Here is a 71139-nt window from a genome sequence, read left to right on the forward strand (position 1 = left end):
CAGCGCTAACGAATGTTGTTACTGTCACACCTGTGAGCTGTGTAAGGGAAGGCATCCCACCTGCCTACATGATGAAAATTACAAAGGGCATGAGGAGAAAGACAGACCTGTAATAATGGAAAGAAGGAAATCTAGAGCTAATGTGAACACAAACTGTACAAATGAAATCGTGTCATCTAACCCACTCTGTGTTACTATTGAGGGTCAGTCATACAGCACCTCCATGATCGTCCCTGTATCCTGCATCCAAAGAACAGCTTGTATATGCACTGTTGGACACCCAGAGCCACAGCACCTTCTTTGAGAGAGACGTTAGTGATGAATTACAACCAAACACTTTCCCTGTACACTGAAACTCACTACAATGATGGGAGAGAGTATGATAATGAAAAGTGAAAGAGTAGATGGACTTCGTGATAGAGGCTATAATTCAGACATTTACATTGATCTTCCTCCCTCATGTAAACAAAAGACTGTTGGAACCCCTCCAAGAGAGGCTAAAACCACGGTGGGAGAGTTGGCAAAGTGATTTCATCGACCTACAGAAAATAAACACTCGCTGTTATTTATCTGCTGACTTTGGAGAAGTTGTTGAAACTGAATTACAACACTTCTCAGATGCGAGTACCAGTGGTTACGGGCAATGCTCTTATCTGAGAGCCAAAAACAAGAAAGGAGAGATTCACTGATCATTAGTGATAGGAAAGGCCTATGTTTCTCCAACAAAAGTGATTGCAATACCACGGCTCGAATTAACCCTAGCAGTGGGTTCAGTCTCCATCAGTAACATGCTCCGAGAAGAATTGAGAATTGAAGTGTTAAAAAGGTCACATGATCTTTCAACAGTGAGCGAAAGAGAAAGTGCAGAACGTCTCATAATGAAGAGGAAATCAAATTATTGAGCAAAGGTAATAAACTACAGCGTTGCAACAAATTAGACCACTTTGATGCTTTCATTGACACAGACGATGTCCTCAAGGTGGGAGGACGACTCCACCACTTGTCACTCTCTGACTCTCAAGCATCCAATTGTCATTCCCAAAGAGGACCGTGTGACAGAATTAATAATAGCTCATAACTACACCCAACCCAAGTTTTTAATGCACCTCACCTTGGGGGTCCACCCAGGTTCGGTCAGGGTCAGGGCAGGCTGCAGGACAGTAGTGTGCTGCAGTCCTCTGAACCACCCGACCCTCCTGTTTGCCCCCTGTCTTAACGCACCACACCACATCCAGGGTCACAGGGTCACGGTGTAGGGGTTTGCTTCCTCATCAGGAACTGAAGAAGCACAGTAATAGGGACACTGTCACGTTTCATTATCACTTGGCATGGCTCGGGGGGCCGGGTCCTCAGCTGGCAGGGGCATCTTGGGCTGGTGGTGTCACGTAGGGTAGTTGAGGGGGTTGTGAGGACCCAGATGCAGGATTATTGATGAGGCAGGATCTCAAATAAAAAGGCTTTTAATAATAAACAAAAGGCGCTGCGCACAGCAGGAAAACCAAAATCCAAAAATCTAAAGAAATGTTCAACATGACGTGGAAACATGGACACGCGAAAACATGGAACATGACATGAAGACATGAAGGTAACATTAACGACGCAACCAGGAACAAAGGGAAAGGCAGGGCTATATATACGCATGAGGACTGAGGGATGACAAGACACAAGTGAAACACATGACAATCAACGCAGGTGAAACCAATAAACAATCAAGAGACAAGGAGGCACAAGATAGGAAACTAGGAACTTACAAAATAAAACAGGAAACACAACATGACATGGACAGACATGACAAAAACAGGAAACGTCAAAGCATGATGACAAAATAAAAGACAGACCTAGAACCTTGACAGGTGGTCTGTGGCCCCACCGAGGTTGGTCGGGGTATCTACCTAGGTTCTCTGGTGTCCTCTTGGCTGGGCTTTGTCAGACTGGCTGGGGTCTCTCCCTGGCGGGTGGGGGTTCCCTCTTCCTGTGGTCTCCCTGGCCTGGGTGCACCAGGGGCATGGAGCTGCTGCGCTGGTTGCGGGGTGTGGGGGTGTGGGGGGTGTGGGGGGCCGCTCCGGCCTGCACCAGCTTGTGCTCGCTTGGTCGGTCTGGGGGTGTTCCTTGTCACTCACCATGTGCGTTGGGGTGTGGCATGCCCCCTGGCTACGGTGGTTCTCTGGTCTTGTTACCCGTGCGCCCCACACTGGGCTGGGGGTTCTCGGGGGCTGGGGCTTCTGACCTGACTCTGGGCCCTGGTAATGGTCTCACTCATATTTAGGGAATGCCCACATGCATGTGTGTTGTCACCTGCCAGCCCATGCTGGATCACATCAAGAAGAATTGATGAGTCCCGGCTATTAAGGGCTGGATTATTGTCTTCACTCTATCACTACATGCCCTATGGCAGACTTCTCTCCTCTATTGGGACACCCTTACCCCCTTGGACTCACTCATCTCTCCAGAGATCTACACAACACCTCCCTGTACCCTACACACCACCAGTTCCTACCAGCACCACATGCCTCTCTTCCACTGTCTATCCTTCCACATCTTTTCTGTCCTTTGTTCTCCCCCTCTATTCACTGAGGTGTAGCACTGCCCTCCCTGAAACACAAGGTTACTACACTCAATAAAGATCAACGATAGTTCCCAGGGAGGGCTGGTGATGGTCACACTCACGCACTGAAGTAATAAAGCTTTCAGCTGCAAGAATATAACTGCATCAAACTCATATAATGTCGACACCCTGTGGTGTTCAACTATGCAGACAAATGCAGACAAAAAAATAAAAATAAATAAAATAACTCATAACCATGAAAGGACAAAACATCAAGGAAAAGGATTCACAGTAAATGAAATCAGAGCCAGTGGATATTGGATTCCTGGAATGAGCAGAGCAGTAGCATCATACATTCAGCAGTGTGTGATTTGTCGCAAACTCGGGAGAGCTGCAGAGGGTCAAAGAATGAGTGACTTACCTGTGGAACGCGTCGAGCCCTCCCCTCCTTTCACATACTGTGGTATGGATTGCTTTGGCCCTTTCACAACTACACAGGGAAGAAAACAACATAAATGATACGGCCTGCTCTTTACCTGTTTTTGCTCACCAGCCATTCACATCAAGATGTTAGAGGACATGTTCACAGACACCTTCATTAATGCCCTGCAATGTTTCATTGCTGTTTAAGGTGGAGTTTGTCAAATTCAGTGTGATCAGGGCACTCATTTTTTTGCAGGTCTTTGTAACCTTTTAGTCCCACCTTTAGATGTCAGTTAGGTTTAATAGATAGTGGTTTTGTTTTCCTCCCTTTGGAGCGCCTTTTGTTGATTTATGTTATTCTTTGGTATTATAATATCATTAAGACAGCGTTTCCCTCCCATTGGAGCGACTTTTATGTTGTTACTTTTAGTTTACTCTGTAAGAGGTTTGAATAAAGATTCACTGTTATTAAATCTGCTCTGCGTCTGAGTCCTGCCTCTAGCCCGGCCCGACACTAGAAGATGTATTTCCAGGATCATGGAAGGAAGCTACAATAACCCTTACAGCATTGCTCTGTTTCTTTGTTATTTTCCCATCATTTGTATGGTGCTTTATTGGTTTCGCCTGTATCTCGTCATCTCCTGCCTTGTGTATATATAGCCCTGCATTTCCCTTTTTTCCCTATTGTGTCATTTTAGTCATTTAGTCTCCATGCTATGTCTAAGTCTTCAGCATTTTGGCATTTTTTGTCATCCTGCCACCTCTGCAGTGCTTTCTGTTTTTGTTATTAAATACCTTCTGCTGAAACTATATGATCATTTATGATTATGCAGCAACCAAGCAGTAAGCTGCAAATAAGTTATAAGAAACTCACCCAACAAAAGCAGCAGAACTGTATTTTAATGCCATTATCATGTCACATCTGTCATACTGTCTGGCTAGCCGGGCCTCTTTTACAACTTTAAAATCAGTACAGGTATTCTACCATCAGGCTGTGAAAGTGCTGGAGAGGAAGACAAACACTCATCATCATTGTTACAGCATTACAAACCAGAACCTACTGAGCTGGGATAATTTTGTTAAATATTGTTTCTCATCTGTAGTTTAACTGTCAGAAGTGGTGAGTGAGGGTGTTGATCGGCATTGATTATTATATGATATGATTATTATCTCCCTGAGGGCAGTAGGGAGAAGATGTGATGGGAGGGATGATGTGAGTCTTTAATGATGGAGATGCTTCCAACAAGCAGGGAAGTGGAGAACTGATGATCATGCTGGCTGTCTTCACAGTTCTGGTCACCTGCTTTTTTCCTTCTCGTTGCAACTGCAAACCACAAGGTGAAACTGTAGATGAGGATGCAGTCCGCAGCAGGTTTGTACAATGTGATGAGATGTGAGGTGGGTAGGCCGGTTTTCAAGGGGCCTACGAAGGGAGTGGATCTGCTGCTGTGCTTTCTTGATGACTCCTGTGGTGGTCGAGGATGAGGTAAGGTCATCAGCAGTCTGGACACAAGGTATTTCACACTGCTGGCCCTCAACATGGCAGTGTGGTAGATCATTAGGGGTGCATGTTGTTGTTCTTTGTAAATCTTCCGGAAGTCTATCACAAGTTCCCTGGTCTTCTCCGCATTAAGAGAAAGGTTGTGATGTCTGCACCATGTTGTTAGCTGCCTGACCTCCTCAGACACGTTGTTGGCCTACCACAGTCGTGTCATCAGCAAACCTGACGTGGTTGGAGCTGAATCTTGCTGTGCAGTCATGGGTGAGGAGGCTGAAGAGGAGAGGACTCAACATGCAGGCCTGCAGAGAGCCCATGCTCACTTTTACAGAAATGTTTATAAAATACTTTTATAAACAAACTGGTTTCTTGAACATGACAATGAGTTCACTGTACTCCAATGGCCTCCACAGTCACCAGATCTCAATGAAAAAGAGCACATTTGGGATGTGGTGGAATGGGAGATTTGCATCATAGATGCAGTCGACAAATCTACAGCAACTGTGTGATGCTGTCATGTCAGTATGGCCCAAACTCTCTGAGGAACCAACACCTTGTTGAAAGTATGCCACAAAGAATTAAGTCAGTTCTGAAGGCAAAAGTGGGTCCAACCTTTTACTAGCAAGGTGTACCTAATAAAGTAGCCACTGAGCGTAACTAACCATACAGCCCCAAATAGAATAGAATTTCCCAGGTGTCTCTGTGAAGTAACTGAAATATGGTAAGACAGTCGTACAGTATATGCTGTGAAATGATTTGGTATCTAAAATCTGTTTTACGTTATACAGTATTGAGATGCTTCTTGAAAGTTTAGTCTGTATATGTCTGATATGTGATTTCCAGCTGATTTGATCATCTATTATTATCCCAAGGAACTTGTTTTCATGAACCCTTTCTATTTGCACCCCATCTATCATTAGTTGCACTTGCTCTTCAGATCGCCCAAATAACATTATTTTTGTTTTGTTCAAATTTAATGATCATGTATTCCCGTCAAACCATAATAAACCATCACTTTGTTCATTTCTTTAAGTAGCTCTTTTAAAATGTCCCCAGAACAAAAGATATTTGCGTCATTAGCAAACAGCACCGGCTTAACTTTCTGTGAAGCACTACAAGCATCATTAATATACAAAAATAAACAATTTAGGGCTCAACTCTGACCCCTGGGGACTCCACAGACAATGTCCAAGCATGCTAAACAAACATCACCCATCTTCACAAACTTGCTGTCTGTTCTTTAAATGAGTTATGATCCAATTCAACACAATGCCTCTGATACCTTATCTTGCTTTTTTATTAATAGATCGTGACTGATTGTACCAAACAGTTCATGAATGTTGGGCACACTCCTCATTCGGCTGAGCCTGGAGTCCAAACCATAGGAACTACAGGAATCAGAGTCACACCATTGGAAAACCAACAACAATTCCTATGTTTTTTTGTGTTTGTTTGTTTTTTTGTGTAATTTTTATTTCTGTAGCTCTAAAAATGTGGCCACCAGAGTACTTTGAGCACCTTTTTTTTCCCCGTTAAAAACGGCCCTCACTGCAGTGGGAGTAAGATTTTGTCCATAGACTCCAATGTTAAACAAGTGTGTTGCCTCTAAGGCATTTATATAATTTATCTGTAATGTGGGATTTAAAATATTAAATTCATATGTGTTGTAGTTAAAACATAACAGTAGAAAGGTTAAAAAAATTATTGAGATGATTTTATTTGACAGTTGAGTTACTCATGACATCACTTCCTGATAGGTCACCAGTGTTTGCGACTTCCTGTTTATGTTCGTTGCTTGTGTGGACTGAGAGTGAGGCAGACATGCTAAGTGTATTCTGAAGCCATCCACTTAGAAATATTGTACAGGCAACGCCGTAAGTACATATAACATGATGTTTAATGTCTTAAAAAACAATAAATAGTGACGGTATATATTTTATTTGTAATTAAAAGGACACTTCTGTCTATGTTATTTACATGTTAAAAACATTCTGCTGGAGATTATTACAGTATTTCAAGGTGCTAACAATGATAGTAATTCATATTTTAAGTTGTTTAAAATGTAATATTTGTTGCTTATTTACAGTTTTCACCAAATGTCATTGAACACTTCAGAGTAAAAAGTCAACTCCACTACGACTTGTGTTTTCATTGGACAAGGTTTAACTTGGTGTTGAATCAGAGTTGTTACGCTCTGAGTGAGAACACTACAACGAGATTTATTAGTGTTTTGTTCCAAAATTTCACCAAAACGAAAATTGCGACTGCAACCAATCCATAGCAGGTAGAAAACCACAGTTGTCAAGCCTCGTACAAACCTTTGGACAATCCAGAGGCATTCCATCGCAAAGTGACATTTAAAATGAAAATTTTACCACAAATTATCTTTTCTCCGTGATCCCTTTCAAACCCACAGCAAAATGGTTCAAAACTTAGATTCTGCAATTACAAAATTCTACAAAAAAACAAAAAGACAAAAATTAGCGTCGCTGCCCATCAAAAAAAAAAAAAAAAAAAAAAAAATTGGAAGGAGGACAGGATGCACCTAACTTTATTAATTACTCCCTCTTCATCTCAGCACTTGGGAGCATCATGACTCTTGGGAAAACCTACTTATGAAACACATATGAAATAATAAATGGAAAATTCCTCCAATACTTACAGGTAATCAAGACAATCAAAAAGAAAATTCCAGTGCTCCAAACTAGTATACAGCCTCCACAATTCGGCACCAACATCAAATAACTTGCACCAAAAACAAAAAAAAAGAAAACCCTCTCTTAAATATATAAGTTGCTATCAACCACCAATTCTATACATCTAGCAATATCAAAATGTGAAGCAGATCTGTCCCTGTCCACTGACTTTGACTTCTGGACCCAGATCTGCGAAAATATGTTTAAAATGATAAAAACTTGAATTCCCAGCTGATCTAGTTCAGAGTACTTCACAGATCACACAAAACTCAATACAAGATGTATGTTCTGTAATCTTATAATTTATTTTCTATTAGTAGCCGCTGGCCTGGAGTGCTGCATATCTGACCTGCGGAGTTCCACACTACATCTGCTGTCGTGGCCTCATCAACCAGCCCAGTCTTCATGGCCTGAAGTGCTGTATATCAGACCTGTGGAGTTCCATTAACTACATATGCCGCAGTCTTCATGACCTCCTCCAGTTGTCCACTCCTACCCAGATGAACAATTCACCAACCTGCCCATGAATCCTCTTATACTCTGAAACTGTCACATGAGATCAATCATCAGCACATGTTGTATTATTAGATTCTATGTGTTTCCTTCAGCTCGATATATGTATGTATGACTGAAGTTTGAAGGTTTCTTCCCGTTCTTGGCGATATATAAATAAAAAATTGAATTGAATTGAATAGCAGTGGCATACTGGGTAAATTTACAGGGACATCAGATAGATCATCCAGCAAGAAGGGCTCTATAACCGGTATGGTAAAGATGGGGTTAAATAAAAAATGGTTTTGTCCCTCAGTGGTCCTCATTGGTTTTGTCCCCCAGTAGACACTACATTATAGAAACAAATCATGGATAAGAAAGGAAATATTGGATTAATAGGATTGGTTTATATTGACAAGTACTGTATATGTACAGATATTTAGAGATGGATCTAAACAAGCAGAGATGGGTAAAATAGCAGCAGCCTTTGCAATTTCAGAGTTTAGAGTAAAGCAGGTGGCCAGATTATCAGATGACCTATCAGTTTTCTCAGAAGAATTAATAGCAACAATCATGACATTGCATTGGATAGAAGAAGTCAAACCAATGAGAGTTATTGTCTGTACAGATTCTCTTTCAGTAATTCAAATGGAAAACAAGATCTTATCTCAGTTTGTTTGGGTACCAGCTCCCGTAGGACTACCAGGAAATGAATTAACGGACGAATATGTGAAACAAGTTTAAGATTAGAAACTGTTCTGGGCAAGCAGAAGCTAAGACACTTTATAAAAAAGGAACTGAAAAAAAAAGGTGGCAAAATCAGAGGGATAATGTAAACAGAGGGAGACATTTGTTTTCAATTACCCCATTGGTTGAACATATAAGAAATGGAGGTAGGTAAACTATATATATATATATATATATATATATATATATATATATATATATATATATATATATATATATATATATATATATATACATATATATATATATAGTTTGCATATCTGTATGCCAATATGTGTGTTTTATACTAAAATATTAGATTGCTATTAGAAAGCTACCGACGAAGAAGAAGAAGAAGAAAGCGGAAATGACGCCACTACCACGTAACGCAGCTGTGGATGTGTCGGGAAGGTTGTTATTACTGACAGTCTATTTCTTGTCATTACTTTTTCTACATTTTTTTTTGTCAGTGCGTGAGGTGCACAGCCAGTTTGCTAAACTGTCGACGCGCTGATTCAATGGAAGTCATAAATAGCCCGCTCAACCTCGTAAGTTTCCTTCTTGACATTGCAACAACTAGCTAACACAGCTAACATAGCGAGTTAGCAGCTAATTACTTTGTTGTTTCGTGCTAACGTCCGGTACCTTTAACATACTGCACAGCATTCTGGCGTTCGCCAAAGAGTGAGCACAAAGACGTTTAACGTTGGAACACGTACCATGGCATGGTATGCTAAGAACACTGTTAAAAGCAGGGCTTACGTTAGCCGATACATTATTATTCCTGACCGAATACCAACGGCAATGAAACGCGTCAGTAAAAACGAAAACACCGTTCAATATTTTAGGGTCTATAATAGTAAACTACAGCAGCGCGGTTGTAGCTGGTTCACATTCATCCTAACAAGCAGGATAGACTGCATGCCATGACTTGTGTCACATGTTGCTTTCAAATATGGTGAAATTTCAAGTTGTTTGTCATACTCAATATTAAATCTACTATTATAGCAAATACCATTACTACTATTTTAAAGACTCATTTATTATTTTATATCATTTATCTATGTTGTCTAACTACAGTCCAGTAGGAATTGTTGCAGAGGACTGCAGAGTAGTCCTGGTTCTCTGGGCCAGTAAATAAAGACCTGCGGTCTAGACTGTTGTTTCTCGGCTAACAGGACATTCAGAGAACTTCCAAGGTTGAGATTCAGAACAATCAACTGACTATGTCTGAAATGTCCCTCTAACACCTATATAGGGCCTTCAGCATTTTGTAGTATTGTCTGAAACATTATACCCCTTTCACATCGAAAATAGTGTGTTGACACAGGAGTTTCAGACCTGGGTCGACCCACCTTTGGTGTACTTTCACATTACCCTACAGCTTCTATAATCGGTGCGTTTACATGCAGAGCTTAATTGAGCTATGTTCAAAATTCGACTTTCTGACTACAGTCCTTGTCCCAGTTTACATGCAGCGCAAGAAAATCAAATAACTGTTCTCCTCTTCCACACTAGGTGGCGATGTGTGTCTTTTCAGCGGGATAATACCACGTTAATACGGTCCAATTTCCGGTTCACCTATTACATGATATCTTAAACATGAGTCGTTCATGCAGCGGACCGGCATTTCAAACAACAACCAGACGGATAATAGTACATTTTTTTAATCTTGTACGTTATTTTCACACTACTTCTGGTGCAGGTAAGGTCCGCGCTATCCCTCAGACGGTTCTTCTAGCGGCTCCGTTCCTCTTCTTCTACGACTGTCTTTCTTGGAGGTTTTTGTTCTGGGGTCACACGCCAACGCAGTGGTTGTGGAGCGCACACACATTATCCGATTGAAAACTCCAAGTCACGTTATCTAGGTGTCTCAATCAGATAATGAGAACACCGGTTTTAATCTGAGTAACGTGTTTACATGCACTTAAGTTCTCCTGTTATAGTCCGATTAAGGCAATAATTAGTTTTTTTCACGTGCATGTAAACGCACTGAGTGACACAGTTTCACAGGCCGACCACTGACAAAATCCGAACAGGTACAACAGTCAGGTACATAAACGTCACTGTGTAAATTAGGGGATCAATTTACACAATGACGCCACTTGTTGACACAATACAAAATTGCAAGAAGGCCTAAATCCAGTGGAGACACCTGCTAATGTTAGCAGAGAGAAACAGTCCAAATCATCTGAGAAACAGACAACAACGTTAACAGGGATAAGAAGACTACAAGTCAACAATTTGATGGTGAATTTCATTGTTTTGAAGATATAACGCATTTTTTTATTATTATCTAGCTACATTATATTATCTTACAACACACTGTTAAGTACTATTAAATGAAATTGACAGAGTTTGTGTTACGAGTGGCGGGTCTTAGCTTGAGGGAAAACATTTCTTAACACAATAGCCTGTAAATGCCAGTTAGCATATTCCAACAAACTGTTTTGGCAAGAATGGAGTGTTATTTTAAAAAGTTGACTCTGACTGATAGGACTACATTCACCGACCCCTATACTCTCTCCTACAAAGCATAAGTATGAGCTAAGCGTAAGTAAGCGGAACCAATGTGGAGGGTAAGGTACAAAATTCAGCTTTAGCATTAGCATTAACATGTAACAAGAACCCCTCAGATAATTAATCATATGGTTAACTTAATGTAATTTCAGTCACAATTTATTCGAACCCATAAGGTTATACGGGATGAAACTGATGATGTATATTAATATTATCTGATATCAAGTGTGTCCATTGTTGATGATAATCTCACCCCAATCCTATCTTTTAATCGCCAAAACCATTCCAAAGTCGTCTACAACTGGAAGTGGCTGGTACAGCTAACGTGACGCCACAGTGACATAGGCAATGAACGGGTATAGATGAGCGCATTTTCAGTTCAGTTCTGTTGTGTTCTATGAGTTGACATTGTTTTGTGGAACATCTTTTTTGTTTGTTTTTGTGAGAGCTGCATGTTAAAAGTGTCATGTGTTATTTACTACTGCACTAAATTGATGCAGAGGGTCCTGCATTAACACAGACCCTGTCACGTGCATAGCTGATGTGTACCTTCCCAGCAATAGAACGGAGAAGAAGAGCGCAAGAGCTGTGATTGGTCCGCTTGGTTGTTGCATATTTCTGCTTTAGTATTTCCGTCTGCTTTTCCATCGCTGCGATTTTTGAATTGATTGTTTGGGAACAATAAAGGATTGGTAAGGTACACTGAGACAATTGTATGAAATTTTGGCAAAAGTTTCAGCCGCCATTGTTGAAAGTGAAGCAGGGAGTGGATGGAAAGTGCAGCAGGAAGTAGAAACAAAAATTAACTTGACTGCTACACTGCCGTTTAACATTTGGGTGGTGTTTTTACAGAGCAAGCAGGACTGAAGAGCGCATAATTATGACTGTTTCACACCAGGAGGAGTCAGTGCATAAGTTCTAGGCCTGTCGTGATAACAAATTTTGCTAGATGATGTATTGCCCACAAATTATTGCAGGTAAACAATATTATTGTCAACATTATTTTGAGACCATTTCTTTCACTAATGCAGGGGTTCCCAAACTTCCGAGTGCCATGGCCCACTTTAAAATCTGATATCTCTCACGGCCTACCCAACAACTCTGATCAACACACAAGACGAATTATTTCTTGTTTTTATTTCATGAACAGAGCAATATGTTACTATGCAATAACATGCACATTAATAATCCATCCACATGACTTTCTTTTTGTTTTTTCTTTTCGACCCTCTTCACTCTTTGAGATTGACTCATTAACAGCTTTTTTTTTGACTCCTGACAGTCACCGATCCATTGTTACTCTTTCCCACCATTGATAAGGAATTCCCTGAATTACAATTCCCTGTCAATAATGAAATAAAAGATAGACCTCTCGCGGCCCACCTGCAATACCTTCGCGGCCCACACTTTAGCAATCACTGCACTAAAAGCAATACACTTTTTTTTCTAAAGAGTATTTAACATTGTAATTGGAATGTCAAGAACTTTTAAAAATCCTAAATAAATTAAAAAAAAAATTGCCCTATGAACTGGCATGCCCGGGTGCTGAGTGAAGTCTCTTGTCATCCAGCCTGTTTGGTAGAGAGAGACGAAATGACTGCATGTGGTAATTTTTCGAGGCTGGTATTATTGAGTTCGTTTCCATTTAACATGCGATTAATTGATTGGATTATCGTGACTAGCCCTGGATGTAGTTATGGCTGCAGATTTGACGGTGTTAATGGTGATGGCGTGGACTAAGGCAACCCATGTTCAGGCTTCAGTGACCTTGGAGGAAGGTAGCTTCTTTTGTGTGAGACACTATATGTTCCGGCCAAGAACAGAGACTTTAAAAACCACTACTTGCAACAACTAGCTAACAAAGTGTAGTTAAAAACACATCACTGGTGAGTAAGCACTTGTTGGATAGTTTCACGTTGATGTCTGGTACCTTTAGTTGGTCAGTCGGCTGGTCTGTCTTTTTGTCATTTCCTTATTTATTGATTTTTTTTTACATACTTACCAATATCAGTTTTATATAGCCAGGAGGAATACTTCCTCTTTGACAGTCAAGTAGGGCCAATCCCTGCCAATCCCAGGTATTTTGTGTGCGCACCATTGATACTACAAATCTTAGACTGCATTGCAATAGCTAAACTGGCATCAAGCAGGTACGTCAACTTTATTGACAAACTCATCAGTCTGATGGTTGCCTTGGCAACCGTTCGTTGTATTGGTAGCGTAAAGCAGGTTCTGTGGCTCCACCAGTCCATACAGTTAACTGATAAAAGCTCAAACAACGAGAACTGGAGCACCAAATACTACAGTACACTGTATCAGTTAGCAGACACCAATCAGTTAGCATGCATGGATACATAGTGTCAACCAATTTGCTTGCCCTTCCCCAAATAGATCCTCAGATGCACCACTGACCACTTCAGGCTTTGATCTGGCAATATTGCCACTCTCCACCAGCTGTTCTGACAAATAAGATTTAATCTTTGCTTTGTGTTGCGTCTCGTCTTCAAAAATTTCAGACGCCACTACTGAGCAGGGCAAGACCACGTAGTCAAACACAAAAGACAGCGTCACTCGGATGTCGTTTAATAGTAAATAGTAGTTTAATAGCAGTTTAATAACACACACAACAACAACAACAACAACAACAACCAAAAACATGAGTTTAGTGTTACAAAAAAAGGGCAAGGAAAAAAAACTAATATGTCTATGATCTGCCCTTTGCAGTCAAAAACCTGTTTCGCTTCCCACTCTCACAAGTCACTGCATTACTCTCCCAAGCTATCTCAAATTGTTGCAGGCAGCAGCTCTGACCCAAAATGCATTATAAGTCCATAATACACAAAATTATGTTCTGAAAAACCTATTCATATAAACATCTGTTTTCAAATAAAGTTATAAATAAATTAACTATAGATTAACCAAGATTAATTTTGGCCTCAGAGATGGCCAAATGGAGATGCTAAAGCAGCACAATTGCCAATACACATTCAAAATAGGTCAAAATCAAACAGCAGGGTCTTCATACATTGTCAGTATAAAAATATACAAATTTCCGCGTTTCACCATTGTCATCACAGTATTGGGGAAAACATTAGATTATTTGCTGAAATCCTTCAGCCCCATAAGAAACGTCTTTGCTCACCTTTCAGCTTGTTTTATGTCTTCCAATGGAAGATACAGTTTCACAGTGACCTGTAGCAGGTTCATTTTGGTGTTCAGGCTTTCCACAAGTGTTTATTTCTTTGACATAACAGATGAAGAAGTTCTTTGAACTTAAATATCCAGGCAACCTCTCTCTGTAGTGTACTCAGTGAGGAGTAATACTTGATCAATTTGCTGGTTGGATTTTTCTCCCCAATGCTCACACATATTAAAACAGATTCATCTCTAAATCATCTGGATGAATTTGCCCTAAGTTTTTTTTTTAGGGATTTCAAGCCAATCTGTTTCTGGCCTCTTTAGATTTGACAAGGTCAGAGTTGTTTTGTTGGTTTTGTACATCTGTCCATTTGAGATCTCTTGACTTGCTCCAAGTTGCTCCAAGATACAGTGTATGATCCATCTCTGCCATCTCTTATCAAGTTCTTCTGGAATAAAAGCGCTTTAAGAGAATACCTCTTCTGGTAAGGGATTTTGTCTTGTTAGCTACTTTGAAGGTGAAAGTGTCACTTTCTGTGTTTCACCGGATCCCAAGCGCTCTTTCAATTGGTCCCAGTCCAGTTCCGTGATATTTCTGGCTTTCTGACACTCAACAATACTCAGCAAAACCTCCTGGCTATTACTGACCCACTCAGCCAATAAGAAGCCTCCTTGACAGCAGATGTCTTTGAGGTCTTTGATAAGTTAAACAGCTTTATTCATTGTAGTCACTGATTTAAGACAATCGTCAACATAGAAGTTGTGTTGGACTGTTTCAGTTAGTTCCTTGTCATACTTGTAGATGTTGTCTTTTGCTGCCTGTTTCAGAGCAAAATTGGCAATGCTAGGTGAAGAAACAGCTCCGGCCTATGGACCTTCATTCAGTAGGCTTACAAAGGTCTGGAAGTATCTCCAGCAGGCCGCCACAGAAATCTGAGTAAGTCCCTGTGTTTGTCATGCACCTCATAAAACATTGCCTTAATAATATCTGATATAAAAACCTGAGTAAAACTCCAATTAGAGCAGGGGTGGCCAACCAGGCAGAGACCAAGAGCCACATTTTTTACTGTGTCCATACACATGGGCACACATGAACATCACCCCATCCCTTCCTCACACACACACACACACACACACACACACACACACACACACACACCTTTGCTCAGCCAGATTTATAGTAAATGTCGCACACCAACATGATAATGACAGAAATTGACTCCTACAGTACAAAGAGAGGCCAGTCATTTCCAACAATGAACACTGTGTGCACTGTCTCACACAGACAAACTCTCAGTTCAACCAAGTCCACAAACAAAAATATTATAATTTACAATAGCTTTTTTCTTTTACTATGCATGTTACTTACTACTTACATAGTGAGCTAAAGTGGCGCTGAAGATTTGAAGCTTTGAAATGCGTTTATGACGCCTGACATAAGGCAGAATGGCTTGCTATTACGTTTGACAAAAAAATCTAAAACTTGAACTCAAGCGAAGCGAAACTTCGATATGAACGTAAGAGCCGCATGCGGCTCGGGAGCATTCACCAGGTCAGAATCTTGAAGGATATGTGGATATATAAATTTTGATATACAGCGGGTAAAATAAATATTGAACACATCTCAATTTTTCATAGTAAACATGCTATTGACATGAAATTTTAACCAGGTGCTGGTGACAACCCAAGTAATCCATACATAGAAAGAAGCCAAAACAAATAAGTTCAGAAATTAAGTTATGTGTAATAATGTAAAATAACAGAGGGAAAAAGTATTGAACATGCTTACTGATATTTATTTAATACTTTGTACAAAAGCCTTTGTTGGAAGTGACAGCTTCAAGACGCCTCCTGTATGGAGAAACTAGTCACATGCATTGCTCAGGTGTGATTTTGACCCACTCTTCCACACAAACCATCTTTAAATCTTAAAGGTTCCGTGGGCCACTTCTATGAACTCTGATTTTTAGTTCTTTCCATAGATTTCCAATTGGATTCAAGTCAGGTGATTGACTGGGTTATTCTAGCAGCTGTATTTTCTTCCTCTGAAGCCAGTTGAGAGCTTCCTTGGCTCTGTGTTGTCTTACCAAAATGTCCACCCTTGTTTTATCGTCGTCATTCTGGTAGATGGCAGCATTTTCTGAAGAATGTCTTGGTACCATTTCTATTCATCCTCCCTTCAATTATATGAAGTTTGCCAGTACCATATGCAGAAAAACAACCCCTCATTATGATGTGCCCACCTCCAAATGTCACTGTCAATATGATGTTTTTGGGGTGGTGTGCAATGCACTTTGTCCTCCAAACATAGTGTGTGTTATGGCATCCAAAGAATTAAATTTTGCTCTCACCTGACCAGAGTATGTTGTCCCAGTATTTTACAGGCTTGTCCAAATGTTGTCCATCAAGCTTTAAACAAGCTTCAACATGCTTTTTCTTCAGAAATGGAGTCTTGTGTGGTGAGCGTGCATACAGGCCATGGCCGTTGAGTGCATTGCTTATTATTTGTAGTCTGATGATTTTTTTTTCACTTCTCTGTCAGAAATCTCGCGAGGAGAACCTAGTTGTGGCCGGTTTATGGTCAAATAATATTCTTTCCACTTCTGGATTATGGCCCTGACAGTGATGGTAAATAGTAAATGGTTTTGCTCTTATATAGCGCTTTTCTACCTACTCAAAGGTACTCAAAGTGCTTTTACAGTCAGAGACACATCCACCATTTGCTCACAGAAGCACACACACCCTTCGGTTCATGGACAACCCGCTCTACCTACTGAGCCATGGCCGCCCCTAGTACTCACTGGAATGTTCAGAAGTTTAGAAATCCTTCTGTAACCAATGCCATCAGAATGTTCTTTGCTTTTACCCATCATGAGATGTTCATTGTGTGACACCTTGGTAATGACACACCTTTTTATAGGCCAGCAGTTTGGACTGAACCAGCTGATATTAATTTGCACTGACAAGGGGCAGGATGGCTTTCTGATCACTGATAGATTTCGGCTGGTGTCTTGGCTTTCCATGCCTTTTTCCACCTCCCTTTCTGCATGTGTTCAATACTTTCTCCCTCTGTTATTTTACATTATTACACATAACTTAATTTCTGAACTTATTTGTTTTATTACTTTCTATGTATGGATTACTTGGGTTGTTACCAAGACCTGGTGAAAATTTCATGTCAATAGCACCTTTAGAAATATACTTACTTATACATATACTTATTTTACCCACTGTATTCACATTTTCTATTATTTATTGATGAATGATGAATGTGTTTTTTTATGTACCTATTCAAAATAAACGTTTCATTCATTCATTCATTCATTCATTCATTCATTCATTCAATGCCCCTTCATCAAACATCCAAAAAAGTGTATTTAGGGGTGGCTCGATACCACTTTTTCTCATCCGATATCGGTACTGCAGCCTTGAGGATCGGCCAATACCGATCCAATACCGATCCGTTTGTTTTTGTCACTCTAAAAGTTGTTAATAATACGTGGATATTATTTACTTGATACTGACATCTGAAAACATCACAGCTATTTTGGTCCCTCCCAAAAAAGAAGGAAAATATGTGACCACAGCTGAAGTTATGCTGTGACTTTATTAAAACTCAAAGCCTACATAGCGTTTAACAGCATTTGTAAACACTGCACCAGCTGTGCCATTCTAATTTGAAGTTGTGTCGGAGAGACTAGTGCTTACTTGGTAAAATCCTTTTAGCATATATTAAACTTTAACCTTTCAGTGCTTATTTGCAAACTGCTAACGTCACTCATGTAATGCTACCACTGAGACAAAATCTGCGATGATATAGCAAAGTTGCTTTGCAGTTATTTTACACCGGAGATTTTGGCCAGGGACACTTTTGAAAGGGGCAGTGAAATATATTGTTTATTTTAAATATATTGGCCTATAATATATTGTTGTTCCAATGATGTTTTCATGTTTACAGTTACTTATTTCATGAACAAACTTACCGCGACTTGTGGAAAAGAGGGAAATGTCTGCTGGTTGATTGACTGACTGGTCAGATGATTGTGAGGTTTCGTGGTGTAGAGTGGGGGAGGGTCTCACTGAAATGTGAGCTGAGTTATCTGGGTGAGCACAGCACGCTCCACTGGACAAAATAAATCGGTATACCAGTGGGTGCTTTTGTCATTGTCACACTTTTTTTTCTATCGGCGCAACATTTCACTGATACGTTAGAACCTCCGATAGAACTGGAGCCGTCCTGTCGGGCTCCGATATATTGGTGTGACGTGTGTGGAATGAGCGATTGACAACATGGCAGAAAGACAGCCTGAACTTTTAGTTGAAAAGAAAGGTAGGACAACTTTGGTTATTTGGACACATTTTGGATTAAAATTGTCGGATGTGGAGTAGAAGGAGATTGTTTGCAAAGTTTGTTGCACCATCGTGTCTGCACCCCAGAGCAACACGACAGATTTATTTAACCATTTAAAGCAAAAGACCCAAAAAAGCGCGTCAACTTCAGCCTCCGCAACACAGTCCTCCATTGAAGACAGTCTTTACAATACCGCTCCATATCCCACCTGCTCCTGGCGACAGCAAGAGATAATGCAGGCTGTGACATTTATTGCTGTGGTGCAAAGTGAAGTTGAGGATATATGAGATAGTTTGGGCTTATGGATCGGATCTGGCAGGTTCTAATAAAAAAAATCCACTACCCGATCCAGTCATTTTGGCCTGGATCGGATCGATCCATCCCTAATCGCATTCTAGAAAGTCAACTTTCTTCATGTGTGGGACTTCTTCATGTGGAAAGCTAAAACTTGCCGCTAGTGATGCAGCAGTGAAGGTATGTTGTATGTTACACCGTAACATACAACTAGTGACAAGTAAGTTATATACACGTCTATATAGAAGGTAAAGCTCTGCTTCAGGGTGACTTCAGGCCAAAACAACAAACAAAACCCAGCTATTCTGTTCCCAAAACCAATAACTACAAAGTGTACTACTAAGTGTAGCAGAAGAAACAAAAATACATTTAATAAACCTGCCTAATCTAATAAACAGGAAAAAAAACGTTGACCGGAAGGTGATCAAAAATAGATGTAATTTGTGGTCTAAGGATTAAAATCACAGACAACCACTGAAATTATTCAGGGTATCCGCGGGGTCTTAAAAAGTGTAACATCCAATGATTTGAATTTAAGGCCTTAAAATGTCTAACATTCTCTTAAATACAATTTTGAAAGGTCTTAAATGTATTGATGTTGCTTTTACTTAAAACAAACTAAGTCTAATTTTTAAATATTTAGATTTTTGAGGAAGCTATAACATAACTACAAAATGGAACTAAAGTACCTGTGCAGCCCAGTCAGAATTTATCGAGCACAACCAGCTAGCCAGTGTGTATGTGTGTCACAGCGGAGCATAGCAAAAGTTTATGGAACCCCACAGCATCACTTGAGTTTTCTTTGGCCAAGTTGTACTATTACGATAATTACTAACGAGTAAGTTACTAACGAGCTTACAATCTAACTGCTCAGACTGTGAGCTGAATATTATCCTTAACATTATAAGCTGTTGCCATACAGTAACACTAGTTATACATTTAAAGCTGTGGTTGCTAGCAGCTCCATGAGTGATGAGCGGCTAATCAGTTAACGCTTTGTATACGATGGGTAAATGCAAATTCAACAATTTGTGGCTCCAGTACACAGAATATAACACATGGCTGAAGCCGGTGGATGGAAATATTTATGAAGCACTCTGCACCTTCTACAAGAGGCTTCTTTTGTTTCTAAGTTCTAAGTTTGTATTCCAATGTGAAAAAACTGTGAATAAATTCATATATTTTGCAAGTAATTCCGGACCTCCTTTTTGCCAGTATGGATGTGAAATGGGTCTTAAGTTGTATTCATTATGGCCTTTAAAAAGTCTTAAATTTGACTTGTTGAAACCTGTAGAGACCCTGTCATTACACATTACCAGATGTGTAAACACTTGATTTTCTTAAACTAATACAATCTTCATTGCTCAAAATTTGAAGGAATGTTTGTTTTGGCTATACCATACTACTAGAACAGTGTTTTCCAAAATAACCCAGGCACTTAAACAAATAAACTTTATTTTGCAGAAAACACAAAGGAGAGAGATTACAACTATAAAAAAAAAAAAAAAATCTGAAGGTTGCAACGGTCAGCAATATAATTAGTAGGAAGTGCAAAGGCCCTTGTTTTGAGTTTTTGAGGGACATCACACTCTCACACTGCTCTGATGTGATTGGTCCACCTTTCTTCCAGTCTCTTCCACGGTTCAGCGACTGTAGTGGGTTTCCATAATCTTGCCACCATAATTTTCCAGAGATTTTCTGTTGGGTTTAGATCAGGACTCTGGGCTGGCCATTACACTATTTCAAAGTTTTGAGGTACTGCTTTACCCGTTATGCTTTGTGACAGGAGGCATTGTCCTGCATTTAAATTACTGGCTGATTGGAGGATGAGTGCAGGGGAGGAACCACATGTTATTGAAAAAGGTTCTGGTAAACATTTGCATTCACTCTTCCATGTAGCTGTAAGAGGCCCAACTTCTGCACAAAAAAACATCTCCCAAACAATGACATTTGTTTGACACTTGAGTGATAGAGAAGAGCCCCGAGCTTTTATACTTGCCAAACTTGATCAGCATTTATACACAATGCAGAGCATTAAGATGAATGTGTTGCACTTATTAGTCATTTTTTTCCCTTGTGCTTTTCACCCATCAGATTAAATGATGAATGGGGAATATATTAACTAGAAGTCAATGTAATATTTTTCCCATAAAATGTAAAAATATCAATTACCCTTTTTTAGATACAGTCATACATACACTGCTGCCATGTTGTCCTCTCTTTCCCTTTCCCTTCAGGCACATCAGCAGTGCAGGAAGGCAGATCGTTTGATGGCTGCTGGAAAGTATGAAGAGGCCATATCCTGCCATAAAAAAGCATCAGGTAGGTTCTGACACTATAGAGATTGCAGTTAACCCAAAAATATCGACCTAATTATAGAGAAATAGCTTATCTTGCAATTACTGTTAAGTTGCAGTTCAGTTCTAAGATAAGATAATACTTTATTGATCCCCATTGGGGAAATTCAAATGTTACAGCAGCACAAGTCAAGAAAAGACATTAAATAGGACACACAGAGCAGGCAGCAAAAAGACATTAAATAGGGCAAACACAACAGTCAACAAAAAAACACTACACAAGAACAAAGTGAATACAGTTGTGGATAAAGTGACTATGTACATAGGCTACATATTGGCTTAGTGAGGTCAGAGCTGTGTGCTGTCGTACAGTTTGATGGCAGTGGGCACAAAGGAGCATCTGAACTGTTTAGTTCTGCACCAGGGTGGGATGATCCTTTGACTGAATGAGCTGCCTATCAACCACAGCTTGTGTTGCAGAGAGTGAGGGGGGGGGGGTGTCCTCTCAGCCACTGTTTCCAAGCAGTCCAAGATGATCGGATCCTCCGCACCCATGTGCTGCCAGTAAGCATGGAATGTTAATGCCACTGGCCCGTAAGCATTGGGAGCACTTCAGTACTGGAACAATGCAGAAAGTCTTCCAGAGGTCGGGTACCTTCATCAACCTCAGAGAGAAGTTAAAGAGGTGCTAAAAGATTCCAGCCAGCTGCCCAGCACACACCCTGAAGACCCTGGGGCTAATGACGCCTGATCCTGGCTATATTGTGCCTCAGTCTGGAAAACTCTCTCTGTAACTAGCAGGAGGTGAGGGAGAGGCGATGGTGGGACTGTGGTGATGTCAGTCAGTACGTTTACATACCCGTAAAAAAAAAAAAAAAAAAAAATCTTTGATTTAATCACATTCCAACCAGACAATTTAAGTGCATGTTAACATGACTAAAACCGGAGTTCTACTTATTTGATTAAGGCACCCAGATAGTGCGATTGGAATTCATTTTTCTCCGGCCTCTAGGCCTATGCGCTTAATTGGACTACAATAGGATAACGCGTATGCACACACTCCACAATTGCTGCGTGTGACACTGGAACAAAAACATCCAAGAAAGCCGGTCGCGGAAGTAGAAGGTAAACAGAGCCCCTACAAGAACCGTCTGAGGGATGGCACATATCTTATTTGCACCATAAGTAGTGCGCACATTACGTACGAGATTAAAAGAGCCAAACTATTATCGATCTGGTTTTTGTTTGAAATGCCGTTCTGCCACATGATCGACACTTGTTTATTATATGATGTTAAAGGTCAACCGGAAAGGGGGCTGTATAAACGTGGTATATGCTGAAAAGACACATATCACCACCTAGTGTGGATGACGAGGACATGTTCCCTTCAGTTATTCGATTTTCTCCGCTGCATGTAAACTGGGACAAGGGTCGCACTCAGAAAGTCAAATTTTGGGCTAATGAACAGAGGGAGGGGAAGGGAGGCAATATGTTGATGGGGAGGCAAGAATTTACAGCAGAGGTGTGAATGGGTCGCAGTGGTGAGGGATGGGGACACAGATCGACAGTCAGAATTCCTAAGGGTGGTGTCAAACCTTTTGAAGAATAGGTTTAGGTCTGATGCAAATTCAGAGCCACCATGAGGTTTTCCCACAACCTGTTATCCTTTTCATCTCACTCCAGACCTCTTTTGTGTTGTTCTGTCCGGTCTTGGCCTCAATCTTCTCCTTATAACTGTTCCTGGCCTCTCTCAGTTCTCTTTTCAGCTCCTTTTGAACAGCCCTGGGATCCTCACGATCTTTGGCTATGAATGCTCTCTTCTTCTTATTAAGGCCTTTAATGTCTTTGTTTATCTGTGGCTTGTTATTGGAAAAACAATGGACCTTTTTTGTTGGGACGATGTTGTCCGCACAGAATTTTATGTAGTCCATTATGCAGTCTATGGCATTAAAACACTCCTGCAGTGCCTCCTCTGTGTCTTTAGACCATACCTTTATAGTCCTGGTGCTGGCCGCCTGTTGTTCCACCATTGGTATGTAGGTGGTGTCAAGGTGTACTAGGTTATGGGAGAAGAAGAATTGAATTCCTTCCTTCCTTCACTTTGGCACATAGGAGGTCCAGGGTTTTCTTCCCTCTCATACTGGGTGAATTTGGTGAGGACAGGAGACAAAGACATGGTTGAAGTCCCTGCTGATCAGGATGAGAGTGCTGGGATGATGCTTCTGTAATCCTCCAACCACAGAATTGATGATGTCACTCGCAGTGGCTGCAGCCACTGATGGAGGAATGTAAGCAACCACTATGATGGCGTGTGAGAACTCTCGCAAAAAGGACAAAGTCCTACCGCCACGAGCTCCACATCAGGAGTACAAACAGAGTCCTTGATGGTTATGTGTCCAGGGTTACACCATTTAGTGTTGACAAAGACGGGAAGCCCCCCTCCTGTCTTCTTGCGGCTCTGCCTCCCCCGGTCCCCTCGGATCAGCGTGAAGCTGGGCACACCGATAACACTGCCCGGTATATTCCCATATAACCAGGTCTCAGTGAAACAGACCATACTACACACTCTACACTTTCCCCATAATGACCGAAGGCAAGAGGGGCTTGAATCTCTTGTCCATGTCAGTCCTCTCTCTCACTTTTGCGCCGTCTCGTTTACCACGGCGGGTGCTTCTCCACATCTCCTCAGGAATATTCACAGCGGGAAGTCCGGCTCCATGCCTGAAACAGAGTACTTCCTTTTGAATGTACATTTATGTTGTTAACAATAATAAAAATAAAAAAAAAAAAACAGAGGAAAAAAAGTACTAAAACTCTAGCATAAACACAGAACAATTAAAACACAAAATTAAAGTTTGAAGAAGCAAGAAAGGTAAAAAAAAAAAAAAAAGGTCAGAGCTGCAACAGGCTGCTGTCCCTCCACACCATCTTGGAAGTAAAACCACAACAACAGACACTGTGTCACTGGCCTGAATGCCTGACTGATGTATTTTCCTATGTGATGCATTGTGTCAGGCGGAAGTTGCTGCTCACACCTTCCATGTTGTTCACATCCCTGTCACTGTCTTTCTCCTAGATCTTTTAACTGATGCAATGACAACAACAGTGTGTGAACAGGTGAGTCTATTTTGTATGGCTTTCATTGATACTGTGACATTCTTCTCTTCACCACGATTCATTCATGCAGTCTGAGATTAAAGAGCAGAATCAAAATCTTTGTCCAGGAAACACAATCGCTTTTTGTAAGCATGTTAACGTGGGCAGAAAGACAGAAACTTTACAGAGTTATAGGTAGTATAACTTAAAATAAAGAAGTGCTCCATCAAAGAAAGATGTATTCAAGTTCTGAACTACTGCTGCCTACAAATAGAACTCATTAGCTTGTGGTTATGACTTGGGAAATCATCAAAAATTTCCACTTACGAGGTTGTGAATAGCACCGCCAGCAACAGAGTTGATGTGGTGGTATATGTACTCATGAACGTAAACACCCTGTTAAGCAAGACAGTCTTGTTCTTTTGAGTTCAGGTAATGCTAATTTTGCAGAGATTTTCAATTATTTTTAATGTTATACCTTAAGTTGACATTAGTATCAGGCCCCAACCCTAAATAAAGAACATTAAAATCACCAAGTAATTGTGAGGTTAACAAGCTGCTTTCATTTTGTTCTATGTTAAGATATCCTGTAATACAGAATATGCAGTACAACACCCTAAATGGGGCCAAAAAGCACTTGTATGTCTATGTCAGTGTTGTAGCTATGAGTGTAACCCCTGTTAATGCTGTAGGCTCGCCTGTCCATGGAGCTGCAGAGAGACAGTCATATCAAACAACAGCAACTGATCCACGAGTGCTGGAAGAGAGAAACTCGACGTGAGGCACCAAAGACACAGCCGAGTTTGATGCACCCTCCAAATGGTCCAGGGCTTATTTCCCAAATGCAGTCCCCAGGCCAGACCCAGGCACACAACTCCCCGGGCATCTCAGCTACAGAGTGCATGGTGGCGATCAGGGAGAGAGAGTATGACACCTTACTCTATCAGTTTCAGACTCGGCAGACAGGTTACCAGTCTTTAACTCCATCATGTTGTGGATCTAAGACCAACAAAGATGACAAAACTCGCCTGGAAGAACAGCAGACCACCATTGAGGACTTAAGGCACTTAGTTGACCACCTGATCAATGAAAACCAACGGCTTGTGGCAGAAAATGAGCGGCTTCAATCAGAAAATGCTCGACTACACGTCGAGGCAGCAGACTTTGTGGAGCGTTCTGACCTCTGGGTGCTTCCACAAGCAGGAGGCACTGTTGGAAGAGAGAGGGAGAAAGTTAGAAAGACCACTGGTAAGGGAATCGAGATTTCAATCCCTCAGCTGCCACCATTGGAAATGCCAGCTCAGGAAGATCTGTGTCTTGATAATTTACCCCCTCTGGAGCTGCCAGAGGACATCCGAAATGAATTACAGGAGCTATTGGACAGAGATAAATTGTGATATAACAGGCTTGTTTGAAATTGAAAATCACAGACTTTGGTTACATGTGTACTGAGGTTAGGGGTCTCACTCCCCTATAAACTATAAAAGAATCTGTGATGTATACACCACTAGGTGCAACAACAAAAGAGGAGGTGTCAAGTCTGAGGAAGAGGACTGTTAAGGCAGAAAGGGTGAAACCATTTCCGCTAATGCAAGACAAGTCACAGATAGAGGAATAGTTCTCCCAGATATGTTAGTGTGAACATCAATGAGGTTGTTTGTACGTACTGCTTTAACAATTAGCTATTTTTGTTAGCTACAGAGACTCAAACACGTAGGGTGAACAAATATGAAATAGGGATGTTCAGTGATAACGGTTAACTTACCTTGATTTTTACATAAGATTATTTACCTTCCTTAATTGGAGCAAACACATTTCTTTTTCCAAGAACATATTAAAATATGTGTTGATCATTAAATCATTGTGTGCTGTGAAGAAGCTCCAGTCAACTTTAGACCGCATAATGACCTTAGGAATACATTTTTGATAATTAAGTGATTTAGTGGTCTGTTGGAAAAGAGTTGCAGAGTGCTTAAATGAAGTGCCACCATCAAAGTCATTTGATGCTACGCTGACATTTTAAAAATGCACATTGTCTCAACTTGCCTGAGGTTTTGTGGAAAATGACTCGGTGTTAGTCTTCCAGTGTCATACCTATCTCCACAGTGTTGCATCAGCACAAATTTCAGTCTGTTATCGTGCAAAACACACTGCCTTGTTCATATTTCGTATTTCTGTCACAGTTGTTTAAGGTGGCCAAGGCCAGGATGCAGCAATGGTTGCCCTTCACAACATTGTTGGGAATAACTTTCTCTGGTGCAATATTTGTGCACTGGAATTCAAAACATAATGTTGACTGTAATACATTTTCTGATTTAAGACAAACATTGTTTGATAATTGGTGTCTTAGTGAAGCTTGCCCATACCATATCTCATTAAATTGACTCATTGAAATCATAGAGGATTTGCTAAATATATGTGGCTCCTGCAGAAATGTATTAAATCGTGATGACAGAAGCTTGTGTAGAGAGGAGAGATTGTGTGTGTATTAGATAAAAACAAATAAACTATTGATCATGTCAAAAAATGTATTTACACCTGCTGGACATTCTTGCTGGTATGGATCAGTGCTAACCACCACACCACTGTGCTAGTCTGACAACATATGTTATCATATCAATAGCGCCACCAAACGGCAATGTTCAAGATCTCACTATATCACATACTCAAGATTGAAACAGTAATGTGACGACAATAAAAAACACGAACATGAACCGTGCACAACCAATACACAGTAATCAATTTACAAGTTACCAAACACATTATATCACAGGTAAACCGCTATGTGAGGTTGTGCACCCCCCCCCCCCCCCACACACACACACAGCGAGTTACGCATTACACAAGTTCCATTATAATTCAAACAATATGTGGGTAGTACATACTACATTATCAATTCCATTTAGATTAAAAAATAAACTGGACTCACCAAACGCCTTTTTTACAACCTCCTGCTTAACCAGGTTTTCTGCTTAAAGCACTCCTGGTTGAATTACCTTGTTTTATCTTTTCCCTCTTGAGAAATGACTACATCCTCTGGTGGATGTGCTCCCAAACCTTTTCTCCAATCTCCTTATCTCCAAATTCTGCTCAAGTGGTAAAGTCCTACTAGCGACGTAGTCAACTCGATTCATCTCATCTTATGTACCGCTTAATCCTGCACTAGGATCGCGGCGGTTGCTGGAGACTACTCGATTCAGACATGTGCACACGTCTACTCGAGACGTGTGCAGTCCCTGCCCTAAGTGCTCTGGGGCTCTTGAACTTCAGGACCATCTTTGCCAGGCCCCACTGAGTGGAAACAGATTCTGCATTAGGCACAAAGAACTATTCACACGTAAGTACACTACAATAAGTGTCTACAGAAAGAATTGCGTTCATCAAATGAAAGCTTCGGACATTTCATTTGGGACAAAGTTTATTATTTATTAACTTATGCGCAACAAGATATAGTTCTAAAAAAGAAAACATATAAAAGCTTATAATCCTCCCCTGCACAGCAGTGCACCTCTGGTGGAGCCATGCCCCACCATCACCTAATGCAAAGACGCCACTATTCATGATACTAATTCCATAAAAATATTACACGTAGATGCTGGGAGAAGATGGGTTTACGGTGTCATTTTATAAAACTTTCATAGAGGAGGTAATCCCATTATGTGATTCATTCAACTAAACTATATTGTAGAAAATATCTAAAAAGAGGGGGAAGTTTGACGAAACAGTTTAGCTTAGGAAGGGGTACTAGACAACGATGTAGCCTCTCTCCAAGTCTCTTTGCATCGTTCATTGAGCCGTTAGCCCAAATGATCAGGCACCAGGAAGAAGTTAAAGGGGAGAAGTTAGTAGGGGAGGAGCATAAAATAGGATTATTTGCTGATGATGTATTGCTTTTTTTTAAGAAATCCTAATGAAAGTTTTCCAGAGACAATGAGATTATTAAAACGTTATGGGGAATATTTAGGATACAAAATTAATGTCACAAAAACACAGATTTTGGCAATAAATTATTCCCCATCACAAGAGATAAAAGATATATACAAGCTCAAATGGAATGCTAAATCAATTAAATATCTGGGTGTAAACGTTACAAATAGAATAGGCAAGATATATGACGCATATCACACGAAAATAAACCAATATATTAGGAGAGAGATGGTGAAGTATTTGCTTAGATTTCAGCTCAAAGATAGAGATAATTAAGACAAATGTTCTCCTGAGACTTTTGTATATGTTCCAATCTCTACCGGTGATACTCCCACAAAAACAATTCTTAGAATGGGATATGTGGATATTAAGGTTTATATGGGGAGGTAGAAAAAAATCTAGGATTCGATACAAAACCCTGCAGCTTCCTAAAGAAAAAGGAGGTCTTGCTTTACCAAGCATAGGAATATTTCTACGCAGCACAAATCAGACCACTGGTATGTTGATGGAAAAATATAGAATTTGGCATGATTGACATAGAGGTACAAAATCTAATAGGACACAAAGGATTATTAGGAAAATTAGGTAGCCGACTGGATATTATAACTAAAACTACAGTAGAAATATGGAATACAATGGTTGAAAGGTATAAATTGGAGAAAGATAAAAATGCTGAGTTTGTTTGCGTTTGATTCCAGGTTTATACCAGGAATGATTGATAAAGGTTTTAAGCAATGGGCGACCAAAGGAATCGCAGCAATATGCACAATGGTGGAACGGGGTAAGCTGCAGAGTTTTAAGAAGTTAAGGGACAAATTTGGGCTAGATGAAAATTAACAATAACATTACATTTGAGTTTAGGACTACTTCAAGAAGGAGATAAAAACAGACATTGATGGTGAAATTGTTGAGATATTTCAGGAGGCCTATGAAAGAAAAAGGTGCAGGATAATCTCAGCTGTTTAAAGAAGCTTGATGTCACTCAGGGAATCTTCCTCTTTATGTATTAAAGAATGGGATGGGATGGAAAAAGGAGTTGAATGAACAAATATCAGAAGAGGAATGGTTTGTTATGTGTAAATTGCAGTGCACGACCACGAGCACCAGCATTTAGAATGAGTTTAACTGGAAAAATATTGTCAGATTTTTTTTAGAACTCCAAAGTTTAGAAAAAAACTGGTATCCACAACAGCCATGTTGGAGATCATATGGCTACATTAATGCGGACCACATGCACATATTTTGGACTTGCAAAAAACTAAAACGGTATTGGGATCAAATATGGCAGAGTTTACAAAAAGTAATAGGAAATTTGATACCCAAAACATGTAAGATATTATATTTGGGAAACTTGACACACAGTATTATACAAAACAAAGATGAGTATTTGGTTAAAATACTTTTATCAGCAAGTAAAAAGTAATTATCAGATTGTGGTATAAAGTGGAGCCCCCAACTAAGGAGCAGTGGGTATGCACCGTCGAAGAAATATTTGTACTGGAGAAACTTATGCACAAATTAAGACTACAGGAAACAGAATTTGAAGTGGGAAAAAAGGATTGATTATAGGAGGACAGAAGAGGACACCAACACCGTCATCAGTCAATATGGACATTGATGTAAGGAAGTTTAACGAAGAATACAAATTTCCTGTACCCTGATGCTGTAACTGTTAAATCACTGTTGAACATTCTAATAAAACATAAGTTCCATATATATATATCGTATGTATTAATTATTTTGTATTTTATTTCAATCTAACCTTATTTTATTTTATCTTTCTCTTTACTTGTGATTTTTAAGAATGTTTCTTTTATGTGCTAAGGTACTGTGATCAAGTAATTTCCCTCGCGGATCATTAAAGTCTTACCACAGCAGGACAGAAGCCCACACACACACCTCCTGCTGAGTGATATATTAAATAGATCTTTGTTTGTTTTTTGTCTTTTTGACATTTTGTCTAAAAGGTAACCAAAAAAGTTTTTTCAACTCTTATTTTTAGGAGTCTGGGACAACTCATTTAAAGGTTGTCTAATGATACATTATTTTTGAAAGATCTCTCTCAGATACCTTTGTCTGTAGATTTGTTAAATACTTGGACTTTGCTTGAACTTAAAGAAACATGAATTGCTTTCTCTTAAATTCAATTCAATTCAATTTTATTTATATAGCAATAACAATACAAATTGTCTCAAGACAACGCTTTGGCAAGGAAAAACTCCCTTTTAACAGGAAGGAACCTTGAGCAGAATCCAGCTCATATGGAGGGACCCATCTGCTGAAGGCCAGCCGGGTAGAAACAAAGAAGATAGAGAAAAAAGAACAGGAGAAACAGGTAACAAACTTCTGTCATAGATACATATATCAGGCTGAAGGAAACACGTAGAATCTAATAATATAACACATAGTTGATGATCTTATGTGACAGTTTGTGAGTATAACAGGGATCATGGGCACTCTAGGCCATGAAGATGGACTCGTTGATGAGGCCATGGCAGCCGATGTAGCTTAGAACTCCACAGGTCAGATATTCAGCACTCCAGGCCAGAGACCCCTCACAAGAAGATGGAGAGGAAGGGGAGGGGAGAGAGCGAGACACAGTGGTTAGTAAAAGAAAATAAATTATAAGATATTAGACGTTGCGTCCCGAGGGGTGTGTTCCTCATGCATAGTGGCTGCACTGCTCAATGTGTATGAGGGCAGCAGGAACAGCTGATTGACACAGCTGATGAAATCAACACTTGGCAAACAAAAGCAATATAAGCAACAGAGCTAAGCACTGGACAAAAACAAAATCTCACGTAAGTAAGTATATTTGTCTCATTTCTGGTCAAAATATCTCATTACACTTAATATAAGACACAACTGCCTAACAAGTACCATTTCAGCAAGATATAAGGACTTGTCTTAATACATTACATCTTGAATATCTTGTTAAGTGAAAAAGTCTTAAAAACATCTTGTTTTGAGTCATATGTCATATGATACAAGCTTTTTTGACATTTGAAGAGGTTTTTAAGCTGCTGTGTTGTTCGCAAAAGATACACCATTTTGTTTCAGGAATTAGACTTACGTGATTTAAGAAAATATATCTTGTTTCTAGGAAAGCCTTCAATTTTTCCAGATGTGCCCCTTAAAGATCTTGCAGGACCCAACCATTCCGGCACCCAGTCCAATACCTCCACTAGCAGAGACTTTCTAAAGTGGAGGGAGTGGGAAAGCATTCACGCTGCCTGTGAGCCAAGGTGTGGAGGATGTCGCTGCGGGAATTGCCAACCTGGGGGAAAAGAAATGACACTGGCCGAAGAAAAAGAGATGGAGATGGTGAGAAATGGCTGACATATGTACATGGAGACCATCACAGATCTGACCCACACTGGCACACCAAGTATCCATGGAAAGAAGATCCGGCATCTCTACCCAACAATAAAAGAGCGGTTGAGGCCACATTCATCAGAACGGAGAAGCAGCTGGTAAAAGAATCAGAGTGGAGGTTGGCCTACGCTTCGCAAGTCCATGAAATGGTTACTCACAAAGCTGTAGTGAAGCTGTCCAAAGAAGTTCTGCAGAGCTGGACCGGGCCAGTGTGGTACATAAGTTATCTGATTGCATCAAATCCACACTCCATCTCCACCCAAGTGAGGCTAGTGTGGAACAGCAGCCATAAATACCTAAGCCTAAGCTTGGACGACATGCTGATTAAAGGTCCTGATGTCCTCAACCCGATCAGAGCTGTCCTACCGAGGTTCCGAGCTGGTGTCTTTGCTGCCCTTGGTGACATCTGCAAACTGTATAATTCCGTCTGACTGGAGGAAAGGGAGTTCCACCTGCACAGATTCCTATGGCGTGACACTGAGGATGCTGAAATAGAAGATTTTGCCATAACAAGAGATGTGCGGATCTAGTCTTTGCAGCCCTTTTAAAGAGACACTTCCAGAAACACTGCCGAATTACAGTCAGAGGTGGTCCATCTCGTCAACAGTCAGACCGTCTTGGGTGCAATACAGTGGAGAGTTACTGCTACCAGACCTTTTTCGCAAACCGGGTTGGCAAGATCCAGAGCAGCACCAACATCCAAGATTGGTGGTGGATTACAGGGCCTGCAAACATTGCAGATATCATCACCTGTTTGGACCCTACCAAGTGAAGGATGATGTGAAGAGGAGAGTGAGCATGAAAGTATGGGGCGTGCTCTGTTGTATGCAAAGCCAAGCCATCCTTGTTGAACAGGGAAAAGCACTGTCAACAGAGAGCTCCCTACTCGCCTACCAGAAATTCACCTCTGTCCGAGGCCGTCCACAGAAGGTCTGGTCCGATCCAGGTATGAAGTTTAGCGGCGCAAAACCTGTCCTGGAAGAAATGTACACCTACCTGAGACAACAAGACGAAGGGTCACTTGGAGAATATGTTGCCAGGAATGAGACCACGTAGGCATGGAGAATCTTTCCAGCCGATTCACCTCATCGAAATGGTGCTGTCGAAGCTGCTGTCAAGATCACCAAAAGGGCTCTCCAAAGTCTTGGTAGAGGAGATGGCTTTACCTTCAGTGAATTCCTTACAGTGCTCAAACTAGCTGCCAACATAGCCAACGAGAGGCCTATTGACGCCAGAATCCAGAGCGGAGAAGACCGCATCCGTTACATAATCCCGAACTTACCCCTTCAAAAGACTGCAGGACATACAAACCCTGGTCAACCACTTTTGGAAGTCCTGGAGCCAGGTTGCAGGTCCGAACCTGTTCATTCACAGCAATTGGCATACTGCTGAGAGAAATGTCACCATTGGAGATATAGTTTGGTTGTGTGACCAAAATGCGCTAAGGGGACAACTTAAGCTAGCAAGAGTTGTTGCTGTGAATCCAGATTCCAGAGGCATTGTTCGGGATGTTGTGAAAGTGAAAGCCTCTCCCATTGGATGTGTTCAGATGAAGACTGAAAAACCTGCTGCCAAAGAATCTGGTTCGATGGAGAAGGATGTCCAGGGCACCATACTGCACCAGGACGTCTGGCACCTTGTCGTCCTCATCCCAGCGGAGGACCAAATGAAGTCAGACTAACTTTTACCTGAGGGATGCTATCTTTCTTGGTAGCACCACGCAAAGATCGAGTGGAAGGTGTTGCGTCCCGAAGGGTGTGTTCTCCACACATAGTGGCTGCACTGCTCTGTGTGTGAAGGCAGCAGGAACAGCTGATTGACACAGGTGATTAAAATCAACACTTGGCAAACAAAAGCAATATAAGCAACGCACCAGTCATTTGGCTGGTGTGTAACAGAGCTGAGGACAGCAGAAGAAATCAGAGGAAGAATTAAACAAAACACGTCACTTACCACAGATTGAACGCATGGGAAAAGGACTTGCATCTAAAAAAAAAGGCTACCAGTAGGGTTATGTCTCCTTACTGGACTCTCGTTTAAAATATGATCTTGCGCTTATCTTCTGTTTGAAGTTACAACTTTATGTTATGCTATTTATGCTTAATTTGTTTAGGTCATCTATATTGCTTATTTCCCACCACAAAATATTAAAATGTGAAATAAAGCAGCGGTCGGATTTAGTTTACTGATGTTTAAAAGGCAAATAAATATATACATTTAAGTTGAATTTGTTAATAAAGTAAATAAAATAATTAGTATGGCAAATTTTGCTTTGTTAAAATGCAAATTTTAAATATTCATGTAAAAATATCGAATATTTCTGTTTAAAAATTGTATAGTAGGTATAGTAAAAAAATGGTTTAATTAATTGATTTCATGTAAGTTAAAAATGAGTAGTTAAAATTGTGATGGAAAACACTGGATTCTATTTACAGTGATTTTATTTTTTGTATGTTTGTAGGTTTTTCACCTTCCTTTGTTCATTCCTGGTTACCAAAGTAAATAAATTGAATGACTGAAATCCTCAGTCGAGTCAAGTCATTCCTTTGTCAAGTGTGGGAAGCCATGGCGTTGTAAAGACACTTGACATTAGAGGACATGTCTTCAGTGCATTGTCCCCCTGCATCTTAACCAATCATCATCACCTATGCGGTTGTTTCCTTCCTCTCCTCGCCACAAACAAAATAAAAAAAAAAAAAAAAAAGACCTTTGCAGATCCTGTGGCTGAGAACCAAGTAACGCGCCCCATTTAATTTTCAGTAACGGAAGCAGCATTATAAAGATGGAAATAGTAATTAGTTAGATTATTCCGTTACTGAAAGAAGTAACGCCGTTAGGAACGTCGTTTATTTTAACGCCGTTATTCCCATCACTGATTACGATTGCAGTTTGTCAGCTGTTTGCCATGCTATGTGTACCAGATTAAGTTTTACTGATTTTCTTTCTTTTATTTATGTCATTTTCAGAGGCTATAAGATGCAATCCCGTCTACTTATACAACAATTGCTGATGCCATAAGGTGGGTTTACTGCAGCCAGTGGAACAGCCAGCTGAGGGTAGCATACAGAAAGAAAGTTTTAAAAAAAACAAAAACAAAAAAAACATTTTTAAATAAATGTCTTAAAATGCAGTCTGCTGTATTTTTGTTTTGTTTTTTATACATTTTTTTTATAACAAAATTTTGCCGTATTTTCATGTTGTTTTAAAGTTCAATTAGAAACATATTCACATTTTAAAACAATTAAATCACCTAGAAATATGGTAAATACATTTTGTATTACGAACAATAATGCTTAAATTTACAGAAATGTGCTGTTATTAATCGGGTTCAATGATATTATTTTATGGGAAGAGATTGTATAATAATTTATATTTGATGTAATACAACAGTATATGTATCTTTCAAAACACGTCAAAAAACTGTAACAAAACTACAAAACTAGATATTTGTTTAGATTGCAAGAATTTACTGTTAATTGTAGGAAACATCAAATGGATATTTAATTGTTTTACGTTGTTTTTAACGTTTAATTACAAACATTTTACATTTTAAAATAATGAAATTACCCATAAAAACGGCAAATTAACATTGTAATATGAATAATAATGCATAAAGTTACAGAAATGTGCTCTTATTAGTTGTTTTAATGACTTTTAAAAAAAAAAAAAAAAAAGGCTGTAGGCTATATTAGATTAGATTTAATATAACAGTATACAACAATAATTTGATCTTTTCAAAACATGAGAACATGAGAAAAAATGAGACCAAGCTGAACAAGAACAGCTACAATTTCCCATTCTCCGTATTTTTATTCAACTGTACCAGCCATTATTACAGCAATATTCAAAATTCTATTCAATTAAAATGACTGGTTCTGAAACAAAAACAAAATCAAAACAAAATTCAACTGAACTGGTAATGAAAGAAAAAAGTTTAAAATAAAAATAAAAATAAAAATAAAAATAAAATAGTTGACTTACCAATTTACATACAAATCACCATACATCCACAACACTGATTAGAAACTTGGTGAAACGTCACTGGAAATAAATCCATACTCTTTACCAGGGGTCGGCAACCCTCAACACTCAAAGAGCCATTTGGAAAGCAAACACTGGGAGCCACAAAACCCTTTTGACATCTAAAATGTAGATAACAGTCTGTATATCATTTTCACCTCTATGCTAGGCCCATAGTGTGTTGCATTTATGAAATGAAATAACTGCTAAAGAGAAAACGAAATTGCATCATGCATACATAACAGGGATTTATCCATGGTCGGCTTACCTGGGGTCGAAAAGTTAAATAAATAGCGGGCTGGACCTGCAGGCGGGTGTCGTACGTCGGCACTTGTGGCGTATATTTTGTGCAACAAAAAATTAAATACATTTTATTTTAATGTTAAAAGATCACCATCAATTCAAATTTAGAAATATATTTAAAAAAACGTATGCACTAAAATAAAAATACATTTGAATTAAATACTCGAAAGCAACTAGTAAATGAGCTGCAATGCACTGTGGGAATTCAGTGTTTTTTGGTTGATGTTACTAGTAACATCAACCGACCCCTGCCGACCCCTGCCGACCCCTGCTCTACACAGTTGATGAGGTGGTGTCCATACTTGAACTACTTGTTGATCGTAGTGAAGTTGCTGTTTCTAAGTTGTAACCACCTGAAGAGAAGACAGAAAACATTAGCGGTTATTAAATAATAACAGCTAATAACAGTTTAAAAGGCAGGACCAGGATAAAGGTGCAAGAATATACAGCCTTTTCCAACACCACAGCAGTCACATGAGTCCCACTATAGATGACACCGTTGCTTTGGGACAGACAAGCTTGCAAGATCTCAACATAACACACTACAGAGAAAATACACACCAGGCTGACTATACATGGGAACTAAATGAACAACATATTGTTGTTGGGGGAACTATTGCTACTGCTGGATACAAAAGTCATTTTTTTCTGTACATTGTGATAAAGTATCCTGTGTTCATCCCATAATCCCGTTCCATCATTAGTTGTGTGTCATTTGCTACCGAATCAGAATCTAGAGAAGATAGACCCAACTGATGATACTGATTTATAAGCACACTGTCAATTCACTGCTGCTGATTGTACTATATTACACTAAGTTACAGGTAGATTATGTTATTTTTCAGCCCATCTAACCCAAAAGAGTAATTGTGTGCAACAGATGCATGTACTCACCAGAGAGGGGCATCTCGTCAGACTGTGTTACTGGACTTGTACTGGTACTGGCTCTGCTCAACTGTTGTTTGCTCTGGCTGCTTGGAGGACTGTCCAAGACATGTTGTTGGCCTTACTAAAGGACAGATAGTAGTAATATTTAAACACAGACATCACATAGCTCAATGTGGGTATATTATTACCTAACATAATTCTATCCTCAGTACCCATTAATATATTTTAAACGGTTCCTTTCTCAATATAATGCAGTACACCACCACTAAGACCCACTATGAAATCAATGATGAACAAGATGTAGTGTATAGTCATCACATTTTTCAAAACATCAACAAAAATGTAGAGAAGATTCTTTGAAGTATAATTCATAGTAGAACTGCTGTATTGGACTGCATTGATTAGTGCAGGCGGACCTAATAAGTAGATTTTGACTATGCCTATTTTTTAATGTGAAAGTTTGTTCTGTACAAACTGAAACACATACCTGTCTTTTTGAGCAGTGACAGACGTTTCCTGGATTCAACTGGTCTGAGGACAGAAAGGAGGTCACTCTCCTGCAGGTAGCCCAGGTTCTCAACTCCTAAACATTGCAGATGCTCCAGCAAAGGTTCAGGGTCTCTCAGTTTGATTTCAATGAGTCAATTTAATGAGATATGGTATGGGCAAGCTTCACTAAGACACCAATTATCAAACAATGTTTGTCTTAAATCAGAAAATGTATTACAGTCAACATTATGTTTTGAATTCCAGTGCACAAATATTGCACCAGAGAAAGTTATTCCCAACAATGTTGTGAAGGGCAACCATTGCTGCATCCTGGCCTTGGCCACCTTAAACAACTGTGACAGAAATACGAAATATGAACAAGGCAGTGTGTTTTGCACGATAACAGACTGAAATTTGTGCTGATGCAACACTGTGGAGATAGGTATGACACTGGAAGACTAACACCGAGTCATTTTCCACAAAACCTCAGGCAAGTTGAGACAATGTGCATTTTTAAAATGTCAGCGTAGCATCAAATGACTTTGATGGTGGCACTTCATTTAAGCACTCTGCAACTCTTTTCCAACAGACCACTAAATCACTTAATTATCAAAAATGTATTCCTAAGGTCATTATGCGGTCTAAAGTTGACTGGAGCTTCTTCACAGCACACAATGATTTAATGATCAACACATATTTTAATATGTTCTTGGAAAAAGAAATGTGTTTGCTCCAATTAAGGAAGGTAAATAATCTTATGTAAAAATCAAGGTAAGTTAACCGTTATCACCGAACATCCCTATTTCATATTTGTTCACCCTTGTGTTTGAGTCTCTGTAGCTAACAAAAATAGCTAATTGTTAAAGCAGTACGTACAAACAACCTCATTGATGTTCACACTAACATATCTGGGAGAACTATTCCTCTATCTGTGACTTGTCTTGCAATAGTGGAAAAATACCGTTGTTGTTTTTTTTGAGTAGGTTCCATGTATTTCAGTTGAATATTATGTGGAAGATGGCTGCATGTCAGTGCAGTCCAAACATCGCATTTGTTTTCTGTCTGAAGTTGCCTAATGTTCCAGACTAATGCAATTAAACTCATTTCATCATTTGTTATGCTAAATGTAATGGAAACTATGGAATGCAGTAGATTCCATGCAAGAGAATGATTGCTTGCCTCACTGAGACATCCAGGTGTCCGCTGAGCATGTTAAGCCCGAGATATTGATCCCTTTCTAATGAAATTAAACTTTTTTTATTTACTTTTTATTAGCTTTCTTTCCGTTAAATACACATACTGTACGTATGCGGTAACTGGGAACAAGACAACAAAACATAACATGACAAAGGGAGGATTTGTGCACTAAGTACAACAACAGCGTCATACATAAACACATCACACATAAGGATAAAGATGCTGCTTGAAATTAAAGGGGAAGAAAAAATCATTTGTTATTAAGGGGACCTTATCGTTGTGATTCTATATAAAATCAGGTCTCAGGTTAACACATAGCTGAGCCATTCAGGCCAGTTCTCTTCAAAAACATCAATTTAGTTCATTGGTTTGAATGTAATTCTCTCCAAAATATATTTTGTTGGTTTGTCTTTCTTTTCTGGTCAGAGTCTTTATAGATACAACTAAAAATACTTTCAAAAGGTATTTGTCTTACTTTATGTATTCAAATCAAGATTTTCCTTTTAAAAACAGCCCCCAGCCTCCAAAACATGTGAAAATTATTTGCTATAGGACCTCCAACAAGCAGTCTGGTTATACTAGTGGATCTTTTGAGCTGGAGAACAAAAGAATCAAGACTAATTTTACCAGCTGAATTCCCTCAAGGAGGGAGAGCTGGTCGCTAACCACTGCTGTGAGAATGTGAGGCCCCCCTCTGTTTCTCATCTTTCCTTAATATCTAAAGTATGGCCAAGATTTTGAAGACCTTTGTGTAGTTTGGATATTATCTTTTGGAAGGGGACATTCTTTTAGGCTCTTTGAAAAGTGTTAGGAATTTCATCTCTCTCTGAAGTAATTCCTTGCCTTTAAAGTCTTATGAATGGTTCCTTCCTGAAAACGCAAAACTTTATCTGTGAGCTACTAATATTCGTGTGTCTTTTATTGGAGGTGTAATTTAAAGCCACATGCCAACGTACATATCAGAGAGACGCGTATTCAGAAAGTTTTTGTCCCACCAATATGTGTTGTTAAATTGCCTTTAATGTTCTTAAATTCGCCAGGCGGAAGATATCCTTTGCACTAAATTTTGCGTGATTGTCATTAATCTGCAATTTCAGTGACAAAAGAAATGTGAACCTATCAGTTACTGATACTTTGTTTTGGACATATGTGATTGAGCAGGGAGAGAAGTTTCTGAATCATTTTGTGCCGTGCGTGTGAGTGTTTCAGTGTATGTTTTGTGGGTTTTGGTAAACCAAAAACTCATATTGTTTTGTTTTTACATTTTCCTTTTGAGACAAACTTGAAAGTTAGACTTGTGCCAAGTCTATGTTTTCAAACAGTTTGGCCAACTAATAATCTTTTGTTCAGATAAAGTAGTTTTCTCCATTAGTAAAACTTAAAGGTTAGCGTTATACCAACTAAGAATTTTACTCACTCAAAAAAGTAAGTTAGGGTTGTTAAGTTAACATTTCAAGTTAAGGTTAATAACATTTAAAATTGCATTTCACAGAATACAAAACAAGTTTAAAGTTTACTTCATACTTTATTGAAATAATTGGAAATTGTTCCATTTAACAATTTAACAGTAGCAGCAGAGAATTGCTGTCTTACTACAGCAAAGTGCAGAACAAGTAGCTCCATAACAATAATAACTTCCAAGTGTTATTGACCTATGATCAAATACATTCGAAACATTTTTACCATTTCATATACAAGTCATTGAGCAGTGTATTACAATTGTAACAACAGCAACAACATTGCTGACATATCTCAAGTGGCTGTGTCAAACAGAAATATGCAAAACCTGTAAAAACACCTGTGCAGTTCACAACACAACAGTTAATATAATATAAAAAAAGAAAAACAATGTCACAATGTCAGCATACAATTTAACATTGTAAATTGGGCAGAATTATCCAACTGAATAAAACACCCATAAAAACAAAACAAAAAAGTTTGCCATGCATGTCTGCATGTAGACAAAAGCAACATAGAGTGATGCTTCTACCCTTTTATTTCCTTTTGGTTATTAGCCTCTGGACCCTGATCCAGACAAGAGGCAAACATATTTTTTAATTTAATAAGCTTCACTCTAATGAACGGTAGTAAATGGGATTCATTCTGCTTAGTCATCTGATAAACTTTCCAGTGGTGTACACAATTATTCCGTACCCTACCGTGCGTTTGTTTCTTGTTAATGCACACACAGTCCAAGCGATTATATCTATCCTCTTGTCTGGATAGATATGTTGAGCCTCCTATTGTACTCACCAAGCATGTCCTGAAGAAGTTCTCTGAATCCTCGCGAAGAAACAGGGTTAGACCTTGCAGGGATGTGCTCCTTCTGTGTAGTCCAATGTCAGATGTTTGAAACCCCCCGCCAAAAAAAAAGAAACTACTTGTCAGAGAAGTGACCAACGCTGTATTATTACATAAGTTGGTATTACGGCCGTGAGGGTTGGCCGTATGTCTCTCCCCTCTTGATGTGTGTGTGCATGCACTGGTGTGTCTGTTTCTATCTTGCGCTAGGTGTATTGTGGAGAGTCTCCAGTGGGCGTGTCTCCAGAGAGCGGTCCGACCTGATCAGCTTAAGTGTATAGTGTATTAGGGTTGGGATAGAAAATCAACTCACATAAGTATCAGGATTTTTTGTTTTACGATTTTTAAATTGATTTTTTGGTTCAAAATTGTCCCCCCCCCCCCCAAATTTAAATGCTTCATTTTAGTTTGTTCATGACCCTAAGTGGGAAAAAGTTACCACTTTTGTCCAGTGCAGGGTGAAATGTGTGTGTGTGTGTGTGTGTGTGTGTGTGCATGAGGTGTAAGTGAACGAGCGAGCGGGCAGAGAGTGAGTGTGCATGTACACACTCACTCCAGGGTCCAGGGTGTACGCCCCATCGTCCCGGTTGATAGTTTTGTGTGCTCGCTTCCTGATTTCTATGGCCTCCAATTTCTCCTGCAGTGATCTGTGATTGCTCCTGATTTCCCCGCTGTCTCCTGTTTCGCATTCTTTTTTGTGTTCATTTCTCCATGTGTAGAATGATCTTCCAGTTTCTCCAATGTATGTTTTTGGGCATGTTTATGTTTTGCACGATATTTCATAGATGATGTTGCATTTTTTGTCCAGTTCTATTCTGTCTTTTGGGTGTACTATGAGTTAACAGAGTTTTTTGTGTGGTTTTATTGCTGCGTTGATGTGATGTTTTTTCATGATGTGTTGTATTGCTTCCGTTATCCCTGGATGTATGGTATGCATATGGTGTCTTTGTATTGGTCCTCTGTTTTCTGAGTGTGTTTCTTCGTTCTCTCTTTTTGTTTATTGTATTGTATTATATTGACAAAGTGTGAGTGCGTGTTCTATGTGTCTTTCCTCTTCCTGTCTGTCTTTATCTTCCGTGATGATGTTGGCCTGTTTGATAGAGTGTTCTGACGACTGAGTGATTGTGTGCTGTGGGATGTTCTGATGTCCAGAGGAGGTACTGGTCCGTGTGAGTGGGTTTTCTGTAAACAGTGATTTTTTGACGCCGTCTTCTTTGTGGTGGATGTTCAGATCGAGGAACGACATGGTCCGGTTGTGTTCTTCTTCGTGCGTGAATTTTATGTTTCCAGTGTTGTCCATAGTGTGGACATTGTGTGTATCCGACTTTTATTTTTTCCAAGATGTCGTCCACGTATCTTTTCCACAGTGTGGGTTTACAGTGTGTGGATGCTGTGTAGATGGTTTTTGATTCCAGGTCCTCCATGAAAAAACTGCTCATTGTTGCTGATAGTGGATCTCCCATTGCGAAACGTTCTGTCTATCTGTATATGATTCCTTTAAACTGAAAATAAGTGGATTTAGCAACAAAATGTAAGAGTGTGGAAATATCTTCAACTGTCAGGTTTGTGTGTTTTTTGAGGGTTTCGGTGTTCCTTGAGTCGTTCCTGTACGATGTGTAATGTGACGTCAACTGGGGGTTTTGTGACTAGTGATAACACGTCGTGTGATATGAATATTTCATCTTTTTCTACTCTTATGCTGTTGAGTTCTTGTGCCAGTTGTTTTTTGTTTTGTTGTTTTTTTTTGAAACATTGCAAAAACTCAAAACAACTTGTGTTGTACTGAGGAGGGGTTTGATGATTTCAGTCAGTGCTTTGGGGAGGTTGTATGTTACTGATCTGATACTGTCAACTATTGGGCGGAGACGGGTGTCTTTTTTGTGAATTTTGTTGTCCCGTATATCTGGGGGGTGATGTTGGCTGTGGGTATCAGGTGTTCATATGCGTCCCGTGTTATTTTGTTGCTTTGTAGTAAAGGTTTTAGTAATGATGTCAGGGTCCTTTTCTTTTCTTCTGTGGGGTTCTTTTTCAGTATTTCGTAGGTGTTCCTGTCCCCTAACATGGATTCCATCTGTTTTTCATATGTTTTTGTGTCCATGATGACTGTTGTTCTTCATTTATTGGCCGGCAGGATGGTAATGGTTTTGTCTCCTTTTAACGATTTAATTGCGTTTTGTTCTTCCTGTGTGATGTTGCTTGGTGGAAGTTTGGCTGATTTTAAAATTCCTGATATTACATTTCGGAGTTCTGCATTTTGTCCCTGATCTTGACATTTATGGCATGCTAATTCTGTTACTAGGATGTATTGTTCGTGTGGTATTTTGGAGGGTGTAATGGTGATATGTAGCCCTCTTGCTAGCACCCTTTTTTTCTGTTTCGGTGAGGGTGCGTTTGGACAGGTTCCGTACCCATTTTTCATTGGTTTTGTAGTTTGTTTGTCTCTGCTTTTTCTTTCTATTAGTTTGTTTAATTTCTTGATGTGGCGTTGTTTGGTAATGGAAAATTCCTGTTTGTATATGTATTTTAAGTGTGCGTTTTATTTCCTCTTCCATGTTGTGGTCCAGCGTGCAATGTTCTTTGAAACCGTCCGTTTCTTTTTTTATTTGCATGTTGATTTTGTCTATTTTGTTGGCTGTTGTTCTAATCCATTCTATGATAAGAGACTTTTTGCTTTGCTGATGATGTTTTCTGCGTTTTATGGCTTTTTGTGTTGAGGCTTGCCGGTGTTACTTCCTCATCTTTGAAAGCGGAGTTTGAATCTCAGGTGATTTTTTTGGGGTGCCCACTTTTTTTCCAGTTTCTCTAGACGGCGGAATGTTTTGAAACAATCAGTTCCAAAACTTCCACGTAATAGAATAATGAGGTTCATTATGTCTTATTTTAGATATATGTTTAGGATTTTCTTATCTTCCAACATAACACAGAACTTGCACTGCATATATGACCTAAAATGAAAATTAGCAGGAAACAACAATTAGTTGGTTAATGTTTTAACCAGAACACATGAAAAAATCCAATTTTAAAGCTGATATTACAATGAGTGTACTCATCAGGAAAAGGAGCTCAGCACATCCACATTAGTCTAGAAATGTTAGTAAATGTAGCCCATTTTACATTGTTTTGCTCAGGATTAAAGAGGACAGTGTTTTTTTGTTTGATTTTTTTTATACATATATATATATATGTATCATTAATTTAATTCTCATCCTTTGCCTTTTTTTCATTCATGAATTCATATTTCACATGATTGGTTGTGCCACAACCAAGCACTTGATTTCACAGAGCCAGGTAAAATACTCGTCTGTTTTACTTGGCTGCTAATTCAGAGTTATGATTGATTAAATGCGGTGACGCTTCATTTCTCTCGTCAGATTACACATACTGTATCTACTCTTTATTATGTCGATGAATGAAGTTAACCCAAAGATAGTATATTGAACCAAGAGTCACACCTCTTTTTCAATATAAATTTAATACAACTTTTGACCACAAACAGCAAAGATAAAACATACAGTTTCGTGTGGGGATTTTTTTTTTCTCTACTCTTCGGGGGCTAGCTCACCGAGTTTTCGCACAGTGATGAGACACATATCTTTGTAATCAACAGAGTCTCTGCTTTCAGGGGACACCTTGTTTGTGTGGTTTGGTTGAAGTGGTGAAATTAACAGAAGCACTGAAGTGGACATACGCGGTTTTCGTTTTTGTTACATGCCCATACATGCTTGGGGATTGAACTGTGTTTCGTTTGGGTGGCGATTCCAGGTTGGAGTTATCTGGGATGGTTTCTATGCGTTTGGTTGACAAGATTTTGTCTTCAGCAGTGAGAACACAGCCCAGAATAATAATCTTTTCCTGTACCCACTGAGGTTTTGACAGACTTACTTTGTGTTCTTCTGCAGATAAGTGACGCAAGGAGAGTGAGTCAGAGCGACACTGTTCCTCTGTGGGTGCACAAACGAGAAGGTTGTCCACGCACTGAATGAGAGCAAAGCCCTTTGTTAGAAAGAACACATGACTTGAAAGAGTGCTCTAATCTTACAGAGATTTTTTTTTTTTCATAAGTTATTAAACTATCTTTCCAGGCTATGTGAGAACAAGTGGAATGCCAAATTCTTCCCATCTTTCGAACTCCCTGCTTTGAACTACATGACTGTGAATTATACCATGGAGCTACCCTCCTCTGATTTATCACCTTTTTCAGAGGAAAAATTTAAAGTTGTACTGAGTGTTGCTGTCGTACTATCAACAAAAAAAACTTTTATGTTGGAGTTAGATTGTGGTTGCTGGCATCCACATCTCTGACATAAGGCACTGAGGAAATGTCTTTCTAATTTCAGTGTAATCCCATATTGTGAATTCAAATGTAACAAGGAAATTATCAGACAAAGGAGAGTTATGAGAATATATTGTCAGACCTTCAGTTTCTATGTCGTAAGTTAGAACAAGATCTGAGGTGTGATTGAAACAGTGACTTGATCCATTACATTCTGAGAAAAGCCAATTGAATCTAATAATGACATATATGAAGAGCTAAGACTGTCACTGCTAACATCAGTATGTATGTTAAAGTCATCTACTATGATGACTGTATCTGTTCCAAGCACTAAATCACGTAGAAACTCATAGTAGCTATGACATGGTGGCGTGGACTCATTTAAACTGACATATTCATCATCCTGCAGCCACGTTTCAGTCAAACTAAATAGATCAATCTGATGAGTAGTTCAAAGCAGGCAGTTCGAAATATGGTAGGAATTTGGCATTCCACTAAATCTGAAGAAGCTCACATAGCCTGGGAAGATAGTTTATTAACTTATATATATATATATATATTAAAAAAAAAGAAAAAAAACTCTCTGTAAGACTAGAACAGCATTGTAAGGGTCTCTTGTCTGGAGTGCTGAATATCTGAGCTAAGCTACACCTGCTGTTGTGGTTTCATTAACCAGCCCAGTCTTCATGGCCTGGAGTGCTGTGTGTCAGACACGTGGAGCTCCATAAACTACATGTGCCTCAGTCTTCATGGCCTCCTCTGCTTCTGAATATCAATATTTTCTACCAGCTCAAAAGAAATGAGCCCACCATGGAATCATTTTTTCATGGTTTTTATGAATACCAACTGAATGACAGCAGGCTCGTTGCCGGGCCAACACATGGGATGACCAGCAGTCTCTTTCTCTATGAGGCACTGGAGGTTGTATGCTTTGTATGCTTATATGCTGACGGATGTATCAGGATGATAGTGAGCTTCTCTGAGGCTTAGCAGAATGATATGATGCCGAAATACCGGAGAGCATCTCCATATTTATATAGATAGATAAATATATAGATAGATATATATATGTGGCAAAATGCCATGTGTTCATTTGATACATTTCAGAGAGATGCTCCAGCGAATTCAGAATGTTTTTGTCCCACCAATGTGTGGTATTGTGTCTTAGATAAGTTGCAAGGTCAAAGGTCCTCTAAAGGGGCCTTTTCTCAGAGTGTTGCTGAGGCCTGTTGGGCCAAAAAGATACAGCAAATAGGAACCTGTCCAAAGTCAAAGAGGTTTGACTTCACGGGACAACTTATTGTGAGTAAGTGTCACTTCAGTTCTTTTTGCCCTTCAGGAAATGATGTTTAATTGCCTTCAATATTCTTATATTCACCAGGCAGAAGATATTTTTTTATTTTCTGCCATGTTTGTGAGTGCTTCAGTGTATGTTATATGGGTTCGCTTTGTGTTGTGTTGTAGTTCTCAAGATACAAGGGTTAAAAAGGTCAAACTTTGCAAAAATACGCACCACCTAGTTCTGTTGTACATGGCGCTGGGTCTAAGACAGCTTGACTCAACACTGAGACCTTTCCAGGAATATGTTGGATTGTAATGATAATCCAATGCTGGGCGATATGGCGTAAAATCAATGTCATGATATATTGAGCAGTTCACCTCGATAACGATAAATGGATGATAAATGCCGGAAATTAAAAAAGAAATTTAAAAAAAATATGTGTACGAATTCAACCACATGATTGTATTACAGGTGGTGGAAAAGGTTAGATGTATTGCCCTGGTTTGTGACAACAGTGTTTTTGCACATTTTATGTTTTTCTGAGCAGTATCCTCCCTGTTAAAACCAAAATACTGCCACACGATTGAAAACGCATTTCTCTTTGGAACAAGCTGCTGCTTTTCTTCCTCCTCAACTAGGTCTACCTCCGCTGCCGGCACTGCAGCTGCCGCTTCGACGTTTAAACACTCCTCTGTTTTGTCACCGTCTCTTCCCCTTCTTGTTACAGACTGGATGGGGTGGAGTCACATGACTACATACGCTGTACTACGTGTGCAGTGTTTTAAAGAGACATGAACACAGCCTACCTACACACACAGCCAAAAGACAAAAAATACTGGGCAAAATGAATTCAGTTTTTGACGTAAATTTCGATATTGGTAAATTTTCGGTTTATCGCCCAGGCCTAATGATAATAATAATGCACTGCTTTTATATTTATTTTTAAATGCTCAAAGCGCTTACAATTGTATGCATTATTCATTCACTCACACAGTCACACCCTGGTGGTGGTAAACTACCGCCCTCAGTAGTCACAGCTGCCCTAGGACAGGCTGACAGAAACATGGCTGCCAATGTGAGCCAATCTCTGACCACCACCAACATTACTCACCTGCAGTCATACACCAGGGAGTATGGTGGGTTAAGTGTGCCAAGGACACAACAGACAGACTAGGGATAGGACGGAATCAACCCGCCAACCTTTCTGTTATTGCGTGACTGCTCTACCCCCTGAGCTACTGCCTCCCAATAGTACGAAAAATGAGGAGGTTGTGTAACTGGGCCTCATTAAAGACATGTTGTATATAAGAATTCTTCTGTTGGAGGTGCAATATAGAGCAATGTGCCAACAGTGTAGTGTCAGAGAGGTGCTCCAGAGAATTCAGAAAGTTTTTGTCCCACCAGTGTGTGGTATTATGTTTTGGGTAAATTGTAAGTTCAAAAGTTCACTAAAGAGGCCTATTTGCGGAGCGTTCCTGAGGCCTGTTGGGACAAATAGGAACCTGTCCAAATTCAAAGAGGTTTGGCTTCAGAAGACAACTTGGTGAACAAGTTAGGGCTTTTTGCCCTTCAGGAAAGGATGTGAAATTGCCTTCAATTTTCTTATATTCACCAGATTGAAGCAATCCGCTTTATTACGTTTTATGCTGCATGATTGGCATTAATCCACAATTCGATGATAAAAGAAATGTGAATATATGAATAAAAATACTGGGCAAAATGAATTCAGTTTTTGTCGTAAATTTCGATATTGGTAAATTTTCCGTTTATTGCCCAGGCCTAATGATAATAATAATGCACTGCTTTTATATTTATTTTTTAGCTCAGTAACTATTTAAGTTAGAGTTTTGACTCTAACCCATGTGATAGAGCAGGGAGAAATGTTTCTGAAACATTTTGTGTTTCAGCGTGTGTATTACAGGTTGCTCTGTGTTGTGTTTTAGTCTTCAAGATACAACTCTTAGGGCTTGTATTTAGCTCGGTGTGTAGAGCGCCTGTCCCATGTGTTGAAACGGTAGTCTTTGCTACAGGCGCCCCTGGTTCGAATCCCCTACTCGGTTGCCTTTCCTAGATGTTCTTCTGTAATCCACTGTGATGCCTCTAAAGGCCAGATTTTTTTTTAAAAAAAGAAGATACAATGGTATAAACAGGAGATTCCAGAAGACTAGATAGCAGGCTGTTTTTGAATCCGTGGCAGGAAATAATCAATATCTGTAAACTAAAAGACGCCTCCAGAATCATAAGGTGGTGTGCTTACGACTCAGACTTTGCTCCCAAAAGAACGAATAATAGAGTTAAGATTTGGGCTTCAAAGGGTTTGACAAATTATAATCCATTTCTCAGACAAAAATTCAGAAAGTTTTTGTCACACCAGTGTGTGGTGTTGTGATTAGTGCCATTTGGAAGTTGTTAGGTTAGAAAGTTCACTAAACAGGCCTTTTCGCAGACTGTTCCTGAGGCCTGTTGGGATGAACGGGAACCTGTCCACATGCAAGGTGGTTTGGCTTACAAAGGACAATTTGGTGACAAGTGAGTGTCACTTTAGGGCTTTTAGCCCTTCAAGTAAGTAATTTTACATAGTCTTCAATGTTCTTATATCCGCCGGGTTGAAACAATCTGTTATTCTAAGTTTTGTGCTGTATGATTGTCATTAATCAGCAGTTTCAATGTCAAAAGTAACGTGAATATATATATAACTAAGGAAGTTAGAGTTTTGGCTCTGACCTATGTGATAGCGCAGGGAGAGTGGTTTCTGAAACATTTCGTGCCATATCTGTAGCTGTTTCAGTGTATGTTTTATTGGTTTAGTTTTTGTTGTGTATTAGGCACCACCTACTTCTGCTCAGGCATAGCACATAGCAATGGGTTTGGGCAGCTTCACTAACAACTGAGACCTTTCCAGGAGTTTGTTGTACGTCAATGTAGCACTAAAGATGAGGTGGTTGAGTGTTGCTGAGGCCGAACACGAATCTGTCCATATGGCAAAAACAGCCCTAATAGAAAGCGAAAAAATCTGAAAAAGTTTTTTTGCTTGACAAGAATTCTCAAAATAAGCACAAAGTTCTTGGCTCTGAAAGACTAAAATTAGACTCAAAACTAGACAGAATATCTTAAATTAATCCAAGTTCTTCTATAAAAGCACTAATTTAAGATCTATTTACTTAAAATTCTAATTTAAGTTTTAACTTAACTTAAAGAAATTACACCTTAATGTGGAATTAATAATGAGACTGAAAGTAGTTAAAATAAGACACAGGACCTATGTCTTCACCTTTTCTGTTATTAAATTATTCACCTTATTGAAATGTCCCCTCACGGTACGTTGTGGCAAGTGAGTGTTGTTGAGAAGCTAGTAATGATTCAGACTCAGTGATCACTTTTGATGGTTTATTTGCAAATATTCTGCGCGGAAGGAGACACACACACAGAGTAAAACTCAGAGAGCATGACACCCCGAATGTGAGGTGACAATAAAATTTATAATCCACACTCACATTTGTTCCACATGGATCTGGTGAAAGTGTGCTTTCCATTTCTTGATTCTTACTTCTTCATAGAAATGAGGTGAGAAGGTCAAGAGGAAGTCAAGGTCTTCAGTCTACATATAGAAAATATAATGTAATGTCGCACTTATTATGAACTTTCGGTGAACTTCTGCTGAACATATTTTTCACTTGTTTTGAACTTGTGTGTGCTAAAAGGTCACATTTGTAAATATAGACAGCTTATATGAGAGATGTAAAAATAAAAATGTAATTTCCCATCACATTTCCCCCCGTTGATCATTTAAAGATCACAAAATATGCCAAGTATTAGAAAATTACATCTTTCATGTTACCCTGAGACAAATTTTAATACATATCTTCATACTTCTGACACATGAAAAAAATGCTGCCCGGACTCGGTTGTGTTGGGGATACAGGCATTGTCGTCTGCTTCTTTTCATGGTTCTGGCTCAACAGGAGTCTGGACCCATGTGCAGTGGCTGGCGTGGATCCCAATTGCTCGTTCTGCCACTCTGCCACATGCGGGTTGTGAGCGGAATCTGGAACAGTCCATGAATCTTCAGAAAGAGTTGTGGAAGGGAAACCCTTTCCTGGTTGTCCATGTCCCATTTCTGGTGGGGCTGGAAAGAGAACTTCAAATAGACTCAAATTAGTTCTGGCTCTTTTCCTCATCCTCATATACATAAGCACAGGTGGTAGTGCTGTGGTCCATTGAAGACCACTTTCTTCACAGCATTTGACCAATTTTTGTTTCAGTGTTCCGTTTTCACACTCCACTGTCCTCCAGGGTCCTCCCAGTCCCTGGAGACTTTTAAATCTTCCTTACAAAACCCATCTCTTCCACCTAGCGTATAATTCAGCCTGATTTTATCCTGACCCTGTCTCTCACTCTCACTCTGACTTTTAATTTTTTATCTTTTTCATGACTACCTGCACTGTTTTCCCTGTGTTTGTTTTTATATTTATTTTATTAGGCTATTTGTTATTGATGTTTTATCAAACTATTATTGCTGCTGCTGCATTAACTGATTCTTATTGATTCATTAAACTTTCTATCCTTCCCATATTCAGCACTGTGGTCGACTGCTGTCATTTAAAATGTGCTATATAAATAAATGTTGACTTGACTTGACCTGTCCATACATTATTAGAATAAGTGCAGCCAGACAGAGACCAGAGTGTTTTGCGGCACTAGAGAATGGGAATTTCAGAAAAAGAAGGAGGCGATTGATGGATTGCAGCCTGCTTAGTGGCTTCATCTGCTCTTGCATATGAGAAGCACATTTGCATATGGCAACCGCAGAGGGAACAGGATAGCGTTTAAAAGGTCCAAAACAAGTTTGTGGTTCTGAATAGGTGAACCATCTGATTTTAGAAAGTTTCGGTGTTTCCAGAGGCAACCAAAATCCTGCGCTACACCAAATGCGTAACGTGAGTCTGTATAGGTTGTGCAGGTGAAATTTTCTGAGAGTTTACACGCTGTTGTGAGTGCTCGTCCAGGAGTCTTAAGACTTAAACAGTGTTATACAATAATAAGATTTAAGCCCTCGAGAATTAACAAGGCAAGAGAACAGCAAATGTCTGTCACACCGTGGTGAGGGTGTCTTGTCTTGGGGTTGTTTTGTCATGTCATTTCCTGTTTTATTTTGAAAAGTAACTCTCCTCTTGTTTCAGGTCACTTGCCCTTCCTCATGTGTCACCAGTCTGATTGTCTTCCCTGATTCCTGATTGTGTCCACCTGTCCCCTATTTCCCTCCATGTGTTTAAGTAGTCTGTGTTCCCCTTGTCTCGTGCCAGAGTGTCGTCTTCGTCAACCTTCTCGTGCTTCGCTTCATGTTTTCTTCCCAAGCATTTTTCACGTAAGCCTGTGAATCCTCTCGGAGAGATTACTTTGATTTGTTTAGTCTTTTCTTAGCTTTTTTTCCTCAGTTCTGAGGTTTCCTCCATTCGGAGTGTTTTGTGTTTATTTTGTGAATTGTTTCTTCATTTTGAATTTTCCTCCCTTTGGAGAGTTTTTTGTTTTCCCTGATTTGAATTACGTCCAGGAATTTTTGTGGCCATTTGTTGTCCCTCTGTAAGGGATCTCTGTACCTTCCAATTAAAGTCCCTAGTCATCTCTGCATACTGAGTCCTGAGTGCTGCTTCGAGTCCCGGCCTGACAGTACACTCTGGCCAGTATGGACTCAGCAGAGACTGGCCAGATAACGGCCGCGCTCCACGCTCACGAGACCCGACTCTCCCGCCAGGAGGAGTTTCAGGTGGCGGTGTTCACGCAGTTGGGTCAACTTTCATCTCAATTGCAGGATATGCTTGGACACCTACAACAGACTCACAACCCGCCAATTGTGCCGGAGCCTCCAGTCACAGCAGTTGCTCCTGTTCAGACGGTACCCACTGTCGGAACAGGGATCAGGCTGGCACCCCCGGAGCGCTATTCCGGAGAACCAGGATCTTGTAAGACTTTCCTCATAGACTGTGCCATTCATTTTGAACATTCCCCCCTTGCATTTGCCACAGATCGGTCTAAGATCGCCTTCATGATGTCTCACCTGACCGGAAGAGCGAGAGTATGGGCCACAGCGGAATGGGACCGAGACTCTTCACTGTGCCACTCGCTTCGACAGTTTCAGACCGCTCTTCAGAAGACTTTTGATCCGGTGTCAACGGACAGAGAGAAAGCTAGGGAATTGAGCGGGTTGAAGCAGGGAAACGACTCGGTAAGCGACTACTCCATCCGCTTCCGCACCCTGGCTACGGAGAGCGGATGGAACCCCGAAGCCCTCTATGATGCTTTTCTGGATGGACTGTCTTTTCCCATACGGAAGCTACTGGTTCCCTTGGACCTGCCTGCGGACCTGGATTCCCTCATCGCCCTAGTCATCCGGACAGATAACCGGATCCAAGAACTCCATCGGCATCAGAAGGGCCAACCATCGTTGGAGAGGTACCGACAACCGCTGGTTCGGGATGGGCATGAAGCCCGGGGACCGACTCCCGAACCTCCTCCTTCCTTATCCACGGTAGGAGAGGCTGAACCCATGCAGTTGGGCCAGACCCAGCTCACCCAGGCGGAACGACAACGTCGTCTCAAGGAGGGGCGCTGCTTCTACTGCGGAGAATCTGGACATCGTGTGGTCGTCTGCCCAGTCAAGGCAGCTCGGGGAGTAAGCAAGTATTCAACCTCAGGTTCTCCTTCACGCAGTTTGACCGCCATAAAGGTAAAACACAACACCACCGTCATGGAGATGAACGTTTTAATTGACTCTGGGGCTGATGAGAGTTTAATGGACTGGGGATTAGCCAAGAAACTGGGAGTGAAAACTGAGTCTATCTCACGACCCATCCTGGCAAGGGCCTTAAATGGCAACGCTCTGTTCACTATAGCCCACGTCACAGAACCCATAGCCATTACCATAAATAATCACAGCGAATTAATGAACTTTTATTTGTTTAAATCACCGACACGCACCCTGGTATTGGGACATCCATGGCTCACGCGCCACAACCCCCATATAGACTGGCCTACGGGCAAGATCTTGGGATGGGGGGAGCTTTGTGAGAAAGAGTGTCTGCAGGACAAGATTCAGGAGAAAGTTACCACTGTCATAAATTCTGTTTCCGCTCACCCTGTTACAGACTCCAAGTACCCCGATCTGACTTCGATACCCACCTGTTACCACCACCTCAAGGAGGTTTTTAATAAAATCAAGGCCACGTCACTTCCACCTCATCGACCATATGACTGCGCCATCGACCTCATCCCCGGGTCCACCATTCCCAAGGGGCGGCTGTACTCTGTGTCAGGGCCCGAGCGGCAGGCCATGAAAGACTACATAGAGTCATCTCTGAAGGCGGGACTCATACGTCCATCCTCGTCACCTGCTGGAGCCGGTTTTTTCTTTGTAAAAAAGAAAGATGGGACCTTAAGACCATGTATTGACTACAGCCCCCTTAATGACATTACTATCAAGAACCGCTACCCCTTGCCCCTCATGTCATCGGTGTTTGATCAACTACAACAGGCCAAAATATTTACAAAACTAGACCTTCGAAATGCATACCATCTGGTCAGGATCAGGGAGGGGGACGAATGGAAGACGGGGTTCAACACCCCTAGCGGTCATTATGAATATCTGGTTATGCCATTCGGGCTCACTAATGCTCCTGCTGTGTTTCAGGCCATGATTAATGACGTGCTAAGGGACTTCCTTGACCATTTTGTGTATGTTTACCTTGACGACATTCTCATCTACTCACCTGACCTGGACACCCATAAAAAACATGTAGCAGCTGTATTACAGAGACTATTAAACCATAAACTTTACGTCAAAGCTGAAAAGAGCGAGTTTCACGCCGATACCGTCTCCTTCCTGGGCTTCATCGTAGCCCCTGGAAGGGTGCAGATGGATCCGGCTAAAGTTAGCGCTGTGGTCAATTGGCCCACCCCTGATAGCCGCAAAAAAGTTCAGCAATTCCTTGGTTTTGCTAACTTTTACAGGCGGTTCATCAGAGGCTTCAGCGCAATAGCGGCTCCTCTGCACGCACTCACCTCTTCGAAGGTTCATTTCTCCTGGTCACCAGAGGCAGGAGCTGCCTTCCAGAAGCTGAAGTCCCGCTTCACCTCGGCGCCCATCCTCATCATGCCGGACACTCGGCGGCAATTCGTGGTAGAGGTGGATGCTTCCAACGAGGGCATAGGGGCTGTCCTTTCACAGCGGTCTGAGCAGGATGGGAAGATGCATCCCTGCGCTTTCCTGTCGCGACGACTGTCCAGAGCGGAGCGGAATTACGATGTCGGCAATCGGGAGCTGTTGGCGGTTAGGTGGCATTGGAGGAGTGGAGACACTGGTTGGAGGGAGCTGAGCACCCATTCATCGTTTGGACTGACCACAAGAACCTGGAATATATACGCAGGGCTAAGAGACTCAATTCTCGCCAGGCCAGGTGGGCGCTGTTCTTTAACCGCTTTTCTTTTTCTCTTTCTTACAGGCCGGGGTCCCGAAACGTCAAGCCTGACGCCCTGTCACGTCTATACGACCCTGAGCCTGTAGCCAAAGAACCAGAGCCTATCCTTCCACTGACCTGTGTGGTTGGAGCGGTGACTTGGCAGATAGAAAATGAGGTTAAGCAAGCTAATGGTGAGGCTCCGCCACCTAGTGGGTGCCCCGAGAATCGATTGTTTGTCCCTGTCGATTTGCGCCCACAGGTGATTCATTGGGCCCATTCCTCGCTGCTTTCCTGTCATCCGGGAGTTCGGCGGACGGTGTTCGCCATCTCTCGGAAGGTTCTGGTGGCCATCCATGGAATCGGAGGTCCGGGAGTACGTCGAGGCTTGTTCGGTCTGTGCGAGGAACAAGGTGTCCTCCGGGTCACGTATGGGACTTCTGCAACCACTGCCTATCCCCTCCAGACCATGGGCCAATATATCGATGGATTTCGTCACGGGGCTCCCGGTCTCTCAAGGTAACACCACAGTCCTCACTGTGGTGGATAGATTCTCTAAAATGGTCAGATTTATTGCCCTGCCCAAACTGCCTTCAGCCAAGGAAACAGCTGAAATTATGATTGACCATGTTTTCAAGATTCACGGGTTTCCCAAGGACATCGTCTCAGACCGGGGGCCCCAGTTCGTGTCACGGTTCTGGAGGGAATTTTGCCGGCTCATCGGAGCTAAGGCCAGTCTGACCTCGGGCTACCACCCGGAGGCTAATGGCCAGACCGAACGCCTTAACCAGCAGCTGGAAACCGGCCTCCGTTGTCTAGTGTCCCAGAATTCCTCGACATGGAGCAAACACCTGGTCTGGGTCGCGTACGCCCACAACTCCCTGCCTACGTCTGCCACAGGGTTTTCGCCCTTCAAGTGTGTTTATGGTTATGAACCTCCTGTGTTCGCTGCCCAGGAGCCTGAAGTCTCGGTCCCATCCGCCCACGCCATGATCCGCCGCTGCCGACGCATCTGGGCCGCTGCACGGCAAGTGCTTATCCGCCAAGGGGACCGGACCAAGAAAGCGGCGGACCGCAAGAGGCGACCCGCACCTGCTTACCAGCCGGGCCAAAGGGTTTGGCTTTCTACCAAGAATCTTCACCTCAGGGTCCCCTCCAAGAAACTGGCACCGCGTTTTGTGGGTCCCTTCCCCATTACCAAGGTCATCGGTCCTGCGGCTGTCCGACTCCGCCTGCCTCGCTCCCTCCGTGTTCACCCCACCTTCCATGTCAGTCAGGTCAAGCCGGCCAAGGAGAGTCCCTTGGTTCCCTCCCTCCCGCCCCCTCCTCCTCCTCCTGAGATGATAGACGGGGGTCCGGTCTACAAGGTTAAACGGCTGCTAGCTGTACGCAACAGGGGCCGGGGCAGACAGTACCTGGTGGATTGGGAGGGGTACGGTCCAGAAGAGAGACAGTGGATCCCATCACGGTTCATTGCGGACCGTACCCTTATTACTGACTTCAACCGCGACCATCCTGAACAGCCTGGACCGTCTGGTAGCCGGTCCTAAGAGGGGGGGTTCTGTCACACCGTGGTGAGGGTGTCTTGTCTTGGGGTTGTTTTGTCATGTCATTTCCTGTTTTATTTTGAAAAGTAACTCTCCTCTTGTTTCAGGTCACTTGCCCTTCCTCATGTGTCACCAGTCTGATTGTCTTCCCTGATTCCTGATTGTGTCCACCTGTCCCCTATTTCCCTCCATGTGTTTAAGTAGTCTGTGTTCCCCTTGTCTCGTGCCAGAGTGTCGTCTTCGTCAACCTTCTCGTGCTTCGCTTCATGTTTTCTTCCCAAGCATTTTTCACGTAAGCCTGTGAATCCTCTCGGAGAGATTACTTTGATTTGTTTAGTCTTTTCTTAGCTTTTTTTCCTCAGTTCTGAGGTTTCCTCCATTCGGAGTGTTTTGTGTTTATTTTGTGAATTGTTTCTTCATTTTGAATTTTCCTCCCTTTGGAGAGTTTTTTGTTTTCCCTGATTTGAATTACGTCCAGGAATTTTTGTGGCCATTTGTTGTCCCTCTGTAAGGGATCTCTGTACCTTCCAATTAAAGTCCCTAGTCATCTCTGCATACTGAGTCCTGAGTGCTGCTTCGAGTCCCGGCCTGACAATGTCACCAAATGGGCACAACAAAACCATCAATACAGATGTATGTAGTGGAAAGTGCTTTTATTATGGTTCCACCCCAGTGCATGCAAGCATGTCCACACGTGCCGTTGAAAACAAATGATGAGTATATCAAATGTAGTCTAATCAAAGGGAGCAAAAATATGGCAAATGGATTAATCAGCTGCTTTTGACATATTTTGTCATCAGGGCACAACAAGATAGGTAGCTAATAACTTGCTACACCTCCTCACTAGCCTTTGTCCAGGCTCCTTACTGGTTCCTACCACTTCATTTGATCTATGAGTGTTGATATCGCAAAAGGCTACATACCATTGTTATGCATCAACTTTAAATTGTATGTTAATATTGCTCTTGTAAACATTGACAATGCACATGTGAAACAAAAATGTTAACAATACCTCACACTTAGTTACATGAGCTCTTGCATACATCACACTGAGGAACGGTTTAATTTTTGACAGCCCGGTTTCCCAGCCGGAAGGACACGGGCAGCTTTGCTGAGGTAGGGCCAAAATTTGCAAGCTAGATTGATGGCAAAGAACTGAGGTTTGCATGCAGTGACTTCCATCACCTCTTCATCCAATTGCAAAGCCTTCTTGGATCTCTCCCTTGCTGCTGTCCACTGGGAGTTCCTGAACTTTCCTTTCCCTGTGCCTGTGACATAGGCCACAAATGTAAATTAAAAGGAAAGCAATTGGGTCCCCTTAAGAGGTCATAGGTTCTCTTAATTTAATTTCAGTAACAATTCCGTGATACAGCTAATTTGTAACATTATGAATATAACTTCCATTTTCACTGCTTTTTGAATGATATATATGGCAACTTCACTGTCTTTTGCTACAAAGACAAAAAAGCCGAGGCTGAGGAAGAAAGAAAAATAGACAAATCCATTAATCACATAAGAATATAAATTAATTAATTAGCAAAAACACTGAAAAAAGAGCACCTCCACTTTGGCTAAAGCAATACAAATTTCCATCAACAGAAACAGGCAACATTTCAGACTAGCAGGTTGGACAGGGGAATTCAAGACAGCAAACTGAAAGGAGCTCAGAAGGTCCAGTGTGTACAAAGCGGACACATTAAGAGTCCACTACCTCTGACATGTTCCACACAAATATAGTGGATGATGCAAGTCATAACACCCTTGGAACATAATCCAAATAAACAACATCATGAATACTTAACAGTTCAATTCAGTTCAATTCAATTTTATTTATATAGTGCCTATAACAATGCAAATTGTCTCAAGATGCTTCCAAAAAAAATTTAAAAAACTCCATGGCAAGCCTGAGGGCTACGGTGGCAAGGAAAAACTGTGGCAGTTTAAGAGTATAAGAGGATTCATGGGCAGGTTGGTGAATTTTTCATCCAGGTAGGAGTGGACAGCTGCAAGCCGTGAAGACTGGGGCAGATGTAGTTTATGGAGCTCCATGGGTCTGATACACAGCACTCCAGGCCATTAAGACTGGACTGGTTAATGAAACCACGACAGCAGGTGTAGCTTAGCTCAGATATTCAGCACTCCAGACAAGAGACCCTTACAATGCTGTTCTAGTCTTACAGAGAGTTTTTTTTTCTTTTTTTTTTAATATATACTGTATATATATATATAAAGTTAATAAACTATCTTCCCAGGCTATGTGAGCTTCTTCAGATTTAGTGGAATGCCAAATTCCTACCATATTTCGAACTGCCTGCTTTGAACTACTCATCAGATTGATCTATTTAGTTTGACTGAAACGTGGCTGCAGGATGATGAATATGTCAGTTTAAATGAGTCCACGCCACCCAGTCATAGCTACTATGAGTTTCTACGTGATTTAGTGCTTAGAACAGATAAAGTCATCATAGTAGATGACTTTAACATCCATACTGATGCTAGCAGTGACAGTCTTAGCTCTTCATATATGTCATTATTAGATTCAATTGGCTTTTCTCAGAATGTAAATGGATCAAGTCACTGTTTCAATCACACCTCAGATCTTGTTCTAACTTACGGCATAGAAACTGAAGGTCTGACAATATATTCTCATAACTCTCCTTTGTCTGATAATTTCCTTGTTACATTTGAATTCACAATATGGGATTACACTGAAATTAGAAAGACATTTCCTCAGTGCCTTATGTGGATGCCAGCAACCACAATCTAAGTCCAACACAAAAAGATTTTTTTGTTGATAGTACGATAGCATCACTCAGTACATCTTTAAATCGAATTGCTCCTCTGAAAAAGGTGATAAATTGAGGAGGGTAGCTCCATGGTATAATTCACAGTCATGTAGTTCAAAGCAGGGAGTTCGAAAGATGGGAAGAATTTGGCATTCCACTAGTTCTCACATAGCCTGGAAAGATAGTTTAATAACTTATGAAAAAAAAAATCTCTGTAAGATTAGAGCAGCATATTATTCTTCACTAATAGAAGAAAACAAGCACAACCCCAGATTACAATTCACCAACCTGCCCATGAATCCTCTTATACTCTCAAACTGCAACAGTTTTTCCTTGCCACCGTTGCCCTCAGGCTTGCTATGGAGTTTTTTTTTTTTTTTTTTTTGAAAAGCATCTTGAGACAATTTTTATTGTTATAGGCACTATATAAATAAAATTTAATTGAACTGAATTGAATTGTTAAGTATTCATGATGTTGTTTATTTGGATTATGTTCCAAGGGTGTTATGACTTGCATCATCCACTATATTTGTGTGGAACATGCCAGAGGCAGTAGACTCTTAATGTGTCCGCTTTTTACACACTGGACCTTCTGAGCTCCTTTCAGGAACTGAATATAATTTCTCCCGTCTTCCAGAAAGGTCTTTGTAACGTTAATGGCGCACTGCACAAGTGTGGAGGAAGAGTAAGTATATTTGTTCTTCATCATATTAAAAAGCTGTATTTCAGCAGACAACATCCAAAAATGTACAATTCTCTTTACCTTGTAGTGTGGACATATCAAGATACACTGCAGTGCAGTTTTCCTACTCTTGGTTTGAGGAAACCCAACTCTGCTGTCTTGAATTCCCCTGTCCAACCTGCTAGCCTGAAATGTTGCCTGTTTCTGTTGATGGAAAATTGTATCACTTTAGCCAAAGTGGAGGGTGTTCTTTTTTTAGTGTTTTTATTAATAATTTATATTCTTATGTGATTAATGGTTCTGTCTATTTTTCTTTCTTTTCTTTTTTGAGGGGCTCTTTGTAGCAAATGTCAGTGAAGTTGCCATATTTACCATCCAAAAAGCAGTTAAAATGGAAGTTATATTTATAATGTTACAGATTAGCTGTATTACTGAATTGTTACTGAAATTGAATTAAGAGAAGCAACGACCTTTTTAGTGGACCTCATTGCTTTCCTTTTAATTTATATTTATTGTCTATGTCAGAGGCAGAGGGAAAGGAACGTGTAGGAACTCCCAGTGAACAGCAGCAAGGGAGAGATCCAAGAAGGCTTTACAATTGGATGAAGAGGTGATGGAAGTCACTGCATGTCGGCAAACCTCAGTTCTTTGCCATCAATGTAGCTTGCAAATTTTGACCCTTCCTCAGCAAAGCTGCCAGTGTCCTTCCGGTCCTCTAGGAGCTGTCAGTGCATTGTCAATGTTGACAATAGCAATATTAACATACAATTTAAAGTTGATGCATAACAATGGTATGTAGCCTTTTGCGATACCAACACTCATAGATCAAATGGAGTGACAGGAACCAGGAGCACGGACTGCGGTTGGTGAGGAGGTGGAGCAAGTTAAAAGGTATCTATCTCGTTGTGCCCTGATGACAAGATATGTCAAAAGCAGCTGATTAATCCATTTGCCACGTTTTAGCTTTGATTAGACTGCATTTGATAAACTCATTATTTGTTTTCAATGGAACGTGTTGACATGCTTGCATGCACTGGGGTGGAACCATAAAAGAAGCACTTTCCACAACATACATCTGTATTGATGGTTTTGTTGTGCCCATTTGTTGACATTTGCTGTTCTCTTGGCTTGTTAATCCTCAAGGGCTTTAATCTTATTATTGTGTAACACTGTTTAAGTGTTAAGACTACTGGATGAGACTACAAAATAGAACTGGACAAAAAATGCAACATCATCTATGAAATATCGTGCAAAACATAAACATGCCCAAAAACATACATTGGAGAAACTGGAAGATCATTCTACACATGGAGAAATTAACACAAAAAAGAATGCGAACAGGGGACAGCGGGGAAATTAGGACTTAAATAGAAAAAGCAGAACAGGAAAATTTAAATTAAGCAATCACAGATCACTGCAGGAGAAATTGGATAAAAGAGGGGGCATACACCCTGGACCCTGGACTTTTCAAAGAGCCTACAAGAATGTCCCCTTCCAAAAGATAATATCCAAACTGAACTAAACTGATGTTTTTGAAGAGAACTGGCCTGAATGGCTCAGCTATGTGTTAACCTGAGACCTGATTTTATATAGAATCACAACGATAAGGTCCCCTTAATAACAAATGTTTTTTTCTTCCCCTTTAATTTCAAGCAGCATCTTTATCCTTATGTGTGATGTGTTTATGTACAACGCTGTTGTTGTACTTAGTGCACAAATCCTCCCTTTGTCATGTTATGTTTTGTTGTCTTGTTCCCAGTTACCGCATACGTACAGTATGTGTATTTTACGGAAAGAAAGCTAATAAAAAGTAAATAAAAAAAGTTTAATTTCTTTGGAAAGGGATCAATGTCTCGGGCTTAACATGCTCAGCGGACACCTAGGTGTCTCAGTGAGGCAAACAGTCATTCTCTTGCATGGAATCCACTGCATTCCATAGTTTCCATTACATTTAGCATAACAAAGGATGAAATGAGTTTAATTGCATTAGTCTGGAAAATTAGGCAACTTCAGACAGCAAACAAATGCGATGTTTGGACTGCACTGACATGCAGCCATCCTCCACATAATATTCAACTGAAATACATGGAACCTACTCAAAAAAAACAACAACAGTATTTTTATCCAGGGATCAAATTAAACAGTGGCTTTTGGCGGAGCCCCATTTTACAGTGCACCCCACGACTTTCCAATTCTCATGCATAAGCTTTTAACAATCCAATTGTGGATCAGTAACAGGATTACTGAGGAAAACACTCTATTACCACAGCAATGCGATTAATACTGTCATAAACATTTCACATGACAGTAGTCACAATAGCAACAACCCAAAAAGTATGCAAGAAATTAAATCACCATTGCAAACATTTGGCTTCCACCCAGGTGCAAACGCCATACACACAACAACAAACAGTGCTGAAACAAGCTCCAATATCAAGTGGCTAAAGTGGTATCGATATCAAGTGACAATAAAACAAAGGGGAACGGCTATATCTTAGTTCAGAAACAGACTCATCACAACTCATTAAAAATACAGTAATGATAAATAGGACAACACCAGTCCAAACACACAAGCCATTCATTCTATGATTCTTACCTTAATTCAGACACGATCACAAGGCCCATTGAACCTCTCTTTGGCTGTCCATACCCAGGGTACCCAGAATGTCAGGATGTTGAGAGGAGTTTTAAACACCGTTTATCCTGGTGGGATGTTTTGCAGTTCAAAGTCCCCAGATGGCCTGTTGGGCTTGACATGCAATTAAAACATTACTGGCTGTTCTTCAAAAAGGTATTTAATAAAAAAATATTTAAAAAACAAAATATGATTCCTAATAATCAATAACAAAGCTTGTGTAACAAAGCGTGCCTTCACAGCCACAGAAGTTCCTTTCCCTCTCTGTGGACTAATCTCCCAGATGTCTTCTCCTGTCTTAGAAGCATCCCTTTTCAGAAAAAAAATCTGTGTGTGTGTGTTTATGTATATATATATATATATATATATATATATATATATATATATATATATATATATATATATATATATATATAGATAGATAGATAGATAGATATGTATATATATAGATAGATAGATAGATAGATAGATAGATATATATGTACACACACAATTAAGCATCACTACCATACGTGGCTGGCCAGCTAAGACTTATTAAGAGTTATTGTACTGTTTGGTGTTTGTGATTTCTAATTTCTATTGCTTGGTTATTAGAAATGACAAAGATTATTTTGAGGGAACAATAAAAGAATTATTCAAATATAGTCACATTGAATGTATTTTTGATAAATTCTTCTTTTAATGAGTACATTCTTTAACTACACAAAGCAGTGTTTTGCTAGTTACTTTTAATTATAAGTTAAGTTGGTTGCTAAGTTGATAGCAAGATCAATATGATGTCGCAGTTAATGTTAGCATTCTATGTTAGCTAACGTTAGCAAATCCATTTCACAATAGACGTTTCGAAATGATATCATAAAGAGCTGTTTTTGCACAGGCAGGTATTTGTTGGACCATTGTCAGAGTAACATGTGCAGATACCCAGACTAATATGCAGAGTGAAATTAAATATATGAGTTTGCGAGATCAGGATGGTCTCACCAGGCTAGCCTCAGGTACCTCCTATGTCAGCATTTTAGACCTCAAGACAGTCATTGAGTTGGAAGCCTGTACTATAATGTGAATTACAAGGTCAGATGTGATCTTTATAAAATACCTTTGAATGAACTCCAGCGTCGACGATCCAGTGGCAGGACACTCGAGGTTGAAGACGTAATAGCTGCTGAAGAAAGCAGCTACTCCGTGTAACAATAAAGGTGTGGGCCCATCATTACATGTAAGCCTTCCAGAGGGCTTCATCATGTCACCTGAAATGAAAAGATATAACATTATGTGTTATGAGCACTTTGAGATCTGCTTCAGATACAAAGGGCTATACAAATGTTGACACTAGATCAGAGTAACATTGCCTTGAATGATCAAGCAGGGGGTGCTGGGGAGTTCTGCAGTATTAATGTCCACAGCAGTGGCACATGCTGTAACATAGCACAACACAATAGCGTTGATTAAGATGAGATGATAAATATCGTTCATTGGTCAGAGGTACTAACCAATGTGTAAGCTTCCTCCAGGAAGTACTGGAGAAGGACTACAGTTAAAGCACGTAGTCTATCGACCCATAGCCCTACATCTTGCTCTATCTTAATTAATAAATTGTTTTTGTGCCTTCTAGGACTAGTTACTATTAATATGGAGTTGGTCTCTGCACCCGATCCAAGTACTCCAAGTTCCCGAATTCCAAGTTCTTCAAACACAACATTCCGTAAGTGTTGCGAATGTATTGAATCAAGTAGAGTGTAAATTTCCTTTAAAAGCAGAACAAAATGCTTTCAGACCTTTTATTGAAAAGGATGTGTTTGTCATACTTTCAACAGGGTTTGGTTTAATTTACCAACTGGCCAATTGCGTGAAGATGCATTGAGTGGCGGCCTACTTTGCCTCAGGCAAACCTAACCTGAGGCACCCTGGCTAAAAATGGCTTAAAAATGTATGGTGGGAGAAAGAAGTTTGGATTATGAATCTATTAGGGCTTGATATGGGAAAAGGCACAGGTAAATTGTATTTGTACAATGATTGTAAATCCACAGTAAATGGAAGCTTTATCTGCATTGCCTTCACAGTAAATTACTGGCAAATTTTAGCATGACTTCCACAATATACATTGCAAATTTAAAGTAAATTACTGTCAAGTTGTACATTACTTTCACAGTACATACTGTAAAAGTACAGGGCCTTGTTGTCATGATGTAGAGCAAAAGATTGTAATTCCCCAGTAATGTAATTACTGAGGAATTACAACCTTTTGACAACCTTTTCATATTACCACTGTAATATTATGGTAATTGCTTTGTCATTAAAGCTGTAAAGTTACAGTACACATTTGTGTTTTTAAAACAATGCATTGTAATATCACAGATGTAAAATTACAGTAAATTGCTTTGAGTATATTTCACAGAACACTGCTGTAATCCTTACTGTGAAAGTCATGCAAAACTTATGCAGAGTTCTATTTGGATGTAATTATGGTTCAGAAATGAAATAAAATTGAACTCCTTCTTTGTACAGTGTCATTTTGACAGTCCTCCTGAAAGCACGAAATGTCACAGTTTCATGATCCGCCATGAGACCGGGTTGGCGTGAAACATACCGACGAGTTGGTAGTTTTTCCTCAGGACTCTTAGTTTTTTCCTCCAACCATATTTCAGATATCATCCTATACATTCAATTATCATCGTAGTTGATAATGTGTGGGCCCTTACAATTGCCTATACAAGGGCGCTGCACCTGTGTATGACCAAATATTATATATTATCTTCATTTGCATGTATAGCAGGATTCTTCAGCTCACTATTTATGATGCACACAATCACAATTGCAGGTGCAGTAGGCAGAGAATTTCCGCTGACACAACCGCAGACGAGGTGCATTCAGTTTGACCAATCAGAATCAAGGTTTTCAAATAACTGCTCAATTACGCTGCTATACACTGTCAACATGAAAAGAATCGAAGGTTGACTTACAATCGTGTTGTTCACCACGTTTGCTTTATTTTATTTTACCGACTCAAACTTGGCGAAGGTGGACGGCACAGACCTGATACGAAGACAAGCACAGAAGGTCCGATACGAAAGGCCTGAGCAATGAAGAGAGCTGTGTGGAGCTGAGTCTGCCGAGCCGAAGCAGACGTGGGCAGACGAGAATACGGCCAGCAAAAATACTTTGTTTTAGTGGTAAGTTTCGTGAAAGTCACTTTGAGCTAAGTGTTCTTATCGGGCTAGTGATGCATTTGCTAACGTTAGCTTACATAGAATGCTAACGTTAACTGCGACATCATATTGATTCTTGCTATCAACTTAGCAACCAACTTAACTTATAATTAAAAGTAACTAGCAAAACTGCTTTGTGTAGTTAAAGAATGTGCTTATTAAAAGAAGAATTTATCAAAAATACATTCAATGCGACTATAATAATTCTTGTTCCCTCAAAATAATCTTTGTCATTTCTAATAACCAAGCAATAGAAATTAGAAATCACAAACACCAAACAGTACAATAACTCTTAATAAGTCTTAGCTGGCCAGCCACGTATGGTAGTGATGCTTAATTAGTGTATATATAAATATATATATATATATATATCTGCGCATGTTACTCTGACAATGGTCCAACAAATACCTGCCTGTGCAAAAACAGCTCTTTATGATATCATTTCGAAACGTCTATTGTGAAATGGATTTGCTAACGTTAGCTAACATAGAATGCTAACGTTAACTGCGACATCATATTGATTCTTGCTATCAACTTAGCAACCAACTTAACTTATGATTAAAAGTAACTAGCAAAACACTGCTTTGTGTAGTTAAAGAATGTACTTATTAAAAGAAGAATTTATCAAAAATACATTCAATGTGACTATATTTGAACAATTCTTTTTATTGTTCCCTCAAAATAATCTTTGTCATTTCTAATAAATGGTAGTGATGCTTAATTTGTGTGTATATATATATATATACACACACACAGATTTTTTTGTCTGAAAACATCTGGGAGATTAGTCCACAGAGAGGGAAAGAAACTTCTGTGGCTGTGAAGGCACGCTTTGTTACACAAGCTTTGTTATGGATTATTAGGAATCATATTTTGTTTTTTAAATATTTTTTTATTAAATACCTTTTTGAAGAACAGCCAGTAATGTTTTAATTGCATATCAAGCCCAACAGGCCGTCTGGGGACTTTGAACTGCAAAACATCCCACCAGGATAAACAGTGTTAAAACTCCTCTCAACATCCTGACATCCTGGGTACCCTGGGTATGGACAGCCAAAGAGAGGTTCAATGGGCCCTGTGATCGTGTCTGAATTAAGGTAAGAATCATAGAATGAATGGCTTGTGTGTTTGGACTGGTGTTGTCCTATTTATCATTGCTGTATTTTTAATGAGTTGTGATGAGTCTGTTTCTGAACTAAGATATAGCCGTTCCCCTTTGTTTTATTGTCACTTGATATTGATACCACTCTAGCCTCTTGATATTGGAGCTTGTTTCAGCACTGTTTGTTGTGTGTATGGCGTTTGCACCTGGGTGGAAGCCAAATGTTTGCAATGGTGATTTAATTTCTTGCATACCTTTTGGGTTGTTGCTATTGTGACTATTGTCATGTGAAATGTTTATGACAGTATTAATCGCATTGCTGTGGTAAATAGAGTGTTTTCCTCAGTAATCCTGTTACTGATCCACAATTGGATTGTTAAAGCTTATGCATGTGAATTGGAAAGTCGTGGGGTGCACTGTAAAATGGGGCTCCGCCAAAAGCCACTGTTTAATTCGATTCCTGGATAAAAATACCGTTGTTGTTTTTTTTTGAGTAGGTTCCATGTATTTCAGTTGAATATTATGTGGAGGATGGCTGCATGTCAGTGCAGTCCAAACATTGCATTTGTTTTCTGTCTGAAGTTGCCTAATGTTCCAGACTAATGCAATTAAACTCATTTCATCCTTTGTTATGCTAAATGTAATGGAAACTATGGAATGCAGTGGATACCATGCAAGAGAATGACTGTTTGCCTCACTGAGACATCCAGGTGTCCGCTGAGCATGTTAAGCCCGAGATATTGATCCCTTTCTAATGAAATTAAACTTTCTTTATTTACTTTTTATTAGCTTTCTTTCCGTAAAATACACATACTGTACGTATGTGGTAACTGGGAACAAGACAACAAAACATAACATGACAAAGGGAGGATTTGTGCACTAAGTACAACAACAGCGTCATACATAAACACGTCACACATAAAGATAAAGATGCTGCTTGAAATTAAAGGGGAAGAGAAAAACATTTGTTATTAAGGGGACCTTATCGTTGTGATTCTATATAAAATCAGGTCTCAGGTTAACACATAGCTGAGCCATTCAGGCCAGTTCTATTCAAAAACATCAGTTTAGTTCATTGGTTTGAATGTAATTCTCTCCAAAATATATTTTGTTGGTTTGTCTTTCTTTTTTGGTCAGAGTCTTTATAGATACAACTAACAATACTTTCAAAAAGTATTTGTCTTACTTTATGTATTCAAATCAAAGATTTTCCTTTTAAAAACAGCCCCCAGGACTCCAAAATGGGGCCACAGAAGGACAGCTCCAAAACATGTGAAAATGATTTGCTATAGGACCTCCAACAAGCAGTCTGGTTATACTAGTGGATCTTTTGAGCTGGAGAACAAAAGAATCAAGACTACTTTTTCCAGCTGAATTCCCTCCAGGAGGGAGAGCTGGTCACTAACCACTGCTGTGAGAATGTGAGCCCCCCCTCTGTTTCCCATCTTTCCTTAATATCTAAAGTATGGCCAAGATTTTGAAGACCTTTGTGTAGTTTGGATATTATCTTTTGGAAGGGGACATTCTTGTAGGCTCTTTGAAAAGTGTTATGAATTCCATCTCTCTCTGAAGTAACATCCCTTGGGAATTCCTTGCCTTTAAAGTCTTATGAATGGTTCCTTCCTGAAAACTCAAAACTTTATCTGTGAGCTACTAATATTCGTGTGTCTTTTATTGGAGGTGTAATTTAAAGCAAATGTCAACGTACATATCAGAGAGACGCGTATTCAGAAAGTTTTTTTCCCACCAATATGTGTTGTTAAATTGCCTTTAATGTTCTTAAATTTGCCAGGCGGAAGATATCCTTTGCACTAAATTTTGCGTGATTGTCATTAATCCGCAATTTCAGCGACAAAAGAACCTATCAGTTACTGATACTTTGTTTTGGACATATGTGATTGAGCAGGGAGAGAAGTTTCTGAATCATTTTGTGCCGTGCGTGTGAGTGTTTCAGTGTATGTTTTGTGGGTTTTGGTAAAAAAAATAGGCACAATCTAGTTCTGTTCAGGTATGCACATAGCGCTGGGTCTGAGGTAGCTTGATTCAACACTGAGACCTTTTCAGGAATATGTTGGATCTAAATGTTGTACTAAAGATGACGAAGTTGTGTACGTGGGCCTCATTAAAGACACATTGTATGTGGGTATATAAGAGTTTGGTGATCTTTTGTTGGAGGTGCAATATAAAGCAACGTGCCAACAGTGTGAATTTGCTATATGTCAGAGAGATGCTCCGGAAAATTCAGAAAGTTTTTGTCCCACCAGCGTGTGGTGTGTGGTGTTGTAAGGTCAGAAAGGTCACTAAACAGACCTTTTCGCAGAGTGTTGCTGAGGCTTGTTGGGCCAAGCAGGAACCTGCTCACATTCGCCAGTTGAAGCAATCCGTTATTTTAAGTTTTGTGGCACACTTTAGTGACATTTTAGTCATCAAGATACAGACACTGTAAAAATGAAAAAGTTGAGAAAACTGAAAATGTTTGAGTTTGGAGCCCAACCAAAAACTCATATTGTTTTGTTTTTACATTTTCCTTTGAGACAAACTTGAAAGTTAGACTTGCGCCAAGTCTATGTTTTCAAACAGTTTGGCCAACTAATAATCTTTTTTTCAGATAAAGTAGTTTTCTCCATTAGTAAAACTTAAAGGTTAGCGTTATACCAACAGTAAGAATTTTACTCACTCAAAAAAGTAAGTTAGGGTTGTTAAGTTAACATTTCAAGTTAAGGTTAATAACATTTAAAATTGCATTTCACAGAATACAAAACAAGTTTAAAGTTTACTTCATACTTTATTGAAATAATTGGAAATTGTTCCATTTAACAATTTAACAGTAGCAGCAGAGAATTGCTGTCTTACTACAGCAAAGTGCAGAACAAGTAGCTCCATAACAATAATAACTTCCAAGTGTTATTGACCTATGATCAAATACATTCGAAACATTTTTACCATTTCATATACAAGTCATTGAGCAGTGTATTACAATTGTAACAACAGCAACAACATTGCTGACATATCTCAAGTGGCTGTGTCAAACAGAAATACGCAAAACCTGTGAAAACACCTGTGCAGTTCACAACACAACAGTTTATATAATATAAAAAAACAAAGCAATGTCACAATGTCAGCATACAATTTTACATTGTAAATTGGGCAGAATTATCCAACTGAATAAAACACCCATAAAAACAAAACAAAAGTTTGCCATGCATGTCTGCATGTAGACAAAAGCAACATAGAGTGATGCTTCTACCATTTTTTTTCCTTTGGTTATTAGCCTCTCGACCCTGATCCAGACAAGAGGATAACATTTTTTAATTTAATTAGCTTCACTCTAATGAACGCTAGTAAATGGGATTCATTCTGCTTAGTCATCTGATAAACTTTCCAGTGGTGTACACAATTATTCCGTACCCTACCGTGCGTTTGTTTCTTGTTAATGCACACACAGTCTAAGCGATTATATCTATCCTCTTTCCTGGATAGATATGTTGAGCCTCCTATTGTACTCACCAAGCATGTCCTGAAGAAGTTCTCTGAATCCTCGCGAAGAAACAGGGTTAGACCTTGCAGGGATGTGCTCCTTCTGTGTAGTCGAATGTCAGATGTTTGAAACCCCCCGCCAAAAAAAAAGAAACTACTTGTCAGAGAAGTGACCAACACTGTATTATTACATAAGTTGCTATTACGGCCGTGAGGGTTGGCCGTATGTCTCCCCCCTCTTGATGTGTGTGTGCATGCACTGGTGTGTCTGTTTCTATCTTGCGCTAGGTGTATTGTGGAGAGTCTCCAGTGGGTGTGTCTCCAGAGAGCGTGTCCGACCTGATCAGCTTAAGTGTATAGTGTATTAGGGTTGGGATAGAAAATCAACTCACATAAGCACCAGGATTTTTTGTTTTACGATTTTTAAATCGATTTTTTTGTTCAAAATTGCCCCCCCCCCCCCCCCCCCCCCCCCCCCAAATTTAAATGCTTCATTTTAGTTTGTTCATGAGCCTAAGTGGGAAAAAGTTACCACTTTTGTCCAGTGCAGGGTGAAATGTGTGTGTGTGTGCATGAGGTGTAAGTGAACGAGCGAGCGGGCGGAGAGTGAGTGTGCATGTGCACACTCACTCCAGGGTCCAGGGTGTACGCCCCCTCGTCCCGGTTGATAGTTTTGTGTGCCCGTTTCCCAATTTCTATGGCCTACAATTTCTCCTGCAGTGATCTGTGATTGCTCCTGATTTCCCCGCTGTCTCCTGTTTCACATTCTTTTTTTGTGTTAATTTCTCCATATGTAGAATGATCTTCCAGTTTCTCCAATGTATGTTTTTGGGCATGTTTATATTTTGCACGATATATATATTTTAGATGATGTTGCATTTTTTGTCCAGTTCTATTTTGTCTTTTGGGTGTACTATGAGTTAACAGATTTTTTTGTGTGGTTTTATTGCTGCGTTGATGTGATGTTTTTTCATGATGTGTTGTATTGCTTCCGTTATCCCCGGATGTATGGTATGCATATGGTGTCTTTGTATTGGTCCTCTGTTCTCTGAGTGTGTTTCTTCGTTCTCTCTTTTTGTTTATTGTATTGTATTATATTGACAAAGTGTGAGTGCGTGTTCTA

At 40.1% G+C, this 71139-nt stretch overlaps 1 protein-coding gene and 2 long non-coding RNA genes across 5 annotated transcripts; all 3 read left to right on the forward strand.

The window, feature by feature from the left end:
- The first annotated feature begins 6246 nt into the window (after window positions 1-6246).
- On the forward strand, window positions 6247-7969 carry LOC125022732. Its single transcript, XR_007114476.1, has 2 exons — window positions 6247-6340; window positions 7480-7969. It is a non-coding gene; the product is annotated as an uncharacterized LOC125022732 (long non-coding RNA).
- Window positions 7970-8755: 786 nt separating this feature from the next.
- On the forward strand, window positions 8756-26607 carry nrbf2b (nuclear receptor binding factor 2b). 3 transcript variants are annotated; one of them, XM_047609208.1, is made up of 5 exons: window positions 8781-8928; window positions 14867-14975; window positions 20921-21005; window positions 24057-24097; window positions 24769-26607. In XM_047609208.1, the coding sequence occupies exons 3-5, from the start codon at window positions 20954-20956 to the stop codon at window positions 25471-25473; spliced, it is 798 nt and encodes a 265-aa protein (XP_047465164.1). In that variant the 5' UTR covers window positions 8781-8928; window positions 14867-14975; window positions 20921-20953; the 3' UTR covers window positions 25474-26607. The 3 variants fall into 3 exon arrangements, with proteins under 3 accessions (XP_047465163.1, XP_047465164.1, XP_047465165.1); XM_047609207.1 differs by lacking the exon at window positions 14867-14975 and having other exon boundaries at window positions 8756-8928; XM_047609209.1 differs by lacking the exons at window positions 14867-14975; window positions 20921-21005.
- A 35681-nt stretch (window positions 26608-62288) lies between these two features.
- LOC125022050 lies at window positions 62289-64090 on the forward strand. Its single transcript, XR_007114407.1, has 3 exons — window positions 62289-62387; window positions 63844-63933; window positions 64046-64090. It is a non-coding gene; the product is annotated as an uncharacterized LOC125022050 (long non-coding RNA).
- Window positions 64091-71139: the final 7049 nt, after the last annotated feature.

Source organism: Mugil cephalus, chromosome 16 (genome assembly GCF_022458985.1).
Source record: "Mugil cephalus isolate CIBA_MC_2020 chromosome 16, CIBA_Mcephalus_1.1, whole genome shotgun sequence".
In the NCBI taxonomy this organism is placed as follows: Eukaryota; Metazoa; Chordata; class Actinopteri; order Mugiliformes; family Mugilidae; genus Mugil; species Mugil cephalus.

Excerpts from the sequence above, each read along its gene's own strand:
- nrbf2b (XM_047609207.1), top strand. The coding sequence starts at position 8,899 with ATGGAAGTCATAAATAGCCCGCTCAACCTC. Across the intron at positions 21,006-24,056 it reads CTGCCATAAAAAAGCATCAG|ATCTTTTAACTGATGCAATG; the intron begins GTAGGTTCTGAC and ends TCTTTCTCCTAG. Across the intron at positions 24,098-24,768 it reads CAACAACAGTGTGTGAACAG|GCTCGCCTGTCCATGGAGCT; the intron begins GTGAGTCTATTT and ends TTAATGCTGTAG.